Source organism: Balaenoptera acutorostrata, chromosome 9 (assembly GCF_949987535.1).
Source record: "Balaenoptera acutorostrata chromosome 9, mBalAcu1.1, whole genome shotgun sequence".
Classification (NCBI taxonomy): domain Eukaryota; kingdom Metazoa; phylum Chordata; class Mammalia; order Artiodactyla; family Balaenopteridae; genus Balaenoptera; species Balaenoptera acutorostrata.
The window spans coordinates 21,385,976-21,458,064 of NC_080072.1; the positions used below are offsets into that span (position 1 = coordinate 21,385,976).

The window sequence follows — 72,089 nt, forward strand, 5'->3', positions numbered from 1 at the left end:
TCTAAGTGCCTGTTTGTTTTTTTTTTCCTGTGGGCATTTTATTTTATTTAAATTTCTTATTATGCTTTAATAATTTAAAAGTTGATTATACTACACATACCCTGTGATTTTCTTCAGCTTTATTGAAACATAATTGACAAATAAATTTGTAAGATAAAGTATACAATGTGATGAGTTGACGTACGTGTACAGTGTGAAAAGATTCTTCCCATTGAGTTAATTAACACGTTCATCACCTCACAACTTTCAATTATGCAGTACAGTGTTATCAACTATAGTCAACATGTTATACACTAGATCCTCACACCTTATTCATCTTATAACTGAAAGTTTGTATCTTTTTATCAGTCTCTCTATTTTCCCCACCTTCAGCCTCTGACAATCACTTTTCTACTCTTCATTTCTATGAGTTTGAGTTATTAATATTGTTTTTAGATACCACGTATAAGTGATACCATGCACGATTTGTCTTTGTCTGGCTTACTTCACTTAGCATAATGCTCTCAGGTTTCATCCATGTTGTCACAAATGACAGGCTTTCTTTTTTTAAGGCTGAATAATATCCCTTTGTATATGTACATACCACAACTTCTTTATCCATTCAGCTATTGATGGACACTTAGGTGTTTCCATTACCTTGGCTAATGTAAACAATGCTGTAATGAATATGGGAGTACAGATATCTCTTTGAGATAATGGTTTTGTTTCCTTTGGAAGCTCAGAAGTGGGATTGCTGGATCATACGGTAGTTCTATTTTTAATATCTTGATGAAACTCCATACTGTTTTCCACTGTGGGTGTACCAGTTTACAATCCCACTAACATTGTACAAGGGTTCCCTTTTCTCCACATCCTTGCCAGTATTTTTTAATCTCTTGCCTTTTCTCTTTTTTTAACATCTTTATTGGACTATAATTGCTTCACAATGGTGTGTTAGTTTCACCTTTATAGCAAAATGAATCAGTTATACATATACATATATCCCCATATCTCCTCTCTCTTGCGTTTCCCTACCACCCTCCCTATCCCACCTCTCTAGGTGGTCACAAAGCACCGAGCTGATCTCCCTGTGCTATGCGGTTGCTTCCCACTAGCTATCTATTTTATATTTGGTAGTATATATAAGTCCATGCCACTCTCTCACTTAGTCCCAGCTTACCGTTCCCCCTCCCCGTGTCCTCAAGTCCATTCTCTACACCTGCATCTTTATTCCTGTCCTGCCCCTTCAGAACCACTTTATTTTATTTTTTTAGATTCCATATATATGTGTTAGCATATGGTATTTCTTTTTATCTTTCTGACTTACTTCACTCCTTATGATAGACTCTAGGTCCATCCACCTCACTACAAATAACTCAATTTCATTCATTTTTATGGCTGAGTAATATTCCATTGTATATATGTGCCACATCTTCTTTATCCATTCATCTGTCTATGGATACTTAGGTTGCTTCCATGTCCTGGCTATTGTAAATAGAGGTGCAATGAACATTGTGGTACATGACTCTTTTTGAATCATGGTTTTCTCAGGGTATATGCCCAGTAGTGGGATTGCTGGGTCGTATGGTAGTTCTAGTTTTAGTTTTTTAAGGAACCTCCATAATGTTCTCCATAATGGTTGTATCAATTTACATTCCCACCAACAGTGCAAGAGGGTTTCCTTTTCTCCACACCCTCTCCAGCATTTATTGTTTGTAGATTTTTTGATGATGGCCATTCTGACTGGTGTGAGGTGATACGTCGTAGTTTTGATTTGCATTTCTCTAATAATTAGTGATGTTGAGCATCCTTTCATGTGTTTGTTGGCAATCTGTGTATCTTTTTGTGTGTGTGTGTGTGTGTATCTTCTTTAGAGAAAAATCTATTTAGGTCTTTTGCTCATTTTTGGATTGGGTTGTTTGTTTTTTTTGATATTGAGCTGCATGAGCTGCTTGTAAATTTTAGAGATTAATCCTTTGTCAGTTGCTTCATTTGCAAAAATTTTCTACCATTCTGATGGTTGTATTTTCGTCTTGTTTATGGTTTCCTTTACTGTGCAAAAGATTTTAAGTTTCATTAGGTCCCATTTGTTTATTTTTGTTTTTATTTCTATTTCTCTAGGAGGTGGGTCAAAAAGAATCTTGCTGTGATTTATGTCATAGAGTGTTCTGCCGATGTTTTCCTCTAAGAGTTTGATAGTGTCTGGCCTTACATTTAGGTCTTTAATCCAGTGTGAGTTTATTTTTGTGTATGGTGTTAGGGAGTGTTCTCATTTCATTCTTTTACATGTAGTTGTCCAGATTTCCCAGCACCACTTATTGAAGAGGCTGTCTTTTCTCCATTGTATATTCTTGCCTCCTTTATCAAAAATAAGGTGACCCTATGTGCATGGGTTTATCTCTGGGCTTTCTATCCTCTTCCATTGATCTATATGTCTGTTTTTGTGCCAACACCATATTGTCTTGATTACTGTAGCTTTGTAGTATAGTCTGAAGTCCAGGAGCCTGATACCTCCCATTCAATTTTTCTTAAGATTGCTTTGGCTATTTGGGGTCTTTTTTCTTTCCATACAAGTTGTGAAATTTTTTGTTCTAGTTCTGTGAAAAATGCCACTGGTAGTTTGATAGGGATTGCATTGAATCTGTAGATTGCTTTGGATATTATAGTCACTTTCACAATGTTGATTCTTCCAATCCAAGAACATGGTATATCTCTCCATCTGTTTGTATCATCTTTAATTTCTTTCATCAGTATCTTATAGTTTTCTGCATACAGGTCTTCTGTCTCCTTAGGTAGGTTTATTCCTAGGTACTTTATACTTTTTGTTGCAATGGTAAATGAGAGTGTTTCCTTAATTTCTCTTTCAGATTTTCATCATTAGTGCATAGGAATACAAGATATTTCTGTTCATTAATTTTGTATCCTGCTACTTTACCAAATTCATTGATTAGCTCTAGTAGTTTTCTTGTATCATCTTTAGGATTCTCTATGTATAGTATCATGTCATCTGCAAAGAGTGACAGCTTTACTTCTTCTTTTCTGATTTGGATTCCTTTTATTTCTTTTTCATCTCTGATTGTTGTGGCTGCAACTTCCAAAACTATGTTGAATAATAGTGGTGAGAGTGGACATCCTTGTCTCGTTCCTGATCTTAGAGGAAATGCTTTCAGTTTTTCACCATTGAGAACGATGTTGGCTGTGGGTTTGTCATATATGGCCTTTATTATGTTGAGGTAGGTTCCCTCTATACCCACTTTCTGGAGAGTTTTTATCATAAATGGGTGTTGAATTTTGTCAAAAGCTTTTTCTGCATCTATTGAGATGATCATATGGTTTTTATCCTTCAATTTGTTAATATGGTGTATCACATTGATTGATTTGTGTATATTGAAGAATCCTTGCATTCCTGGGGTAAACCCCACTTTATCATGGTATATGTTCTTTTTAATGTGCTGTTGTATTCTGTTTTCTAGTATTTGGTTGAGGATTTTTGCATCTATGTTCATCAGCGATATGGCCTGCAATTTTCTTTTTGTGACATCTTTGTCTGGTTTTGGTATCAGGGTGATGGTGGCCTCATAGAATGAGTTTGGGACTGTTCCTCCCTCTGCTATATTTTGGAAGAGTTTGAGAAGGATAGGTGTTAGCTCTTCTCTAAATGTTTGATAGAATTCACCTATGAGGCCATCTGGTCCTGGGCTTTTGTTTCTTCGAAGATTTTTAATCATAGTCTCAATTTCAGTGCTTGTTTTTGGTCTCTTTATATTTTCTATTTTTTCCTGGTTCAGTCTCAGAATGTTGTGCTCTTCTAAGAATTTGTCCATTTCTTCCAGGTTGTCCATTTTATTGGCGTATAGCTGCTTGTAGTAATCTCTCATGATCCTTTGTATTTCTGCAGTATCAATTGTTACTTCTTCTTTTTCATTTCTAATTCTATTGATTTGAGTCTTTTCCCTTTTTTTCCTGATGAGTCTGGCTAATGGTTTATCAATTTTGTTCATCTTCTCAAAGAACCAGCTTTTAGTTTTATTGATCTTTGCTATTGTTTCTTCATTTCTTTTTCATTTATTTCTGCTCTGATCTTTATGATTTCTTTCCTTCTGATAACTTTGGGGATTTTTGTTCTTTCTGTAATTGCTTTAGGTGTAAGTTTACGTTGTTTATTTGAGATGTTTCTTGTTTCTTGAGGTAGGATTGTATTGCTATAAACTTCCCTCTTAGAACTGCTTTTGCTGCATCCCATAGGTTTTGGGTCGTCATGTTTTCATTGTCATTTGTTTCTATGTATTTTTTGATTTCCTCTTTGATTGCTTCAGTGATCTCTTGGTTATTAAGCAGTGTATTGTTTCGCCTCCATGTGTTTGTATTTTTTACATTTTTTTTCCTGTAATTGATATCTAGTCTCATAGTGTTGTGGTTGGAAAAGATACTTGATACGATTTCAATTTTCTTAAATTTTCCAAGGCTTGATTTGTGACCCAAGATATGATCTATCCTGGAGAATGTTCCATGAGCACTTGAGAAGAAAGTGTATTCTGTTGTTTTTGGATGGAATGTCTTATAAATATCAATTAAGTCCATCTTGTTTAATTCTTTTCCACAGATGCAGGGTACATCAAGTTGATTGTGGAGCTTTAATCCACTGCTCCTTATGCTGCTGGGAGAGATTTGTTTCTCTTCTTTGTTCGCACAGCTCCTGGGGTTCAGGTTTGGATTTGGCCCTGCCTCTGCAGGTAGGTCGCCTGAGGGCATCTGTTCTTCGCTGAGACAGGACGGGGTTAAAGTAGCAGCTGATTAGGGGGCTCTGGCTCACTCAGGCCAGGGGGAGGGAGGGTACGGAATGCGGGGTGAGCCTGCAGAGGCAGTGACCGGTGTGACGTTGCAACAGCCTGAAGAGTGCCGTGTGTTCTCCCAGGAAGTTGTCCCTGGATCACAGGACCCTGGCAGTGGCAGGCTGCACAGGCTCTAGGGAGGGGAGGTGTGGATAGTGACCTGTGCTTGCACACAGGCTTCTTGGTGGCTGTAGCAGCCTTAGCATTTCATGCCCGTCTCTGGTGTCTGTTCTGATAGCCATGGCTCACACCCGTCTCTGGAACTCGTTTAGGTGGTTCTCTGAATCCCCTCTCCTTGTGCACCCCGAAACAATGGTCTCTTGCCTCTTAGGCAGTTCCATCCTGTTTCCCAGACTCCCTCCTGGCTAGCTGTGGTGCACAAGCCCCCTTCAGGCTGTGTTCACGCAGCCAACCCCAGTCCTCTCCCTGGGATCCGACCTCTGAAGCAGGAACCTCAGCTTCCAGCCCCCACCCACCCCAGTGGGTGAGCAGACAAGCCTCTCAGGCTGGTGAGGGCTGGTCGGCACTGATCCTCTGTGCGGGTAGCTCTCTGCTTTGCCCTCTGCACTCCTGTTGCTGCGCTCTCCTCCATGGCTCTGAAGCTAACCTCCCCCCAGCCACCTGCAGTCTCCGCCAGTGAAGTGCCTTCCTAGTGTGTGGAAACTTTTCCTCCTTCACAGCTCCCTCCCAGAGGTGCAGGTCCCATCCCTATTCTTTTGTCTCTGTTTTTTCTTTTTTGTTTTTCCCTGCTCAGGTATGTGGGGAGTTTCTTGCCTTTTGGGAAGTCTGAGGTCTTCTGCCCGTGTTCAGTAGGTGTTCTGTAGGAGTTGTTCCACATGTAGATGTATTTCTGATGTATTTGTGGGGAGGAAGGTGATCTCCACATCTTACTCCTCCGCCATCTTGAAGGTCTCTCTAAGTGCCTGTTATTATAAACTTCCTCCAGTAAGAAAAATAATATATTTACTATGTCCAGGCCTACCTCAAGGTCATGTTCTTATTCATGTGAGATAATGTAGCTAGCATGCCTCCACATTCTTCTTCACTTATTTTAAACACAAGAATATTTTAGTTTAGTGTCTTTCTTCTGTTTGTCATCCATCCACCCATCCATCCACCCATCCATCCATCCATCCATCTCCATTCATCTTTTACTTCACCCATCCATTCAGCAAATTGTTATTGAGCATCTTCTCTGTGCTAGTAGTACTCTGTTTAATGTTTAGGAAGGAGATACTATTTCAGTGTTGTGCGTGTGTGTGTGTGTGTGTGTGTGTGTGTGTCTGTGTGTTTATCTGATGGACCAGTTCTTCTAAAATCTGAATTCCCTTGAATATGTTTTCCAAGGACAATTACTTTCTCTTCTGAGTTCTTTTGTTTCAGATTCTTTCTTTTACACCTGGAACATTATTACAAACGTACATTCTACTGTATGATCTATTCACTCATTTATTCTTTAAAGAGTTATTCATCATGCTCCTATCATCTGTTGATGTTCATCAGATGCCTGGTTACAGAAGAAAGCAAAACAAAGAAAAGACCTTACCTTTATGAAACTCATATTTAATGTAGAAAAGACAGAAAATAAACCAGTAAGGACATGTTTGCTGTGTCAGGTGGGACTATGGAGACAATTAAGGCCAGTTAAAGAAAATGTGATTACAGGACATGTGACTAGTGTAAATTACATGATCAGAAAAGATTTCTCTAAAGGGTAGCATTTAAAATGGTACCAGAAAGAAGTGAGCCATACAAATACCAGGCAAATGTCTTTAAAGCAGATGAAGAGCGAGTGCAAAGGTCCTGAGGCAGGAGCTTGCTTGGCATATTCAGGAATATGACCATGTTGGCTGGAACAAGGAGCAGGGAGATAACATGGTAGATAATGGGACCAGAAAAAAGGTGGGGATACTGAGAGTGCAAGTCTAATCCTTTTAGAGCATTATAAGCCATTTTAAGAACTTTGATTTTCAATCTAAATGAGTTGAGAAGATGGTAGAATGATTTAAGAAAGTGAGTGACTTGATCAGACTTACTTTTTAAAAACATCATTCTGATGGTTGTATTGAGAATAAACTGTGTAGAAAAGAAGACAGTTAAATAAGAGATGAGGGCTGCTTGGGCCAGGGTAATTGTAGTGGATAGAGAGAAATACAGAGAAAGTGAAACAAATTTCCTGTGGGCATGGGATGCAATATGTGTGATACAGAGGAGTCAGTAGTAAATGCAGGTTTGGACTGAGTACCTGGAAGGATGCAGTTGCCATTTACTAGAATGAGAAAGAGGAAGTTCTAATGAGGAAAATTGTAAGCAACATCTTTATTATATGCCAACACTTTTTATACATTACCCCCTTTAGTCCTTACATAAAAATTTATAATTCAGTTATTATCATCTACCTTTTATAACAGAGGAAACCAAGAATAAGTGAGGTTAATGATCTAAATTTACACAATTAAGATAGCAAATGAGAATTTCAATTCATGCCTGTTTCATTACCATGCCATTTTTGTGTGTATTATATCTTTCTCCCCCTCTTCTTGGTATTCTGTAAATGTTTACCTGACTTTTTGATCCAACATTACAATAAGACTCTACACCATAAATATATATACTGGGCTTCTTCGTCATTTTGGGGAGTGCTGTGTTCAAAAGAGGTACACAATGAAAGAGTTTTAAATAGTGTACCATGCTTGACAAAGAAAAATAAACCCTATCATACTGCTGCAAGCAAGGTGACCAGTGTTGTTGATGTGGCAGGATGTGATATTTAACTGTGTGAGTTTATCATCTAGAACAGTTTTGACAATGACTAATGTAATGTTCAACTTCTAAAAATAGGAACTTAAAGACACACACACACAAACCCAATTACAATCACTGAACATTAATGCTAGCAAAGAACACAGAAATAACCATGTTATAAAAGAAATGACAAAATAGAGCCCAGAATAATTAAATTATTTTTCAGTATCAGAAAACTGAGAATTTGGCTTCAGAGTTTCTTCACTTCTTTACAAAGGGACATTTTACTTGTGTTGCTCTGTATCCCTAAGTATTTCATACAGTCAGTAAAAGTGGGGCAAAAATTTGGCAGCATACATAGCCCATAATTAACACTGACTAATATCAGAAAAAAAATATGGTGGATTAAATGTTTCAGAAATTTTTCTGCAAGGTTTGCATTTCCTAGGATTAGAAGTTTGGAAGATTTGCTGCAAGGTTTGTCTAAACAAATCATATTTTTATTTGAATAGACCTGCTTTGCTTAGGGAGTTGGTTGCTTATAAGTTATCAAGTGCTGTTCCATAAAGGTCTTAGGAATGTGTAGTCTGTAAGAATCTTTCAACTGGTAATAAACTGTTTCTGATTCTGTGTCATTTGGAAGCTTTAAAACTCTTTCAGTCCACTACAGCCCTATTAGACAATAACTAGTTCAGTAAATGAAGTAATACTGCTAGATCTGGAAAAACAATCCAAAAGAAAGACTCAAAAAAGAGCTAAGAAGTTCTTAATCTCTACCCCACACATTGCTGTATCTCATTGTACGTGTTTACAGACATAAAATATATGCACAAACTTTCAAAGTCAATATCATATTTCTTTTTGGCACAAAAGAAAGATAATATATTTAATAGTTGAGATTAGCCACTACTAGAATTCTATACACAACCCTCCTCATTTACTAGAGCATTTTAAAGGCAATTGTATCTAGAAGTGTGCGTGTGTGTGTGTGTGTGGGTGTGTGTGTGTGTTTTGAGTAAGAGTCAAGGTTAAGTGGTAAAGAATTGCTTATTAAGAAAAGCTATTTCATGTGACATTAATAAGTTTAAAACTGGAACTTTCTTTAAAATAATGGAAATTTCAGATTGTTTTATCACTTTTTTGGCAAGAATTCAAATCTAGAATGGAGGAGGAGGATTGTCTGAGAATTTAGTAATGTAAGGTCCTTGGAAAACACATTAGGTAAATTAACAAAGGAACTGTAGACTTAAAATAATGATTCTTATGTGTCTAGACTCAAATTGTCTAGAATAGGTGCTTGAATATATTCGAACCTCTCTGTTTTATTTTATTTTGTCCTTACCTTTTTCAAGGCACCATCTTTAGGTTCTGAATGCCTTGATTATCACAAGCTCTATGGCAAAATTTTACCCTTAAAATAGAAGTCATATAAATAAAGTCAGGTTTAATTAACAAATGTAAATCTTTTCTGCAGAGCAAATAAGTCATTCATTGTAAATTATTCACAAAGGGCATTTAGAAAGTCATGAAAATTAATATTATGTTTATATTTGTGTTTGTGTGTGTATAAATCTTTATTTCTTTAACTGACTAAAGCTCTGAAGGTTAAAATACTGTCAGTGTTTTTTTTTTTTTTATTTGTAAGAAAATTTATTAGGAATACTAGAATACATAGAGCACAAACACTGCTGATTTTATTCTAGCAGCATTTAGCGTATTGGAGCCAGACTGCCTGAGTTTGAATGTTGACACCAACACTTGCTAGCTGAGAAATTTTCGTATTCATAAATTGCTTCATCTTCCCAAAATGTTAAATGAAGTCGAGAACAATACTATGTCATTAGGTGGTTGTCATAATTTAGATAATTAATGCATGTAAACCTCTTAGAACATATATCTATAGTTTAATACATGTGCAAATGTAAATCATTGACATTATTTTATTTTTATTGGTATTTGGCATTATTTTCTCAAACTTTGCTGAAACATATCTGATTTGACCCTACTAGATTCTCTTATGTTAGATTGTAACTCTTCTATTTAGTATCTACAATATTTTATGTATTTATAAAATACATACTTATTGGGCAAATTTTGGAAATAAATTTATCAATAAGCAAGAGAAATGCACAGTCTCAGTCTCATCAATCAAAAACCATCACTATTTGAATTTGGTGACTTTGTGAGGTTTTTTTCAGTCATGTCTTTCATGAATGTTTTACATATTTTAAGTCATTATATACACAAACTTTTCTATTATAACTATCCACTTAGTATTTTTTAAAAAAGCATTTTGGTGTATCATCATATTAAAAAAAACAGTTTAATGAGTGCATAATAGTCCATCTGGTAAATAAAGCATAACTTGATTAATCAGATTCCTACTGTTGGTCATTTAGTCTGTTTCCAATTTTATCATTATAAGTCACCTATGTTATGAATTTGTTAAATTTAACATGTGTTAAGTAGAGCCCTGGGGTGTAGGATGTTAAACCCTGGTTCAACAAAAGACCAAAGACCACGAGAAAAAATGAAATAGAAAGATGTATTACTCATTGGTCCTGGAAGAAGTACTAGGCATGCTTTGAGGGGCAACACAGGGGGTCAAGGCATGGTATAGGCAGAGAGACAGATAGGACCTGGGGCACATGTCTTTATTAGGGTTTATGGGTGGAGTGCTTTGGGTTCTTGAGCTAAGGCCTGATTGGGCTTAATATCATAACTTGATCAGTCTGGTTCCCAAGGCCATGATAGGTGGAAAATGTAGTTACTTTTCAAACTCCCTAATTTTTTAAATAAAAATGTTACCAATCAACCTGAATTTGAATTTATTTAGTTACTACTATGCTTAATAACCATGTATATTTCCTCTTGCTTCTATTAAATTTTTAATAACAGCATTATTGAAATACAATCCTCAAATAATAAATTTCCACTATATAATTCCAGAAAATTTTCATAGCCACAAAAAGAAGAAACATGATACTCCCTAGCAGTCAGTCCCCATTCCCCCTTTCACTCAGCCTCTGGTAACCTCTCATCTGCTTTCTATCTCTGTGTATTATTTCTCTATTCTGGACATTTGATACAAACGGGATAATAAGATATATGGCCTTTTGCATCTGGCTTCTTTCACTTAACATAGTATTTCAAGTTCATCTATGTTATACCAAGCATCAGTATTCCAATCATGATTATGATAAATCAATTTTTTAAAAAAAATCAGGCAACTGTGATGTAACACTAAGTTTTCTAGCATTTTCCTTAGAAAACTTGTTCTATTAGGATATTAATTGGTGAAAAGGGATTGGAGTAAAATATGTTAGGAAATCCCTTGGTTAAACAAAGTTAAGTTTTTCACTGCGGAAATTCTCTGAAACTTAATAATACTCATGTGTTGTGTACGTCTCCAAGAGGACGAGGCTATCTGCATCATTTCTTAAATATATTTGATTACAGAACTCTTTTTTGAGGGGGTGGAATATCCAGAAGTACCAATGACCTACAAACATACTTTTGAATAGAATGGAATAGTGAAAAGGACATTGTCTTTGGTAAGACAATCTTTGAATCATTGCCAATTCCTCAGTGTATTAGTTAAGAAACTTTGGGCAAGTTGCTAAAACTTTGAGACAGTCTTTCATCATCTGAAAAACAAATAATAAATCCTATTTAATAAAAATAAAATACAGAATATATTTGATAATTATGTTAGGTCATATAGCATAATGACTGTTCTAGATTTTAAATTCAATCTATTTTGTGAAATCTCAACTTAGTGATATAACAAAAATAACACATTATTTTGATCCAAAGAATAATTAGATAAATTCAGAAAAGTTATAGAAATTTAATTAATATTTAGTCTTGAATTTGCTAAGAATTCATCATTTTAGAAAGTATGTGTCCATCTATCCAGAGGTAGATTTCCGCAACGTCAAACAACTGTAACACAGACACAAATGTGGGTATAAAAAAAAGAATGAAATAATGCCATTTGCAGCAACATGGATGGACCTAGAGATGATCATACTAAGTGAAGTTAGTCAGACAAATAGCTTATGATATCACTTATATGTGGAATCTAAAAGATGATACAAATGAACTTATTTACAAAACAGACTCACAGACTTACTTAGAGAACAAATTTATGGTTACCAAAGGGGAAAGGCGGCAGGGGAGAGATAGATTAAGAGGTTTGGATTAACATATACACACTACTATATATAAAATAGATAATCAACAAGGACATACTGTATAGCACAGGGAACTCTACTCAATACTCTTAAAATAATCTATATAGGAAAAGATTCTGAAAAAGAGTAGATATATTTATATGTATAACTAAATCACTTTGCTGTACACCTGAAACTAACACAACATTGTAAATGAACTATACCCCAATATAAAATAAAAATTTAAAAAAGTAACTCTTAAAAATAATAATAATATGTCAGGTACAATGACTGCATATTCTGTTCCAATGACAGGGCTGTATCTAGAAACAGTGATTGGAAGTGGGTTAAAAGCATTTCCTATACATGTAATCAGCATTGCGCGTAACAAATGTTGTCATTGATCCTTTGCTTTCTGAGTCAGAATTTTATGTACATTAAGTTTTTAATTTATCCTTTTTTAAAATTGTTCAGAGAACACTTAAGATGAGATCTAACTTTTTAACAAATGTGTAAGTGTAAAATACAGTATGGTTAACTATAAGCACAGTGTTGAATAGCAGGTCTCTAGAGCAGAGTCAACTTACATAACTGAAACGTTGTACCTGTTTTACAGCAACTTCCCATCTCCCCCTCCCCAGCCTCTGGCAAGCACCACTCTACTATATTCTTCTATGAGTTTGACTATTTTAGATAACTCATGTAAGTGGAATCATGCAATATTTGCGCTTCTATGACTGGCTTATTTCACTTAGCATAGTGTCTCAAGGTTCATCCATGCTGTCGCATACGGCAGAATTCACCCTTTTTTTAGTTAAATAACATTCCATTTTATGTACATGATACATTTTCTTTATCCAGTCACCTATCAGTGGATATTTATGTTGTTTTCATATCTTGCTATTGTGAATAATGCTGCAATGAACCTGAGTCCAAATATCTCTTCCAGATTTTCATTTAAGTTCTTTTGGATAAGTACCCCAATGTGGGAATACTACAACACACTGTAGTTCTAGTTTTAATTTTTTGAGGAACTTTCATACTATTTATCATTCTTAATTAAATAGTTCCACTCCATTTTATAGATGGTACTGCTGATAAGAGATTGGAAGAACTTGGATGTTTATTGGTGATATTCATGTTAAAGTGATAAAATATGGAGATATTGGAGAAAATGACAAAAGTACTATCTGCATTGTGGAACAAGTAATCATATATACTTCAGCAATTATCAGAAGAAATGTCTTTCACTGTATTGTTAAATAAAGTCAGGGATTACTATTATAGTATGGAATAATATCCAACTGAAATTATTCATGCTTAGGCCATAGGTGGTAAAAATTGGAAAAATGAACTTATATTAGTAGAAAAATAAAAGTGCTGTACTTCTTAAATTCATGATACAAAATAAACTCAAACTCACCTAAGGACTAAAAAGATGAAGATATTTACTAAGAGATATGTTTTTAACAAGCGAGTAAAAATATGTCACTTGGCAACTAATACATGATTAGTGTTCAGCATACAACATTCTAGGCACTTCCATCTAAGTATGCATAAATGTAAGAGCCAGATGGATTGTGCTAATGTCAGGATTGCAAAACATTATCTCAAGCAGACACACTCTAAAACAACTAGATTAATCATTAATAGCTTTGGTGTTCATCAAAATATCCTTAATCTTTATAAATTAAGTTGTATTAATGCACATGAAATATGGATTTACAAAGAAAAAAATCTTTGTAATTATTGCCTTTATTGCTGTTCTCTGTATCTAGGAGTCATTTTAAAGGGAGGAATGTAACACTTGCCAGGTCCTTAAAACAAGCACACTTCAAATCAGAATATACTTGTTGTTTATTTTAATTCCTGACACTTTTCTCTGTGGCACAACTTACCTCTAAAAGAGTATGCCTTTGGCATCTTTGCCTCACAAAGCCCAAAATTCATCTTTATTCCAAGTGACAATATTTTGTTTTGCAGATGAGGCAAATCCCATAATATTCAGTGACAGCAAGGCATACCACCTTGCTTCTAGATCTTCTAATTCCAGTTTTTCCTATTTTTACAGAATGCATTTTAGTTTTTTTAATTGAACCACGTGCACAAAGTTCACAATTTTAAGCCCATAGATTTATGAATTATCACTGACTGAAATACACTCATGTAAATACTACCAAAGGTGAGAAATAAACCAACGCTCAAGAAGATAGACAAGCCTCCTCCTAAGCGTATGTCTCTTTTCCGCCCCAAAGAAAACACTCTCCTGATTCCTAACACAATATTTGTTTTACTTATCACTGAACTTTATTAAGTGAAATTATAATGTACATATTGTTTAAAGTCTGCACATCTTACTCATTATTGTCATCATAGTTTAGTATTACATTGTATGACTATAACATGATGAAACTTGCTATGACCATTCTCGTACATGTCTGTTGGTCACAGGTGCACCATTTCTACAAAGTATATACCTAAGTATGTCAAATTTAGTAGATAATGCTAAGAGTTTTTCCCAGTAGTGAATAAGAATTCCTGTTGCTCCACATATTCACCGCTACATATTTTTAGTCTTTTGAACTTTAATGATTCTGATCATCATGTAATGGTATGTCATTATGGTTTTAATTTTCATTTACTTGACAACTAATAAAATAGAGGAAGTTTTCACATCACATTTATTTTATAACTCGGTATCCTTGTTACATATTCATATATATGCAGTATCCTTATTTATACATAAAATATTACATATATAAACATCTATATCTATATAGGTTTATCAGGAAAAAAGCAAAAACAACAAAAAAACACCAAACCAAGTTGACACTTTAATATTTCCCATTGAAGACTTTATTTATGGAATGGAATACAGATAAAAAAAGCTATTTTGAAAACATATCTATATCTACAGATAGAAGTAGGGAAATAAAATATTTTAATCAGTGAATAATTTCCAAGGATTTTTTAAAAATTGAATGTAACCCCCTCATCTACAAGCACTCTGGAAAGTGGTCAGTGACCTCAGGCTATGAAGATGAGCCATTCCAGGTAGCACTGATGCAGTAGATCTTCAATCTGGTTAGCTCCATCAATGACCCAGAACATCCACTGATGCTAGAAGAACAGAAATTTGTACAGCAACTCCAGGTTCAGGTGAGTAACCCTGAGGGCACGGTGGCTGTGGCCTTCACACCCATTGTTCTGCACTGCAGCATAGACACCCTTATTGGCCAGTCCACCAAAGTCAAGCTTCAGCCATCCATTCCTCAGCATTTCAGGATGGACGGGCACAGTACACCAGAGCATGCAACGAACAAGCCCCTTGGGGATAAGGAGCAGCTAGCAGCTGCCCTGGAGAACCCACCAGCTGGGGACTGTGGCCTGTAGGACCTCTCCTGAGCCTGGCTTTTAACCCCCAGCTCCCCATGGCTCATGGCCTTGTTTTCTTGAATCACTGACAATGAGAAACTAATATTTTGTATTTTGTAATAAACCCTTAATTTATATTTTAAAAAATTTGAGGGCTTCCCTGGTGGCGCAGTGGTTAAGAATCTGCTTCCACTGCAGGGGACACGGGTTTGAGCCCTGGTCCAGGAAGATCCCACATGCCGCGGAGCAACTAAGCCCGTGTGCCACAACTACTGAGCCTGTGCTCTAGAGCTCATGAGCCACAACTACTGAGGCTGCGTGCCTAGAGCCCATGCTCTGCATGCAACAAGAGAAGCCACTGCAATGAGAAGCCCGCGCACCACAACGAAGAGTAGCCGCCGCTCGCCGCAACTAGAGAAAGCCTGTGTGCAGCCACGAAGACTGATGCAGCCAAAAATAAATAAATAAAATAAATTAAAAAAAAAAATTGAAGTTTCATGACAAGACTTCTTTTAGGTTATTGTCCCTAATGTTACTGCTATGCAAGAGTTCTCTTTTATTCCGGATACAAACTCATTACACAGTTATTTATGGAAAATGGTTAGTCTTTTAAATAAATTATTCTAGGTCAATTAGATATCCATATGGAAAAAATAAAATTTGACTCATAAATCATGATATACACAAATAACAAAGTCAGAAATATTGAAAATCAAAATGTAAATAAGTGTGGAAAATAAAACAACATGCTTTTTAAAAATAATCATAGTATAAATACCCTGGGTTTGCAAAAGTGTAAGATGTATTAAACAGAGCATTAACAAATTTAAAATTTGGACATTAAAAGTATAAATTTCTGTTAATTAAAATTCACAAAGACACTCATATTTTCTTGCTCTGACAAAAACAAGTACATCCTGGTAGAAATGAGTATAACCAATGCCCAGATCTTGGTTTCTAATATCATTCTTCAATAAAAGGAAACATAGTTCTTTGGAGAAATAGCTAATTCTAGGTCTGGGATAGGGAACATACAAGATAAGCCTGGGGCATCTTTTAGTGTCAGAAAATAAGAAGGCACACAGACAAACAGACAAAGACACACAACCAAGGGACTATGTCAAAAGGGCACAGGAGCAAATTGAAAGATTTCTTAGTGACCAAAGCTGTAACAATGTAAGCAACAAAATAACTAATGCATTGGATGGTCACCCAAAGTTTAAAATTAATATCCGTGAGTCCATGGATATTACATAAATAAATGATAAAATACATAAATAACTAAAGGGGGGTATCTAAGTTTATTCAGGCTGCTATAAAAAAATACCATAAACTGGGTGCCTTATAAGTAACAAACATTTATTCTTATAGTTCTGGAGGCTGGGAAGTCCAGGATGATGAGGCCAGCAGATTCAGTGTTTGGTTAGGACTTCCTGGTTTACAGACAGCTATCTTTTCACTGTGTCCTCACATGGCAGAAGGGGCTAGGGAGCTCTGGGGCCTCTATCATAAGACACTAATCCCATTCATGAGAGCTCCACTCGACCTAAGAACTTCCTAAAGGTACCGCCTTCTATTACCACCACATTGAGCATTAAGATTTCAACATGAATTTTGAGCAGACACAATCATTCATATTATAGCATGGTGGCAGACAAGACAGATTTGTCGAGAAGAATTCCAAAACATTTATATAGAAAATCTGCTCCCAAGGATTTTGAGCACAATTCCCTGCTCTTTGAATGTGTGCTGCTCATAGTGACTTTCTTCCAAAGAGTACAGTATGGAAAGACAGGAAAAAGAATGATTCTACAATGGAGAAACACTCCCTCAGCCAGATGATAAGGGACAACATCAACAGAATAAATCATGTTGATAGTATATACTCTTGATATAATGCAATAAAAATGGGACTTTACATCTATAGTCTTCCTCCAAAGAATACATAACCCCAGACACAAGCAAAACATCAGAGAAATCTCAATTGAGGGACATGCTACAAAATACTGACCGGTACTCCTTAAAACTGACAAAGTCATCAAAAGCAAGGTCTAAGAAACATCATGGTCAAGAGAAGCCTAAGCAAACATGACAGCTAAATGCACCATGGTATCCTGGATGAGATCCTGGAACAGGAAAAGGACATTAGGTAAAAACTAAGGAAATATGAATAAAGTATCGAGTTTGATTAATGATACTATATCAACATCAGTTCATTAGTTGTGACAAATGCACCATACTAATGTAAGATACTAGCAATAAGGAAAACAACGTGTGGGGTGTATAGAAATTCTCTTTCCAACTTTTCTATATTTCTAAAACTATTCTAAAATAAAAAGCTTATTACAAATATTCCAAGAAAGTAAAAAGCCCAGTCATTGAATATAAGGATATCTTAAAATACACATAAACAATAAAGGCCTTGTATTCAGAATATATTGGATAATGTAAATAATTTTTTAAAGTATGCTTTTTGATGTATAAAGTTTAAGATAAAGTTTAGATTTATTTTAGGATACATTTTTAGGATACAGTTTGATTAGTTTTGACCAAGGTATGTAATAATTTAACAAATACCACAAAAAAGATCAGAAATATTTTAATCACTCTCATGTCCCTTGTAAACAATTCCATTTGCCAACCCAATTATTCCATTGATTTTCTTTGTTGTTTTTTTCTGTTTTATCTTTCATTAGTATCTACCCTTATCTTTATTATTTTCTTCCTCTGCTTACTTTGAATTTAATTTACTCACCTTTTCTAGTTTCCTAAGGTAGAAGCTTATATAATTAATTTTAATTCTTTTTTTCTTTTTTAATATAAATGCTACTACAAATTTCCCTGTAAGGCATGCTTTAGCTGAATACCACAGATTTTCTAGGGTGTGTTTTCATTTTCATGTAGTTCAAACTATTTTCTAATTTTCTTTGTGATTTTTCCTCCAAAATACGTCTTATTTTAAAAGATGGTGTTTAATTTTAAAATGTATTTCAGTTTTGTCAGTCATCTTTCTGCTATTGATTTAGACTTTGATTTATTGTGGTCAGAGAATATAATTTAATGGTTTTAATTCTTTTAAATGTATTAAGACTTACTTTTATGGCCTAGGATATGATTTATTTTAGTGAATATTCCATGTGCATTAGAGGAAAGTATACATCCTCTGATGGGCAGCTACAGTGTTCTAAAAACATTAATTATGTCAAGTTGCTTGCTGGTGTGTTCAAGTGTATTATGTGCTTATTGATTTTTAATCTACTTGTTCTTTCAATTACTGAGAGAGGAGTGATGAGATTCTGTACTATAATTGTGGATTTTTCTATTTGTCCTTTCAAATGATATCAGTTTTTGTGTATATTTTGATATTTTCATATATTTTGAAGCACTGTTTCTAGGGTTATACTCATTTAGGATTGCTATATTCTCTTGATGAATTGGCCTGTGTATTAACATGAAGGAATCCTCTTTTTCCCTAGTAACATTCATCATTCTAAAGTCTAACTTACTAGCATAGTTCCTCAAGATTTCTTTTGATTAGTGTTTTTATTGCATATTTTTTATTATTTATATTTAATGTGTTTTATCTTTGTGCTGAGTCAGTTTTTTGTGGACAGCATAAAAAGTGATGAGTTGTTAATATAAAAGACATGACTCCTAATTAAAATCCAGAAAGTTCAGATATATGAAGAATGGAATGAAATCTATTTAAAATAATGCCATTGTGGATGAAAAACTAATTGTTTCTTCTATTTCCTTCCAGCTTTATGAATATCTGCCCCGAAATTTGTTCTTCCCCTAGGCTTCTCAAACTCCTAAAGCACTTGGCCTTTTATTCTGTTCCTCAAACAAGAATCCTAGGAATCATCTTTGAATCTTCCCGCTCCTCCCTCACCTTCTTCTTCCCAGGCAGTGGATATCTTCTCAAACTGCATGGGTTCTCTCTTTTTTTTTTTTTGAATATGAATTTATGCATTTATTTATTTATTTTATTACAAAAAAAATTTTTTTAACATCTTTATAGGAGTGTAATTGCTTTACAATGGTGTGTTAGTTTCTGCTTTAAAACAAAGTGAATCAGCTATACATATACATATACCCCATATCTCCTCCCTCTTGCATTTCCGTCCCACCCTCCCTATCCCACCCCTCCAGATGGATACAAAGCACCAAGCTGATCTCCCTGTGCTATGCGGCTGCTTCCCACTAGCAACCTATTTTACATTTGGTAGTGTATAAATGTCCATCCCACTCTCTCATTTTGTTCCAGCTTACCCTTCCCCCTTCCCATGTCCTCAAGTCCATTCCCTACGTCTGTGTCTTTATTCCTCTCCTGTCCCTAGGTTCTTCAGAACCAATTTTTTTTTTTAATTCCATGTATATGTGTTAGCGTACAGTATTTGTTTTTCTCTTTTACACTTACTTCACTCTGTACAACAGTCTCTATGTCCATCCACCTCACTATAAATAACTCAATTTTGTTTCTTTTTATGGCTCAGTAATATTCCGTTGTATATATGTGCCACATCTTCTTTATCCATTCATCTGTCGATGGACACTTAGGTTGCTTCCATGTCCTGGCTATTGTAAATAGAGCTGCAATAAACATTGTGGTACATGACTCTTTTTGAATTATGGTTTTCTAAGGGTATATGCCCAGTAGTGGGATTGCTGGGTCATATGGTAATTCTATTTTTAGTTTTTTAAGGAACCTCCATACTGTTCTTCATAGTGGCTGTATCAATTTACATTCCCACCAACAGTGCAAGAGGGTTTCCTTTTCTCCACACCCTCTCCAACATTTATTGTTTGTAGATTTTTTGATGATGGCCATTCTGACTGGTGTGAGGTGATACCTCACTGTAGTTTTGATATGCATTTCTCTAATGATTAGTGATTTTGAGCATCCTTTCATGTGTTTGTTGGCCATCTGTATATCTTCTTTGGAGAAATGTCTATTTAGGTCTTCTGCCCATTTTTGGATTGGGTTGTTTGGCTTTTTTGATATTGAGCTGCATGAGCTGCTTGTAAACTTTGGAGATTAATCCTTTGTCACTTGCTTTGTTTGCAAATATTTTCTCCCATTCTGAGGGTTGTATTTTTGTCTTGTTTATGGTTTCCTTTGCTGTGCAAAAGCTTTTAAGTTTCATTAAGTCCCATTTGTTTATTTTTGTTTTTATTTCCATTTCTCTAGGAGGTGGGTCAAAAAGGATCTTGCTGTGTTTTATGTCATAGAGTGTTCTGCCTATGTTTTCCTCTAAGAGTTTGATAATGTCTGGCCTTACATTTAGGTCTGTAATCCATTTGGAGTTTATTTCTGTGTAGGGTGTTAGGGAGTGTTCTAATTTCATTCTTTTACATGTAGCTGTCCAGTTTTCCCAGCACCACTTATTGAAGAGGCTGTCTTTTCTCCATTGTATATCCTTGCCTCCACTGTCATACATTAGTTGACCATAGGTGCGTGGGTTTATCTCTGGGCATTCTAGCCTGTTCTACTGATCTATATTTCTGTTTTTGTGCCAGTACCATACTGTCTTGATTACTGTAGCTTTGTAGTATAGTCTGAAGTCAGGGAGCCTGATTCCTCCAGTTCCATTTTTCATTCTCAAGATTGCTTTGGCTATTCGGGGTCTTTTATTTTTCCACACAAATTGTGAAATTTTTTGTTCTAGTTCTGTGAAAAATGTCATTGGTAGTTTGATAGGGCTTGCATTGAATCTGTAGATTGCTTTGGGTAGTAGAGTCACTTTCACAATGTTGATTCTTCCAATCCAAGAACATGGTATATCTCTCCATCTGTCTGTATCATCTTTAATTTCTTTCATCAGTGTCTTATAGTTTTCTGCATACAGGTATTTTGTCTCCTTAGGCAGGTTTATTCCTAGGTATTTTATTCATTTTGTTGCAATAGTAAATGGGAGTGTTTCCTTAATTTCTCTTTCAGATTTTTCATCATTAGTGTATAGGAATGCAAGAGATTTCTGTGCATTAATTTTGTATCCTGCTACTTTACCAAATTCATTGATTAGCTCTAGTAGTTTTCTGGTAGCATCTTTAGGATTCTCTATATATAGTATCATGTCATCTGCAAACAGTCACAGTTTTACCTATTCTTTTCCAACTTAGATTCCTTTTATTTCTTTTTCTTCTCGGATTGCTGTGGCTAAAACTTCCAAAACTATGTTGAACAATATTGGTGAGAGTGGGCAACCTTGTCTTGTTCCTGATCTTAGTGGAAATGGTTTCAGGTTTTCAACATTGAGAAGGCTGATGGCTGTATGTTTGTCAATTATGGCCTTTATTATGTTGAGGTAAGTTCCCTCTAAATGGGTGTTGAATTTTGTCAAAAGCTTTTTCTGCATCTATTGAGATGATCATATGATTTTTCTCCTTCAATTTGTTAATATGGCTTATCACATTGATTGATTTGCATATATTGAAGAATCCTTGCATTCAAGTGGGATAAACCCCACTTGATGATAGTGTATGATCCTGTAATGTGCTGTTGGATTCTGTTTGCTAGTATTTTGTTGAGGATTTTTGCATCTATGTTCATCAGAGATATTGCCCTGTAGTTTTCTTTTTTTGTGATGTCTTTGTTTGGTTTTGGTATCAGGGTGATGGTGGTCTCATAGAATGAGTTTGGGAGTGTTCCTCCCTCTGCTATATTTTGGAAGAGTTTGAGAAGGATAGGTGTTAGCTCTTCTCTAAATGTTTGATAGAATTCGCCTGTGAATCCGTCTGGTCCTGGGCTTTTGTTTGTTGGAAGATTTCTAATTACAGTTTCAATCTGAGTGCTTGTGATTGGTCTGTATATATTTTCTATTTCTTCCTGGTTCAGTCTCAGAAGGTTGTGCTTTTCTAAGAATTAGTCCATTTCTTCCAGATTGTCCAATTTATTGGCATATAGTTACTTGTAATAATCTCTCATGATCCTTTGTATTTCTGCAGTGTCAATTGTTACTTCTTTTTCATTTCTAATTCTGTTGAGTCTTCTCCCTTTTTTCTTGATGAGTCTGGCTAATGGTTTATCAATTTTGTTTATCTTCTCAAAGAAGCAGCTTTTAGTTTTATTGATCTTTGCTATTGTTTTCTTTGTTTCTATTCCATTTATTTCTGATCTGATCTTTATGATTTCTTTCCTTCTGCTAACTTTGCGGTGTTTTTGTTCTTCTTTCTCTAATACTGCATGGGTTCTTATTTCAATGTTTAAATATCTAGAATTTGACCATAATTCAGCATAGCCATTTGTATTTCAAACTATCATTATCTGTTTTCTAAATCATGATAATATCCTTCTAATTGGTCTTGACACTTTCACTTCTATTTCAGGGCAGATGGAAGTTTATCTAATAATGGGGAATGGATTTGGAGAGGCAGTGGAAGGTAAGTAAAACATTCGTTGTTACATCCCTAATTAATATTTAATATATTGGGGTTTTTTCAACCCTCAAAGGAAAAGAGATGTAGAATGTATTTTTTGTTGTTGTTGACATACAATATTATGTTAGTTTCAGGTGTACTACATAGTGGTTTCACATTTACATACATTATGAAATGATCACCACAATAAATTTAGTAACCCTCTGCCCCGTACCAAGTTATGATAATGTTATTGACCATATTTCTTATGTTGTGTATTATATTCCTATGTCTTACTTATTTTATAATTGAAGGTTTGTACCTCTTAATCCCCTTCACCTATTTGCCCCCTCACCACCTTCCCCTCTGGCAACCACTCATTTGTTCTCTGTATCTATGAGTCTGTTTTTGATTTGTTTTGTTTTTTATATTCCACATATAAGTGAAGTCATATGGTGTTTGTCTTTATCTGTCTGACTTACTTCACTCAGCATAATACCCTCTAGATACATTCACATTGTCACAAAAGACAAGATTTTATTTTATTTTTTTATGGATGTGTATATATACCACATCTTCTTTATTTGTTCATCTATTGATAGACACTGAGGTTTATTCTATATCTTGACTATTGTAAATAATGCTGCAGTGAACGTTGGGTTACATATATCTTTTCAAATCACTGTGTTGTTTTCTTTGGGTAAATATCCAAAGTGGAATTGTTGGACCACATAGAAGTTCTCTTTTTAATTTTCTGAGGAAACTTCATACTGTTTTCCATAGTGGATGCAACAATTTACCATCCTACCAACGGTGCATGAGGGTTCCCTTTTATCCACATCCTCACCAACACTTTATATTTGTTGTCTTTTTGATAATAGCCATTCTGACAGGTGTGAGATGGCTTTGATTTGCATTTCCCTGATTATTAGTGACTTTGAGCATCTTTTCATGTGTGTGAGATGCAGAATATTGTGTGAAATCAACCTTTGGCTTGAGTCAGAAGTAAGAGGGAACCTTCATAAGATACTAGGTTCTATACTGGATTTGTTAACATAAACTGTTTTTGTTTTTTTTTTTTTAACCCATAGTTTAGTATATTACTAGCTGTGCAACTTAAACTTCATTTGTCTTATCTCTTTGATTATTACACAGTTCTAGAGAAAAGAATTGTTGGTTTTATTTTTATATCAGGTACCTAAGGTTTGGAGGGGTTAAACAAATAAGTGATTAGAGTTACAATCAGAACTATATTTAAAAAATATGTATGATTTCCATTACACCATCTTGCCTTGCTAGTGGCAGGATATCTTTGCAATAACTCAGGTTTGAAATAATGAGGAGGCTAATTGCTGGCTATGGGAATGGGAACTTTCTGTAATTAGCAGATCAAGTTGAAGGGAGAATCTATAGAACTTGATGAAAGTATACAACAGATAATGAATTTAGAGAAGGCAAGACTAATGGTGGAGTTTGAGGGCTGACCCTGGGAGACTTGTACCTAGTTTATTGTAGAGGCACCTGGGATTATACATCATTATTCCAGGTTACTTTAGTTACATTATTGATTTGAGGAGTCTGTGAAATTTCTCTCCTAGTTATGATTCAACTGCTGCTGATTCAATGTTTAAAAATACCTACTGCACTCCCTAATCCAATGAAAGATGAGAACTACATTGATATATTTGCCAGATTTTTGTTGTTGTTACTTCTGTTGTTATTTTCATTTTTCTTCACAAACTCCAGCTGCCCCTCGGTCCCTCTATTTCTACTGCATTCACCATATACTGTTCAGCATGAAGCTTACAGAAGCACAATCATGCAACTCTGCAGGTGCAAATTTGACACATTCGGCACCTGCAGATATTTGGAAAATTCACCAAGAGGCCTCTTCAGCCGTTAGGGGATGGGAAAAAAAATAAGTAGTGGACAACATAAACCCTTAATATTGTTATTCTTATTATTTTTTCAAAACCAAATGCCTTCCAGTATGTCTCCTAGAGGACCAAATCAAAGCCAAGTTTGAATTAAAAATAAAATAATAACTCGTTTTGGGTTCTCCAAATACATTAAAGCACTAGAAATTCTCTTAGCTGCCTGCAAAAGAAAACCATTCTTCTTAATGGTCATATAATTAAAATTGGAAAAATACATTTTTACAGAGCTCTTTGTAAGTAAAAATTACCTGTGGGGAAACAATATGAGGTATTTTCATCAGAAATGTTTTTTCCCTCAAATAAAGTTCATTCTCTCTTTCAATGCCTTCATCAACCAGCATCAATAAGCATTTGTCCCAACCACATATTAAAAGATGAGAACCCTCTAAGCAGTTAAAAAGTAAAACTTTAAATTTCTCATCCCTTTTAATTTTAATTAACTACAGATCATTTTAGTGTGTGTATTCATCCTTTCATACATAGTGATGTGGCTGACCTTTAAAAGTGTATGGAAATTAAGAAATGCAAAGCTCCAACTCCTTCAGCAATCAAGAAACTTGATTCATTTATTCATTTATTTTGTTTCTAGTGTCCACATATACGAATCAAAAAAGTGGAGAGAACACTAGGCATTTTGATTGATCTGACATTCCAGGAAATACTTTGGAATTGGCACTTGGCCCCCTATGGCTGAACTAAAATTATGTTAAGAGAATAACGAAAATCTATCAAGATTGCCTTATTATAATTTGAGTAACCTTTATAATAATAAAAAATATAGATCATTGTGTATCACCGTTTCTTCATATTGATAAGATTTGCAATAACCAGCCACAAAAACATAATTTGAGAACCTCTTGGAATTTATCGCATTGGACATGGTGTATTAAAGGAAAAGGGTGCTTCCTTTATTGGAAACACCATGGACCAGGTACTTTTGCTTATATTATTTTATTAAATCCTACACTGGTGTCCAGAAGGTAAAATCATTAACTGCATTTTCTATAACAGAGACTCATTATACCATGTACTTAGTACATATTATATATTCTAAGTGACTTACATATATTATTTATTTATAGTATGCTTAATTATCATAGGAGGAAGATACCATTATAATCGCCATTTTATAAATGAGGACACCCAGGCACAGAGGAGTTATGCAAATTACCCAAAGGCACACATCTAGTAAATGGTAGAGATGGAATTTGAAACCAGAGAATCTTGATCAGCATTCCCATATTTAGTCACAAAGTGATAACTCTTAGGTCACTCCTGCATTAGTCAATCAAAGTTGCCAAAAATGCAATAGAGGGATTTTTAAAAAGCCAAGATAATATCACCTAGTGGTTCTATTCAAATGTATACTAGGGAACCACAGTATTGTTAACACAGAACTGTAGGGGGCTGTAGCATTGTCTAATCCTGGTAGAGCTGTGACACCAAAATACTTCAGGATAATTTCCCTACTTCTTAATGTAATCTAAATCTAGCATGTAATCAAGATGCAATACAAAAAAAAAAAAAAAAAAACCTATGGGGGGTGGAGATAATGGTGGACTCCAGGAGGGCTCAAACCACGGAGTACTTCCCAGAACTTCTGCTGTCAGTGTCCTTGTCCCTGCGGTGATCACGGCACAGCCACTCCCCCGCTTCTGCAGGAGACCTACAACATTAGCAAGGCTGGAAACAGGAGAGTTACCATTTGTGTTGAATGGAAATTGTCCCCATCCAAGAGGTGCAGTTGTGCAGAAGACAGCAGAGGGCAGCACGAGGTCATATATGTCTATTGTCTTCTAGTACCAGTCTTCTCAGGCAAGTTCTGAATGGGTAACAGGCCTCCCGAGACACAAGATCATAATATGAACATCCCCAAATGAAAAGATGGGTTCAGGAAACTTGCACAAGCCTCTCAGATAGCCTCATCCACCAGAGGGCAGACAGCAAAAGCAAGAAGAACTACAATCCGGCAGCCTGTGGAACAAAAACCACATTCACAGAAAGATAGACAGGAGGAAAAGGGAGAGGGCTATGTACCAGATGAAGAAACAAGCTAAAACCCCAGAAAAACAACTCAATGAAGTGGAGATAGGCAACCTTCCAGAAAAAGAATTCAGAAAAATGATAGTGAAGATGATCCAGGACTTTGGAAAAAGAATGGAGGCAAAGATCGAGAAGATGCAAGAAATGTTTAACAAAGACCTAGAAGAATTAAAGAACAAACAAACAGAGATGAACAATACAATAACTGAAATGAAAAATACAGTAGAAGGAATCAATAGCAGAATAGCTGAGGCAGAAGAACGGATAAGTGACCTGGAAGACAGAATGGTGGAATTCACTCCTGTGGAACAGAATAAAGAAAAAAAGAATGAAAATAAATGAAGACAGCTTAAGAGACCTCTGGGACAACATTAAACACAACAACATTCACATTATAAGGGTCCCAGAAGGAGATGAGAGAGAGAAAGGACCTGAGGAAATATTTGAAGAGATTATAGTCGAAAACTTCCCTAACATGGGAAAGGAAATAGCCACCCAAGTTCAGGAAGTGCAGAGAGTCCCATATAGGATAAACCCAAGGAGAAACATGCTGAGACACATAGTAATCAAACTGGCAAAACTTAAAGACAAAGAAAAATTATTGAAAGCAGCAAGGGAAAAACAACAAATTACATAAAGGGGAACTCCCATAAGATTAACAGCTGATTTCTCAGCAGAAACTCTACAAGTCAGAAGGGACTGACATGACATATTTAAAGTGATGAAAGGGAAGAACCTACAACCAAGATTACTCTACCAGGCAAGGATCTCATTCAGATTTGATTGGGAAATCAAAAGTTTTAAAGACAAGCAAAAGCTAAGAGAATTCAGCACCACCAAACCAGCTCTACAACAAATGCTAAAGGAACTTCTCTAAGTGGGAAACACAACAGAAGAAAAGGACATACAAAAAAAAACCCCAAAACAATTAAGAAAATGGTCATAGGAACACACATATAGATAATTACCTTAAACGTGAATGGACTAAATGTTCCAACCAAAAGACACAGGCTCGCTGAATGGATACAAAAACAAGACCCAAATATATGCTGTCTACAAGAGACCCACTTCAGACCTAGGGACACATACAGACTGAAAGTGAGGGGATGGAAAAAGATATTCCATGCAAATGGAAATCAAAAGAAAGCTGGAGTAGCAGTACTCATTTCAGATAAAATAGACTTTAAAATAAAGAATGTTACAAGAGACAAGGAAGGACACTACATAATGATCAAGAGATCAATCCAAGAAGAAGATATAACAATTATAAATATATATGCACCCAGCATAGGACCACCTCAATATATAAGACAACTGCTAACAGCTCTAAAAGAGGAAATCGTCAGTTACACAATAATAGTGGGGGACTTAAACACCTCACTTACACCAAAGACGGATCATCCAAACAGACAATTAATAAGGACACACAAGCTTTAAATGACACAATAGACCAGATAGATTTAATTGATATTTATAGGACATTCCATCCAAAAACAGCAGATTACACTTTCTTCTCAAGTGTGCATGGAACATTCTCCAGGATAGATCACATCTTGGGTCACAAATCAAGCCTCAGTAAATTTAAGAAAATTGAAATCATATCAAGCATCTTTTCTGACCACAACACTATGAGATTAGACATCAATTACAGGGAAAAAAACGTAAAAAACACAAAAACATGGAGGCTAAACAATATGTTACTAAATAACCAAGAGATCACTGAAGCAATCAAAGAGGAAATCAAAAAATACCTAGAGACAAATGACAGTGAAAACACGATGATCCAAAACCTATGGGATGCAGCAAAAGCAGTTCTAAGAGGGAAGTTTATAACTATACAAGCCTAACTCAAGAAACAAGAAAAATCTCAAATAAACAATCTAATGTTACACCTAAAGGAACTAGAGAAAGAAGAACAAACAAAACCCAAAGTTAGCAGAAGGAAAGAAATCATAAAGATCAGAGCAGAAATAAATGAAATAGAAACAAAGAAAACAATAGCAAAGATCAATAAAACTAAAAGCTGGTTCTTTGAGAAGATAAACAAAATTGATAAACCTTTAGCCAGACTCATCAAGAAAAAGAGGGAGAGGACTCAAATCGATAAAATCAGAAATGAAAAAGGAGAAGTTACAACAGACACTGCAGAAATACACAGCATCCTGAGACACTACTACAAGCAACTCTATGCCAATAAAATGGACAACCTGGAAAAAATGGACAAATTCTTAGAAAGGTATAACCTTCCAAGACAGAACCAGGAAGAAATAGAAAATATGAACAGACCAATCACAAGTAATGAAATTGAAACTGTGATTAAAAATCTTCCAACAGAAAAAAGTCCAGGACCAAATGGCTTCACAGGTGAATTCACTCCCTAACACCATACAGAAAAATAAACTCAAAATGGATTAGAGACCTAAATGTAAGACTGGACACTATAAAACTCTTAGGGGAAAACATAGGAAGAACACTCTTTGACATAAATCACAGCAAGCTCTTTTTTGATCCACCTCCTAGAGTAATGGAAATAAAAACAAAAATAAACAAATAGGACCTAATGAAACTTAAAAGCCTTTGCACAGCAAAGGAAACTACAAACAAGATGAAAATACAACCCTCAGAATGGGAGAAAATATTTGCAAACGAATCAGCGGACAAAGGATTAATCTCCAAAATATATAAACAGCTCATGCAGCTCAATATTAAAAAAACAAACGACCCAATCCAAAAATGGGCAGAAGACCTACATAGACATTTCTCCAAAGAAGACATACAGATGGCCAAGAAGCACATGAAAAGCTGCTCAACATCACTAATTATTAGAGAAATGCAAATCAAAACTTCAATGAGGTACCATTGAAGCTGTCCTTCACACCAGTCAGAATGGGCATCATCAGAAAATCTACAAACAACAAGTGCTAGAGAGGGTGTGGAGAAAAGGGAACCCTTTTGCACTGTTGGTGGGAATGTAAATTGATACAGCCACTATGGCGAACAGTATGGAGATTCCTTAAAAAACTAAAAATAGAATTACCATATGACCCAGCAATCCCACTTCTGGGTATATACCCAGAGAAAACCATAATTAAAAAAGACACATGCACCCCAATGTTCATTGCAGCAGTATTTACAATAGCCAGGACATGGAAGCAATCTCAATGCCCATCGACAGATGAATGGATAAAGAAGATGTGTTACATATATACAATGGAATATTACTCAGCCATAAAAAGGAATGAAATTGCGTCATTTGTAGAGACATGGATGGATCTAGAGACTGTCATACAGAGTGAAGTAAGTCAGAAAGAGAAAAACAAATATCGTATATTAATGCATATATGTGGAACCTAGAAAAATGGTACAGATGAACCGGTTTGCAGGGCAGAAGTTGAGACACAGATGTAGAGAACAAACGTATGGACACCAAGGGGGGAACGTGGCTGGGGGTGGTGGTGGTGGTGTGATTAATTGGGAAATTGGGATTGACATATATACACTCATATGTATAAAATGGATAACTAATGAGAACCTGCTGTATAAAAAAATAAATTAAATAAAATTAAAAAATTAAAGGGCTTCCCTGGTGGCACAGTGGTTGAGAATCTGCATGCCAATGCAGGGGACACGGGTTCGAGCCCTAGTCTGGGAAGAGCCCACATGCCTCGGAGCGACTAGGCCCGTGAGCCACAGTTGCTGAGCCTGCGCGTCTGGAGCCTGTGCTCCGCAACAAGAGAGGCTGCGATAGTGAGAGGCCCGCGCACTGTGATGAAGAGTGGCCCCCACTTGCCGCAACTAGAGAAAGCCCTCGCACAGAAACGAAGACCCAACACAGCCATAAATAAATTAAAAAAAACCAAAAAAAACCCCAAAAAAAAAACCCAAGGGGGTATTCTCTGGCAGTCCAGTGGTTAGGACTCCATGCTTTCATTGTCTAGGGCACAGGTTCAGTCTCGGGTCTGGGAACTAAGATCCCGCCAGAGGTGTGTCACAGCCAAAAAAATAAAAATATAAAAATAAAAATTGGGACTTCCTTGGTGGCACAGTGGTTAAGAATCAGCCTTCCAATGCAGGTGACACGGGCTTCAGTGCTGGTCCAGTAAGATCCTACGTGCCATGGAGCAACTAAGCCCGTGCGCCACAACTACTGAGCCTGCACTCTAGAGCCTGAGAGCCACAACTACTGAAGCCCATGCGCCTAGAGCCTGTGCTCCGCAACAAGAGAAGCCACTGCAATGAGAAGCCCGCACACCGCAACTAGAGAAAGCCCATGCACAGCAATGAAGACCCAACACAGCCAAAAATAAATAAATAAATTTATTTTAAAAAAAAATGAATAAAAAATAAAAATCAAAGGAGAAAAAGAATGCTTTAAATAAGTTTGGAAGCAACTAAGGAAGAAAAAAAAAAAACCTATCAGAAAGGGCCCAAATTGAGAATTTAAGTATAAGATCCTTTAGTGAGTATCAAGGAGAGCAAGTCTTTAAGAGCAAAATATTTGTAAAAATATTCGCACGTGTCTTCATTTCTTTTTTTTTTTTTAATAAACTCTAGGGACAGTTTAGATCAGGAGTAGAGGGATTCAAACAAAAAAATGAAGTAATGCAGTAGTTTGTGAAAGATGAATTTGTCTCGCTCTATTTCTAATGAGGTCAGAGTCTTACCTTAAGACCTACCTTACCTAAAGTAAGTCTTTGAATTCGACTTACTTTATTTTGTTTTTAAATAGCAAAAATAAAAAAGATGTTTAACATCATTAGTCATTAGGAAAATGCAAATTAATATCACAATAAAATACCACTTTACCTCCATGGCTAATATTGAAAAGACTATCCATATCATGAATTGTCAAGGGTGTGGAAAAATTGGAACTATTATATACTGCAGGTGGGGATTTCAAATTATATCACCACTTTGGAAAACAGTTTGGCAGTTTCGTAAAAAGTTAAAACATACAAAGGCCATACCGCTGGGTGTTTCATGACAAATTTGCCCCAATGGTATTCAATCTTATAAATCTGACAGTTGACATGTTATTACTTTTGTATTACTCTTGTGAAACTCCTGAAGCCACCATTTGCTTTAGAAATTAAACATCCCTATTTTTTTCTTAAGACTTGGGCATCCATTTCTTAAACATCTTAGTCTTTTCTGCCTGTAAAAAAAATAATTATTCTTCAAAAGCCAATTTGAATATTCTTTCTCTGTGAAGCCTTCCCTGATCTATTCTACACGGTATTAGTTTACTCAGACTGTTAAAACAAATGACCACAAACTTGTTGTCTTACAACAACAGAAATTTATTCTCTCACAGTTCTGGAAGCTATACCTCTGAAATCAAGGTGTTGGCAGGGACCTGTCCTTTGTGAAGGTTTTAAAGACTCCTTCTTTGCCTCTTCCAGTTTCTGGTGGTCTCAGGCATCCCTTACCTTGGGGCAGCAGAACTCCAATCTCAACCTCTGTCTTTACATGGCTGTCTTCTCCCTATGTGTGTCTCTTTCTCTATAACCAAATTTTCTTCTTAAAAGAACACCAGTCATACTGAAATTAGAGTCACTTTAACCAGTTTGACTTTATCTTAACTAATTAAATCTGCAAAGATCCTATTTCCAAATAAGGTCACATTCTGAGGATCTGGGTGGACATGAATTTTTAGGAGATGCTATTCAACCCAGTAGAGTCCACCCTATCGCCACCAAAAATTCACATCAACCTACATACAAGATACATTCATTCAATCCCAATATCCCAAAAGTCTTAATCTCTTTGAGCATTAACTCTATACCAAAATCTCACATACATATCAAGTTAAAAATGTTCAAATTTCATCATCTAAGTAATCTAAATTTAAAAAGTTAATAATAATCTAAATCATCCACAGGTGGGATTCTGGGTATGGTCAATCCTGGGGGAAAATTTCTCACTGTCTTTGTACCTGTGAAACTGGAAAAATTACCTGATTCCAAAGTACAAGTTAAAGAACTGGCATGGGATAGACATTTATATTTTGAACTGGAGAACATGAAAAGAATAAAGGAGTTACTGATCCAAAGCATTTTTGGAATCTAGCAAAGTAAATTCCGTTAGGTTTCACAATTGGAGAATAATTCTCTGGTTCGATCTCCCTTTGGATTTACGGAAGGTCTTTTTTTGGGTGCAAGGAGGCCCCAATAGCTCATCCTCTGGGCCTACAGAACGAAGTCCATTATTTGTGCCTGTGGGTCGACCTACCTGGCTTCCGCTTCTTCCCTCAAAGTAATTTTGCTTTTTCTTGAAGGGTAGCTCATGTTTGTACCTGAATAGTTTTTTCAACTTGTTTCCTGCCTATAGAATCCTAGAAGACCAATTGCCTTCCTTCATTTCATGCTGTTTCTATCCCCTTCAGTTCAAGCTGACAGTGTTTCTGTTGATGAAACATTCTCAAAAATCTTGTCAGGTGGTGCACAGGCTTAGTTGCTCCACGGCATGTGGGATCTTCCCGGACCAGGGCTCAAACCCGTGTCCCCTGCATTGGCAGGCGGATTCTTAATCACTGCGCCATCAGGGAAGCCCTGGGCCGTTTTGTTTGAGCGCCTCTCAGAGAATTTCTGGAAAGCGAGGTAACCCTCACATGTTTTCAAGTGGGCATCTAACACCGTCGCCATTATGTAATCATTGCAGGGGTTGGCATATTGTAAATAGTAACGTGTTAAAACTAAACGGGTCACATCATATTTTAAATATAATGCAGGAAGTATTAACACCGCCATGATTTTATACTAGGATGCATTTTAAAATACAAGAACAAGCTCTTCTTTAATAGACAGTTTGCATATTTCCTTTTTCTCTTTGTATTTTCAGTTCCCTCCCCCCATGAATTGATGAGAACGTGAAAAGAAAAAACTTGTCAGTTTTCCATGTATGTTGAAGGAATCCATACCATAAGGAATCCATACCATTATACAAGAAGGTTCTTTAAAGATCGTGCCTGCATAACCCATCTCTATTCCTGACTTCTCATGATCTGGGTGACTATATCCATGTGTCACACACATAATCTCCTCAGCAAAAGTTATTAAGGCACAACCGTGGACACGTTTCCAGAGCATTCTATCTCAATAGGGTGAAAAATTTCCAAATCATCAAGTACTGGTTCATTTTTGCTTAACAGTTCTTTTCTCAATTTATCTTTTTGCTATAAACTAAATTAGCAAACAGGCCACCCATTCCAGAGCTTGGTGGGAATCTCCTTAGCTAAATATCCAAGCTCATAGCTTACAAGTTATACTTTCCACACAATACTAGAACTCGCTTCAGTCAAGTTTTCTGCCACTATGACAAAGATCACTTGCCATCTAATGTCCAGTAATAATTTTCTTCTTTCCTTCTGAGACTTCACTAGAAACATCTTTAATGTTCATATTTCTACCTGTTGATTCTGTGAATGATGATATATGTAATTCTTTAAGACAACAGAAGATTTATCTTACGTACTGTTTATTCTGTACTCTTTCTGATCTCCCACCAGATTTGCCTCTAACATTCATATTTCTATAAACCGCCTCCTCAAGGCAATCTAAGATTTTTTAATCATGCTCCTCAAAATTTTTCCAGCCTTTCTAGCCATTACCCAATTCCTAGCTACTTCCACATTTTTAGGTGTTTGTTAAATAGCTACACAACTTCTGGTACCGAGATCTGTATTCGTTTCTGAGGGTCACTGTAGGAATTACCAAAAATTAGGAGACTTACCACAAGAGAAATTTATTCTCCCATAGTTCTGGAGGCTAGAAGATATAAGCAAGGCCAGGTTTTGTCTGAAAGCTCTAAGGAAGAAACCTTTCTTGCCTCTTCCAGTTTCCAGAGGCCTCAGGCATTCCTTGACTTGGGACAGCATAACTCCAATTTCTACCTCCTTCAAAGGCTATCTTCCCTCTCTGTGTCTCTATATTCAAATTTCCCCCTTCATAATAAGGACATAAGTCACTGGATTTAGAGCCTATCCTAATCCAGTATGACCTCATCTTAACTAATTATATTTGCAGAGACTGTTTCCAAATAAGGTCACATTCTGAGTTTCCAGATGGACATGAGTTGGGGGGCAGGGAAGGGGCACTATGCAACCTAGTACAAACACTAAACAAAATCAGCTCCCCTCATCTGAATGTTCTCATAATACCCTATATCAAATTCTACTATAGAATGAACATATTATACGATAATTGTTTAACTATCTGTCTACTCTATAGAACAATAATGATCATGAACGACAGATTTTATTTTTAATTTCTTACGTCATTATCCCCATTGTCTAGCATAATGACTAAGACATGATCAATAAATGATTATTTAATGACTTACAAATGAATAAGTGCTCGCTCCATATATCCTAGAGCTAAAGTTAAATTGAACAAAATGGTTTACAGTCACTACTAAGATTATATTGAACACATTTTAGTATCAAAGCCCCTGTTAGCTTTTCACATAAATGGTTTAAAAGATTGCCCTAAAAAAGTAAACACTAAAGTTGCATCTAAAGTGAATGACATTACAATAAAAAATAGAGAGGTCTTGTTGTAGTAAAATTGTTTTACCTATGTCAAGTGCTTTTCTGTGGAAACAGATCTCTCCAGCAACACGTTAAAGGACAAACATTTTTTAAAAGAGCAGAGTTGCAGTATTAAAAATTGCTCAAGCTATTTACATTTTTGTAAAATGGATCTCCAATTTTATAAATTACAGACATTTGATTTTTTATTGTCTTTTTCTCTCCATAGTGAACTTTTGCAGGAAAAAATTAACATCATCTAAATCTTGTTCACTCGTGTCCTTGCCCAGTCATTGGCTTGTTCACGTAAAAAAACTAAAACACTAACAAAAGCAAAAAAATCTCAATAAAGAACTTACAGATCGTCTCTTAAACCAATTTATTATTTCAGTGAGAAAGCAGGGTTTAAGGACTAGCAGTTCTTTTACTTAGCAGTTTATAGCATTGATTCTCCTAAGAACTATAAGTTAATAATGTGAGTTTTTAAGGGCTAATGGAAACAGTATACTTATCTGTGATAAATCTATTCAAATCAATGTATCTTACTGAGTAAGAGTGTGGGGTTCTGTCATCAGACTGCATGCATGTTAAGCTTGTATCCCACATTCACTATCTCCGGAATCTTAGAAGATATGTTCTCTAAGACTCAATTTCTTCAACTATAAAATCTGTATAAAAGCAGTACTCGGTTCATTTGGTTGATGGAATGACTCAATGAAATCATCACTTTTCACAGTGCCTGTCACACAGAGGAGCTATTTTTCGGTTCCTTTTGTTTTTATTTCCCTCTTTTCATGACCAAAGAGGCTTACTAAAATATTGCATTTACTTGCAATTAATAAGATTCTTATCAGCTGGTATTATCATACTTGATGGTGGAGTTTAATTGAGGTGGCAAAAGTGGTGATCTCATTCTGACCAAGTGCTGAGATTGGCAGATGCATAAGGCTTTGACAAAGAGAAAATAAGAAACAAAATTGAATGTTACTTAATAAACATATTTTAGTAGACTACATTTTTCTGGTAATAACTTGAAAAGAAACAAAAAAATACATCATTGGTGGAAATATTTGGGGTGGTAAAAACTTTGAATGTTTAATTCCTCAACCTTAGTCATATGTGAGATAGTCTTTCTCTTTTTGTCCCATTCCCCCACTCCTTGTGCAGACAGAAGCATATGCAATGGAGGCAACTTGTTGAGTAATGAAATTCATTACAGTGGAGGGTGTCATCCAATTTGAAAGGATGAGAGTGGAGGAGCTGATAACTGTCTCTCCACTTGTCATAGAGAATGTTACCTTGTTTGACTAGAAAATGTCCACTCCAATGGCTACTTCTCCAGACCACAATTAATGTAGTTATGTACAATAACAAAAACAAAAAAATCACAATTTTGCTTGAATATTAGCATTACATTAATATGAACTTTGTTTATCTGATCCTATGAATTTTTGTTTTAGCTAGTGAACTTACTCAAATCAGGAGTGTTTAGCAGGAGTTTGAACAGATTTTTACAGACATTTCCTCTAACTGGCTCTGTAGAGTATACCAGTTGTGTATATGTATGTACATATGTACAATATGTATGTTTTCCCCTTTGGATATTTGTTTCTATCCTAATTACCAGAAAAGACACAAAAAGAAATTTGAACTAGTTATTCCAGCATCCTATATTTAATTTCAAACTGTCAGAAAATATTTCCATACAACCTCTATTGTAACATAAATAAGAAAGTGATAGCTTTAAAAACATTCTAGTGTTTTCCCATTCTTCAAAAAATAGTTTAGACTAAAAGACTAGTTCTTTCTTAAGACATACCATGAGAGAGCTGAGAGTTACCACTCACGATCTTTAATAAAAATGTGTTTACATTTGCCAAGAAAGGAATTATTACAAGTTAATGTTCCAATACAAGTTTCTAACATGGAATTATATCAACACAATTACTATAAGAGTATCTTCCATATCTTACTTTAAAATTTCGTTGGCTACAAATAGAAGAAAAGCCTATAAGTGGAAAGTTTTCTGTGACATTGAATCAATGCTATTTTGGAAATCCTGTTTGGTTGTTGCTTTTTGTTGTGTTTTGTTTTTCTGGTGAGACAGGACAAGTTTCCTATGTGTTCTGGCAATTAAAATTTCCCTACAAATAAAGCAAGAAGATTTGCTCCAGTGCAACTGGCTGTAGAACTGCATGCTCTTTCAATAGAAGAAAAAAAAAATCCCCTTCCTACTTCACCTCCAGCAGTCCTCTTCACTTGGAAGCAGTGGGGAGTGTTCAGGTATACACAGAGCAGCTGAGTTATATAGCTCTCAAATCCCTTTATTTACCCCCTTTTAAAGATTTTATTTATTTATTTATTTATTTTTGGCTGTGTTGGGTCTTCGTTGCAGTGCGCGGGCTTCATTGTGGTGGCTTCTCTTGTTACGGAGCACAGGCTCTAGGCACGTGGGCTTCAGTAGTTGTGGCACGCGGGCTCAGTAGTTGTGGCTCGTGGGCTCTAGAGCGCAGGCTCAGTAGTTGTGGCGCACGGGCTTATTTGCTCCGCAGCATGTGGGATCTTCCCGGACTAGGGATCGAACCTGTGTCCCCTCTATTGGCAGGCAGATTCTTAACCACTGCGCCACCAGGGAAGTCCCTATTTACTCCTTTGAAAAATGGTTTTCCTCTGGAAAAAGTTCATGAAGACTTATGGGAAGGAAAAGGTAAATTTTATTTAATTTCCCCACAAATCTCACAAATATTCCCTCTAGTTAAGACCACATTTCCAAGAAAATATGGTGGGTTGTATGGTGTTATAGACTACAGAGACAAAACAGGGAATAAAGCCAAAACAATGAAAAAGTTAACTTCACTGAATTAATCAAGAAATTTAATTCAGATTTTGGGGTGGGGTTGTATTATACTTGCTTTTACCAACAGTAGGTTATTATACAACTTTTGAGTCATAGTCTTTTAGTTCTGTCTCCCTACTTTGAAGATCAAAGTGGAAATGCCCTTAAGAATGAGAAAGGGATTTTTTTTTTGCAGTTTAGAAGTATTGGGGTCCAGGGAAGGCCACCCCAAAATGGCATACTTATTATTTTGAATTAAAGTGACTTAAGAAATGGCCAGTACAAGAGGGGCACTCTGACACCCTCTTTTCTGTCTCCCTGAAAACAGGAATAAATCTCCCATGTGAAAGGTGCACTCCCTGCATCTAAAGGTAGAAGGATACCCTTATCACCAAAGATAGGAAGATAGGGAATTTGGGGCTGAGGAGCCTATATAAACAAACCTGGTACTTCTTTAATTTATTTCCTCAAGCCCAAACTCTGTTCAGATTCTTTATTAAGTGGGCACCCAAAACTTAGGTTTCTTTGCCCTATCAGTTGCTAACAAATTTATTGTTTCTTTGTCTAAAAAGTATAAAAGCTGCCTGCTTTGGCACTTCTTAGGTCCCATTTCTACGGGACCTCCATGAACATGAATTGAAATGTATTTCTTTTTCTCCTGTTAATCTGTCTTGTGCCTAATTTTTTATTAGTCCAGCCACAAGAACTAAAGAGAAATTTCCCCCTCCCTGACAGAGTTAACTTTGCATGACTGTTCTAAACTTCTTGGTTTAAGCTGTGAGTGCCGAAAGTTCAAACTTTCTTTGAACAATAGGCTTCAATTTATATATTTTTCTTTTTTAAGACTAAGCCTCTTTATAAAAATTGATATTAAATTAAAGCAGAGTTTCCAAATACTAATAAATATTTTCACTTAGCTATGCTTTTATATGCTCATTTTAAATTGTATTTGGAAAAAACGTTGGGTACTGTTGTCTTTTAATTGACTGGAAAGTTTCAAATTCTCTAGGTTTTAGTTTTTGATGAGCTGTGAAGAAGGCTTTTTAATGAGTTGGTGAGTGACATTGATTACCATTAAATCACATTAAGCAGAGGAAACAATGCTATTAACTTATAGTTTTCTAGATTCCATAATAGCTAATGCATAGGCAGTCTTAAAGATTAGCAATCCCCCAAGACACAGAGCAGCTAATAACTCACTCTGAAGAGTAATAGAAAAATATTCTTGGACATAATTTACTGATATCCTCAAACTTGGTTATAATCTAGACAAATTTTAGACATAATTAAAATGATGGTTTGATAATGATAAAAATGATATCACCTCCTGCTTAATTATCATAGCAAATGTTACCAAACAGAGAACATATTGTAGATTTTCTACATCCCAGGTAGTGCTGGATATGGTTCGTTGTAACTTTTATAGACATTCCCTTTCATTTTATTCCCTCAGCCATCTCTTCTATTTAAGCTAATAGCATTGGTACTTGCTCTCAAAGACAGCATTCTAATGGAACACCCTGTCTTTGATCTCTCCATTTTATCTTGGCTTACATAGTATATTTAGCTTCATAGATTAATCTTCCTAAAGCACAGTTTGGGTAGATTGATTCCTTGCTTGATTATATTTCCCATTGCTTAGTAGAGAGAACTTAATTTTCTTAGTGGAGCATTCAAGAAACTTTACAATCTGATCCCTTTTTATTCCCAAACTTCTACCAGTCCACTTCATATATACTCTAGGTGAACTTCAACCATTCAGTTTCTGATAGGTTTCAGATGAGCTGAGCTTCTCAGCATGCATTAAATATAGTACAATGTATCTTCATCAGTGAGCAGCAAATAATTCAGAGGTATGTGGCCAAATTTTGATCCATTTAAAAAATGTGTTTTGATATAACTAAAAATACTTGCAGTTATGATCTGGCCTCTCAGAGAGACTATTTAGCAGAGGTCATTCAAAGTGGGGTAGAACAGAATGTGATTTGCCATAAGACAGAGGTAAGAAATGTAATGTCAAACCACACCAAAGACAAATACTTGCTCCCTGGGATTAATAATAATTGCTTTGTAAGTATATAAGAAAGCTTGGTCAGGGCAGTCAACAGTTCAACTCAAAAAGCAATACAATATTGAAGGACCACCAATTCAACAATGCAATAACTGTGGATACCTTTATAGACTATTTGGAATGCTGTTACAGTGTATGGTGATTGTGTTCTCTTTATTATTCTCTCATATAACGTTTTTATGAGATTTTTAATCACTTTACGTGTGCTACTAAAAAAATATCTAGTATTCTGAAATGGGTTACAAATGCAAAATATGTGTACCAATGCTTTTAACTAACCCCTTTTTCCTGGAAAGTCTTACCTCTACTCTTCCACCCCCAATCCCCACCTTGACTTCTCATCCTTCAAAGTGTTCTGCCTCAAAATTGCTTTCTTCATTAGCTACTCATCTTCTAAGTTTCTGTAATATTGTGGTGGAACCTCCTTGTGGAGGCACTTCTCTCATTTTTTTCTGCTTCGTTTTATCATCCTCTGTTTTTCTTTCCTTCTTTAATAGTGTTGAAACTTCTTAGGGATATGGTTTTGTCATAATCATACGTACTTCTGAATTTTCAGTATTCTTCATATTTCATGACACCCATTGGGTCTTTGAAAAATATTTGTTGAATAAATGGTTGAATTAAGTATGAATGAGTGGACATCTTTTTTCAAAAAGGAAAATAAATATATAATGTTTATTTTGAAAAGACTAATATTAAATTGTCCTAAGTATAGATATAACCCTAGTTTATTTATCCAATGTCAATTAGATATTTAAATGATTGATTTAATTATTTTACGCCTTCTTTGCCTAATAGGTCATAATGTTAGTTTTACCAGAGATGCGGGCATTCTTTTCAATTTTCTAAATGTGCTATGTTATTTTATCCATACCATATTCATTATAATTGGGAAAGATAGATTTTTTATTTTAAAGCATATTTTTGACATTTTAATTGATGATAAATTTTTGAAAACTCTTTGATACCATCAGTATTTGGTATAGTTATGGATTTCATGTCCCCTCCAATTTTTTAAGTGGGATGTTTTTAATCTCCATTATCAACTTTTTCTCAGATATTTTTGCAGAAATGCTGTGTTAACTTTGATTTCATTTATTCTTTTTTTTTTAATAAATTTATTTATTTTATTTTTGGCTGTGTTGGGTCTTCGTTGTTGTATGCGGGCTTTTCTCTAGTTGTGGCGAGCGGGGGCTACTCTTTGTTGCGGTGCGCAGTCTTCTCATTGTGGTGGCTTCTCTTGTTGTGGAGCACGGGTTCTAGGCTCGAGGGCTTCAGTAGTTGTGGCACGTGGGCTCAGTAGCTGTGGCTCACGGGCTCTAGAGTGCAGGCTCAGTAGTTGTGGCGCACGGGCTTAGTTGCTCCGCGGCACGTGGGATCTTCCCGGACCAGGGCTCGAACCCGTGTCCCCTGCATTGGCAGGCGGATTCTTAACCACTGCGCCACCAGGGAAGCCCTTCATTTATTCTTAATAATAATTCCTTGTTTTCATATCCTAACTATATGCTTTTGAGCATGCTTGCTACTATTTTCCTCTCTCTTTTTTTTTTTTTGTCCTTGAGATTGATGTTTCATCTTAAAGCAGGAATTGTTAAGTAGAAAATTATTCTACTACTTACAGTTATAGCCACTGCATTTATAGGCTATGTACTACCATGAGGACAAATGTCATTCTGAGGGGCAAGAGTCATTACAAACCTGCTCTCAGCAATCCCATATATTGGTACCACTCTTGTCGAATGGATCTGAGGTGGCTTTTCCGTAGATAAAGCAACACTCACGTGATTCTTCGCTTTTCATTTTATCCTCCCCTTCATCATTACAGCACTAACAGCTGTCCACCTACTATTTCTCCATGAAACAGGATCCAACAACCCCACAGGAATCCCATCTGACACAGACAAAATTCCATTCCACCCTTGTTACACAATTAAAGACATCCTAGGCACTCTACTACTAATCCTAGCCTCACTAATACTAGTCCTATTTTCACCCAACTTGCTAGGAGACCCTGACAACTACACCCCAGCAAACCCACTCAACACACCACTGCATATTAAACCAGAGTGATATTTTCTATTCACATATGCAATTCTACGATCAATTCCCAAAAAACTAGGAGGAGTTTTAGTCCTATTACTCTCAATCCTAATTCTAGCATTTATCCCAATACTCCATACATCCAAACAACGAAGTGTAACATTCCGACCCCTTAGCCAATTCTTATTCTGAGTGCTAGTGGCAGGTCTACTAACACTAACATGGATTGGTGGACAACCTGTAGAACACCCCTTCATCATTATTGGACAACTCGCATCTATTTTATACTTTCTTTTAATTCTAGTACTAATACCAGTAAATAGCATCATTGAAAACTATCTCCTGAAAAGAAGAGTCTTTGTAATAATATATCATATTACCCTGGTTTGTAAACTAGAAAAGGAGAACAACACACCTCCCTAAGACTCAAGGAAGAAGCCCCGAGCTTCGCCACCAGCACTCAAACCTGAAATTCTACTTAAACTATTCCCTGAAATTATATTATAAGACATTTACAGAATTGTTAAGTACTATATCAGTATCAAAACAGCCCATTTTATCATAAACTATTATGTACATAGTACATACCTGTATTACCACATTAATAAGTACATACATCTTATACATACATTACATTATATGTATAATCATACATTACATTACTTACCCCATGCTTATAAGCATGTACATCCTATTATTAGTATTACATAGTACATATAGATAATTAATCGTACATAGTACATTAAGTCAAATCAATTCCAGTCAACATGCATTTCCCGTCCATTAGACCACAAGCTTAATCACCAGGCTGCGTGAAACCATCAACCCGCTTGGCAGGTACCCCTCTTCTCGCTCTGGGCCCAAAATCTGTCGGGGTTTCTATTAATGAACTTTAGCAGACATCTGGTTCTTACTTCAGGGCCATCTCACCTAAAATCGCCCGCTCTTTCCCCTTAAATAAGACATCTCGATGAACCAATGGCTAATCAGCCCATGCTCACACATAACTGTGATTTCATGCATTTGGTATTTTTTAATCTTTAGGGGGGATGCTTGGACTCAGCTATGACCTTAAAAGGTCTTAACACAGTCAAGCCAACTTTAGCTGGACTTCAATTGAAAGTTATTTACTAGCATCAATAATTCATGGTGTGTAGTTCAGTCATTGGTTACAGGACATAACAATATTATATGTGTATACATGTACAAGAGACAAAGCATTCCACTCTTCCCCCCGCCCCCATCTAAAGCAAACTCCCATCAAAACAGATTAGCCTCAAAAACACTCCCATCATACCAATAAACTACTTAGATATTCACCACCCATATAGACAGACATCCCCCAGATTCATTAGCCATTTTATCAAAAATTTAATACTAAATCCGACACAAACTGCACAACACAGCCATATAAATACCACCTGTACACAGCAAGTTGATGTAGCTTAAACAACCTCTAAAGCAAGGCACTGAAAATGCCTAGATGGGCTTACTAGCCCCACAAACACACAGGTTTGGTCCCAGCCTTTCTATTAATTTTTAATAGAATTGCACATGCAAGTATCCGCACTCCGGTGAGAATGCCCTCTAAATCACTAAGATTAAAAGGAGCAGGTATCAAGCACACTATGTCAGTAGCTCACAACGCCTTGCTCAACCACACCCCCATGGGAGACAGCAGTGATAAAAATTAAGCCATAAATGAAAGTTCGACTAAGTCATATTAATTAGGGTTGGTAAATTTTGTGCCAGCCACCGCGGTCATACGATTGACCCAAGTTAATAGAAATACGGCGTAAAGCGTGTTAAAGAGTAATACAAAATAAAGTTAAACCGTAATTAAGCTGTAAAAAGCCATAATTAAAGTAAAAATAGACTACGAAAGTGACTTTAGCATATCCTGATTACACGACAGCTAAGGCCAAAACCTGGATTAGATACCCCACTATGTTTAGCCCTAAACCCAAATAATTACAAGAGCTAGATTATTCACCAGAGTACTACTAGCAACAGCTTAAAACTCAAAGGTCTTGGCGGTGCTTCACACCCCTCTAGAGGAGCCTGCTCTATAATCGATGAACCCCGGTAAACCTCAGCAGCCCTGGCTAATCCAGTCTACATACCTTCAGCAAACCTTAAAAAGGAGCAAAAGTAAGCACAACTATAGCATGTAAAAATGTTAGGTCAAGGTGTAACCCATGGGGTGGGAAGAAATGGGCTACATTTTCTACACAAAGAACACTCTCTTATCTGCATGAAAGTTTTTATGAATCCTTAAAAACCAAAGGGGCATTTAGCAGTAAATTAAGAATAGAGTGCTTAATTAAATAAGGCCATGAAGACACACACACCACCTGTCACCCTCCCTCAAGTATTATGACAAAACCACAACTTATTAACAGATGCTAGTCGATTATATGAGAGGAGATAAGTCATAACAAGGTAAGCATACTGGAAGGTGTGCTTGGATAAACCAAAGCATAGCTTAAATAAAGCACCGAGTTTACACCTAGAAGATTTCATAGCCTGTGAATGCCTTGTACTAAATCTAGCCCACAACCCTCCATCATACTAGCACTAACCAATCAAATAAAACATTCACCTAACATCTAAAGTATAGGAGATAGAAATTTAAATACTAATGGAGCCATAGAGAAAGTACCATAAGGGAATGATGAAGGAAGCATTAAAAGCAGCAAAAAGCAAAGCTTACCCCTTGTACCTTTTGCATAATGATTTAACTAGCAAAATTTCTAAAAAGAGAACTTAAGTTAAACTACCTGAAACCAGACGAGCTACTTATGAACAGTTACTAGAAAAAACTCATCTATGTGGCAAAATAGTGAGAAGATATGTAAGTAGAGGTGACAAGCCTAACGAGTCTGGTGATAGCTGGTTGTCCAGGAAAAGAATTTCAGTTCAATGTTAAATAATACTAAGAACCCCTTATAAGTTTTAATGTATGTTTAAACATTAGTCTAAAAAGGTACAGCTTTTAAGAAACAGGTACAACCTTAACTAGAGAGTAAAAACAAACAGCACCATAGTTGGCTTAAAAGCAGCCACCAATTAAGAAAGACTTCAAGCTCGACAATATATCTTAATTTCAATATTAAATAAATCAGCTCCTAGTCTTATTACTGGACCAATCTATAAAATTATAGAAGCAATACTGTTAATATGAGTAACAAGAAGTATTTCTCAAGTATTTCACAAGTTTACATCAGCAACTAATAATATACTGATAATTAGGAGTAAATAAATATAACCCAACACTATTTATTAAACATATTGTTAATCCAACACACGTGTGCACCCAAGGAAAGATTTTAAAAAAGTAAAAGGAACTCGGCAAACACAAACCCCGCCTGTTTACCAAAAACATCACCTCTAGCATCACTAGTATTAGAGGCACCGCCTGCCCAGTGAGAATTGTTAAATGGCCGCGGTATCCTGACCATGCAAAGGTAGCGTAATCATTTGTTCTCTAAAAAAGGACTTGTATGAATGGCCACACGAGAGTTTTACTTCTCTTACTTTTAATCAGTGAAACTGACCTCCCGTGAAGAGGCATGGATGACAAAATAAGATGAGAAGACCCTATGGAGCTTCAATTAATCAATCCAAAAAAACATAGTTAAACCACCAAGGGATAACAAAATTTCACATGGATTGACAATTTTGGTTGGGGTGACCTCGGACCACAAAAAATCTCCGAGTGATTAAAGCTGAGACCCACTAGTCAAAGCATAATATTACTTATTGATCCAAAAAATTGATCAACGGAACAAGTTACCCTAGGGATGACAGTGCAATCCTATTCTAGAGTCCATATTGACAATAGGGTTTACAACCTCAATGTTGGATCAGGACACCCCAATGGTGTAACCACTATTAAAGCTTCGTTTGTTCAACAATTAAAGTCCTACATGATCTGAGTTCAGACCGGAGCAACCCACGTCAGTTTCTATCTATTATGTATTTCTCCCAGTACGAAAGGACAAGAGAAATAAGGCCCACTTTGAACAAGTGCCTTCAAAACAATTAATGATGTAATCTCAATTTCATAAGCAAACACAAAATAACCACGCGAGACCAGGGTTTAGTTAGGGTGGCAGAGACCAGTAATTGCATAAAACTTAAGCCTTTATATTCAGAGGTTCAAATCCTCTCCCTAACAAAATGTTTATAATCAATATCCTAATGCTTGTTATTCCTATTCTTTTAGCCGTAGCATTTTTAACATTTGTAGAGCAAAAACTCTGAAAAGGACCAAATATTGTAGGACCACATGGTCTACTTCAACCCATTGCCAATGAAATCAAACTATTCATTAAAGAACCACTACAACCAGCTACATCCTCCACCTCCATATTTGTTATTGCACCAATCCTAGCTCTGACTCTAGCCCTAACAATATGAATCCCTCTACCCATGCCATATCCGCTCATTAATATACCTAGGAGTATTATTCATACTAGCCATATCAAGTTTAGCCATATACTCTATCTTATGATCCAGATGAGCCTCCAATTCAAAATATGCACTAATTGGAGCCCTACGAACAGTAGCACGATCTCATACGAAGTAACACTAGCAATTATTCTCTTATCTGTGCTCTTAATAAATGGGTCTTTCACCCTATCGACCCTCACCACAACACAAGAACAACTATGGTTGATCTTCCCATCATGGCCACTAGCCAAGATATGCTTTATTTCTACCCTAGCAGAAACTAACCCAGCCCCATTTGACCTGACAGAAGGACAATCCGAACTCTTATCCGTCTTTAATGTAGAATACGTAGCAGGCCCTTTTGGTATATTTTTCCTAGCAGAATATGCTAACATCATTATAATAAATTGTTCACAACAATCCTGTTCCTAGGAGCATTTCACAACCCACAGACACCAGAGCTGTATACAGTCAACTTCACCATCAAAACACTATTATTAACAATATCCTTCCTATGAATTCGAGCATCCTACCCTCGATTCCGGTATGACCAGTTAAAACACCTACTCTGAAAAAATGTCCTGCCTTTAACACTAGCCCTGTGCATATGACACGTATCACTACCCATCAAAATAGCAAGCATCTCCCCACAAACGTAAGAAACATGTCTGATTGAAGAGTTACTTTGATAGAATAAATAATAGAAGTTCAAGCCCTCTTATTTCTGGAATTATAGGAATTGAACCTACCCTTGAGAATTCAAAATTCTCCATGCTACCATATTACACCCCATTCTATAGTAAGGTTGGCTAAATAAGCTATAGGACCCATACCCTGAAAATGCTGGTTTATACCTTTCCTGTACTAATAAACCCCATTATCTCTGTCATTATTTTAACAACTGTCATTTTAGGGACTATGATTGTAATAACCAGCTCCCACTGATTGCTGGCCTGAATTGGATTTGAAATAAATATACTAGCCATTATCCCCATTATAATAAAAAACTTTAACCCATGAGCCATAGAAGCCTCCACTAAGTATTTCTTAACACAAGCCACCGCATCCATATTACTTATAATAGCAGTCATCATTAACTTTCTATATTCCGGCCAATGAACCATTACAAAAGTATTAGCCCTAGACATAAAACTAGGACTATCCCCCTTTCACTTTTGAGTGCCCGAGGTAACACAAGGCATCCCATTAATGGCAGGCCTAATCCTGTTGACATGACAAAAACTCACACCTCTATCAGTCCTTTATCAAATCTCGCCATCAATCAACCTAAGCCTAATACTATCCGTATCCATACTGTCCATCTTAATCTGAGGGTGAGGTGGGTTAAATCAAACCAAACTCCGAAAAATCATGGCTTACTCATCAATCGCCCACATAGGATGAGTAACAGCTGTCTTACTATACAACCCAACTATAACAACCCTAAACCTAGTAATCTACATTATAATAACCCTCACTATATTCATATTATACATTCACAGCTCGGCCACCACTACCACTGTCACTATCACACACGTGAAACAAAATACCTATTATCACAACCCTTACCATAGCCACTCTACTATCAATAGGGGGACTCCCACCGCTATCAAGATTCATGCCTAAATGAATAGTTATTCAAGAAATAACAAAAAACAATAATATTATTCTACCCACACTTATAGCCATCACAGCACTACTTAACCTATACGTCTACATGTGACTCACATACTCCACAGCACTGACCATGTGCCCCTCCACAAACAACATGAAAATAAAATGGCAGTTTGACTCTACAAAACAAATAACCCTCCTACCAACCATGATGGTAATATCCACAATACTCCTGCCCCTCACACCAATACTATCAGTACTGGTATAGGAATTTAGGTTGAACCAGACCAAGAGCCTTTAAAGCCCTAAGCAAGTATAATTTACTTAATTCCTGCCTAATAAGGATTGCAAGACTATATCCTACATCAATTGAATGCAAATCAAACATTTTTACATGTCTTAAAATTGTATAACAGAAGCTTTCTTAAAATATACTCTCAAGGTATGCGTAGGTATGCATAAATTCATCTCAAGATCTGTTACTTAATCTAGAGAGAAAAAAATATTGGTATCAGAAATTTCTACCTAGATGAGACTTAAAAGGTAATATTATAGGATTCCCTGATTTTAGATATTGGAGATGGGGAGTACAGTGAAGTAAAAACATGGTAGTATCTACAGAATCATCACTGGACACATCACACAACCAGTACATAAAAGAAAGAGTGTCTCTCCCTTTCATCACAATGAGAGAAATGCATTCTCTTATGAGAAGAGTGGTAAGATGACTTTAGAGAATGTACTTTTTTACAATTCTACAGAGAGAGTAATACTGTTGTCCTAGCCTCCTCATCTCAAGAGTGCTATTTGTCCTTTGGTAAGGATATGTGAAGGGTGTGTGTGTGTGTGTGTGTGTGTGTGTGTGTGTGTGTGTGTGAATAGAAAAAAGGCCAAACATCTGCTTAACCTAATGCATTCATTCAAGAAATATTTCTTGAGCACATACAATTTGGCAGGCTTTTCCAGATGCAGCAAATATAACTATGAATAAGAAAAAATCTCATTCATAATGAAGCTCAAATTCTTGAAAGGTAGAGGATGCAGGAGCCATACAATGCACAAGTAAACAAATAAACAAATAATATAAAAGAGGATTATGCATAGGAGTGACAGTAATAGGAGGTAAAAGAGAATTGCTTTACTCTGGATTAAGTGGTTGAGAAGGGCTCGCTGAAAAGAGGACATATGAGTTCAACCCTGAATGACAGTAAGAAGATAGACAAGATAGACACATGAAATTCTGATTAAAGGGCACCCCAGGCAGGGGCAAAGGTATGCGTTAAGCATTAAAGTGAGAATGAATTTAATGTGTCCCAGGAATAAAAAGAATTTCAAGAAGTTTTGTGTGGGTGGAACATAATAAGGGCTCTGAGCTTCACTTTGAGTATACATGGAAGTATTTAAGTTATTTTAATAAAGAGTATCTGTGAACTAAATAATGTAAGAAAGTACTGAGGAATAAAAGGGAAACTTTTGGGTACTGAGCAGCATGGAAGGCCTTGAAGAGCTTAAAATAAGGAGTGTCCGTGATCCATCAGATGATAATAATGGCTTACGGTTGACTGTGATGCCTGACACCATTAGGGAATTTTCTTGGTTTGTCTCCAAAATTTAGTCCTTTATGGCCATCTGAAAACTGTTTCCTTTATAAATTCAACCCAAATGTAAGAATATATTCTCACCTTCATCAAACTTGGACCATATCTTTAGACTGAGGTAAATATTCAATGTATATCAAAATAAGGTGAAGAGTAGACCACGGCTGGGCAGCTATCTTGATGCAATGCTTATAAACATATTGAAAATCAGTATTATAAATATTATAAAAGTTATATTAAATATTTATATTTAATAATATATTATTATATTTATTGTTATACATATTATAATAATAAATTATAATCTATAGTATATGTCATAATATATACTATAAAATCAAGAAATTAAGTTAATGCAATACATCATTTCTGCCACTAAGGAATTTGTAAAATAAATCAGGCTACATGACATGCACAAACAAAATGGGAAATAATAGTAAAATAGAAAAAAATACTTGATTTAGAATCTGTAAACAAGTTCTGCTCTGCCTCTTATGGATCTAAGTGATCTGTAAATCATTTATTCTTTCATCTTAGTTTCTTCACATGACAAGTGGAAACAATAATGCAGCCCAAATTCAGTTTTATGTGTTTTAAAATTGTATAACAGAAGCTTTTTAAAAATATACTCTCAAGGTATGCGTAGGTATGCATAAGTTCATCTCAAGATCTGTTACTTAATCTAGAGAGAAAAAAATATTGGTATCAGATATTTCTACCTAGATGAGACTTAGAAGGTAATATTATAGGATTCCCTGATTTTACTATTGGAGATGGGGAGTACAGTGAAGTAAAAACCTGGTCCCCCAAACTGCTCACACTATAGTCAGAGACAAAGCCTAGGTCTTTTATATATTTCAGACAAATCTTTGTATCTTAGGTCTTATGACGTAAAGAAAACTGGAAGATATGTGATGCTACATAAGCAAAGAAAGAGCCTCCTTTTAGTATAATATGAGGTGAAGCTGACGCTGACCAAGTCTCCACAGATGTGCAAGATTCAATGTACAGACCCTGCCTAAATGGATAATCACTAACCAGACAGATAACTGGAACGAATGTAACTATTCGCTTATTTTTATGGTTGTGTTTAATGTTAGATGTTATGAATTTCACGTTTGTAAAATCTTTGTACTCTAACAGCAATAACTCAAGCATTAGTCACAAATTATGCTACAGTAAATACTTCCATTCTGATATGTCCTTGCCTCTAATATGTAAGGGGAAATAAAAACAAAAGGCACAAGCTCTTTCACATTCTGTTTGAGACATGTTGAAATCTTCTGAAACAATGTAGCAAGTACACATTTGGAAAAGATATGTAGAGTTAGATGTAATGAGGAGGAAGCCCCCAAAGCATAACTAACAACCTCTATGATCCCAATCTCAGTAGCTTCAAGAAGCAAAGAAAGCTCATTTTTACTAGCTTCCCTGGAGACAATATCTCCAATCAAAATTGATTATTTTTCCATGCTATATATCATGCAGAATTGTTAACAGAAAATCTACTACTCACTCAATCCCTTGGCCTACTTCTTGGCAACTACATTACACTGCACTTAATTTTCAAGTAAATAACATATTAAAAATTAATCAGAGGAAAGAGTAATTTAGAATGTAGAAGTGAAATAAACGTAAAATGGTACAACCTAAATTACAAGAAATTCTGCCCCGGTATAGGTTTAAATTTTAGGCCCTAGAGGGAGAGAAGAATTAAGAAAGTCCCCCTTCAGGCATTTAACAGTTCAACACAATGGCTCTCCAGTTCAAATTCTAGGGCTCAGGGCAAGATTTCCTTAGTGGACTCCACAGAATCCTTTCTAATAGCTCTGCTCCTGACGTTTGTAGGACAACATGGAACTAGTGTGTGTACATATACATATAAATATCTACATATATTTACATATATTTATATAAAATATACATAAAATGTTCAAAAATATTCTAATAAAATGTTCTTCTCTCTTAATGTAATCTTATCTCAATAATCTTAAAATATTTTAAAAACACATCTTAAAAATAACTGGAAAGGCCAAGATTAGAATTCTCAAAGTCTTCTGTAGGTAGCACAAGGACAGCTAATTTAGCCCCTGACTCAACTGCCCCCTTCTCTTTCTATTCATGAACTGTACTCAATACTGCAAGGGGATTCAGGTACATGTATGGATTCCACAGCCCACTCATCCAAGCTCACATACTCCACAAATACCTAACTGCTCCTTGGCCATTTCCTATGCTTAGAGATGTGCTTGACAGCCTACTTTCTCAGAAGAGGCTCTGGGGAAGCGAGCTAAGTATTCTTCATGCTGGGAATTCTGGGTGTCCTCTAAAAGTCTAGAAGCAGAAGTCATGTGACAAGATGGTCATGGTTCTTTGACCCCATGGGCAATTTATCCCATGGGGCAGCTATGGTCATAGGAAATCCAGGAAGGAATCCTCTATACAGGGCTCAGAAAGAGACTTTCCTTGCCTCTGGCACTGTTCTCTGACTACCAGTATTTCCCAGGAGGGATTATGAGCCACCTCTATGGCACGGAACCATGTAGGAGGCAGTGTGACTTCCCCTCATGCTCTCTACCACCACTGCTTCCCAGAGGGCTGGTCTATGATAGGGCCTGGTTACATACGAAATGGTTTGACAGCTTCATCAAGGAAGCTCTATCACAAATATATCTATAGTTATCATATTTATTGACATTTCTCCATGATCCTGTTTTAAAATGCATATTCCTTGAGGGTGATTACATATAATCATGCTATTTTTTCCTATCATTGAGTTTATCAACCTATATTTTCCCATTTTCATCTCTGTGTTCCCAAGGCACTTCATGATTTCTTCATGGGAAATAGTATGTAGCATTCGAAGGAGCACTAAAATTTAGAGTTCAACAAACCTACTTTCAAATGTTGGCAAAGCTATTTCCAAAACTTCATACCCTAGGTGAAAATTAAATAACTTCTTTAAGCCTCAGTTTCCTCATCTGTAAAATAGCATATTAACTACCAATCACATGGGCTTATTGTGTGAATTTAAAGAGATAATCCTTTAAATGTCCATGTACAGGCGTGGCACAAAAAAACTGCTTGGTAAGTTGCTGTTCTCATGCATATTTTGGATATTTCATTTAGTACAATTTCTATATCACAAGAATCTAAGCTTTTTAAGGTCAAAAGATGCCTTTTAATCTTCTCTGTATGTTCAGTACCTGACACAGTATCTAAAATATAATAGATAATTAAGTTAAAACCGGAGAATAGGCAGCATAAGAGCACAGGATAAACGAGTCCTCTCCTACCTGTTTTTCCGAAGCTTGGCATTATTTCTAGTCTCTTTCATAATTGCTTCTCTACCTGGCTTAACCTACAGGTAAAGAGGATCTGGCATGCATTCATTAGCCAGATTATTTACCTTCAGTCAGTTAATTCAATGAAGCCAAATTTACTGGTTGCCTATTCTGTGCCAGGCTCTGGGAAAATAATGATAAATACGACATTCGTGCTCATAGTCTAGTAGGAAAGAGAAACATTAAAAAAAGAATTAAAGTTCAATGGGACAATTATTCCTTAAGACCTATGCCTCTTTTCCAACTTACCTAGATTTACCATTCCCATTTCATATCCTCTGTTCATGCATAATCAATGTTTTTGTTGACTAGTCTCCATTTCATTCATTTGTGGCCAGGTATATTCTATCCACCAACTCTCAGAGCCAATATGCTTGTTTGTGGTATTTGTTAAATATCAAAACATATTTTTAGAACCATTATCTCATTTTAATAACCCCCAAATGTGATAAAGTCAGTGTCACTATATTCTTATGTGAAAGATGATGAAACTGGAGACTTGAAGGGTTCCTATGAACTGCTCAGTCACATAACTAGTAAGATGCAGAATTTGTTCTCAAGCTTATATCTTTGTGAACAGAAGATTTCCTAGATTATTATAATTTTTATGAAGTCTGATAACATTGGTTGGTTGTGGTTCTGTATTTTTATTTTTCATATTTACTACAGACTCTAACAGTGGGACTTTGAAGAGGTCCAAAACAAATGGCCCACTTTCTTGCACAAGTTCTGAATAAACTGAAAACTAACACTGATATATAAGAATGTAATGTTTCGTCTAAAGCCAACTAGACTTATTAATACAGACGCAAGTAATAATGAGGCAACCATTTATTCACTCCTGAAGGGCTTTCCCAAGGAGTAACTTTCTAATAAAACTCACAGCTTGGAGGAAGAGAACAGATCTTGATTCCTAGAGGCAGGCCTGTTTTCTAAAAGGAAGGATAAAAAAGAGGCATGGGCTGCTATGCATAGTTTCTCCTTCCAAACCCAATAATCAGCTAAGCTACTCATCTTCTCAGATGTAATGATTAGGAAATTGGTTAAAAAAAGGGCATTTGACAAAATCTAAAACCCTTTTATAAACAAAACAAAACAAAACAAAAGCAACAACAACGAAATAAGCACGCATCAAGTTATGAAATTACAGGACCAACATCATATTTAACGGTTGAAGACTGAATGCTTTTCCCCCATATTTGTCTTGTGAGTCAAATTCCTCAATTCTTCTGCTTTGCACTATGACTAGATTGTGAGGGGGTATTTTCCATCCCATGCCACAGAGTGTTTCTATTACTTCTTGCTATGCAGTTCTTTAGTCCTAAGAAACCTACATCTTAAGGGTGATTTTTCCATCCAAGCTAACTTAAATCAAGAGCTATCTTAAAATCAGGTTGTGAGGCTGCCTCTTCAACCTGAATGCAAAATTTATCTCTAGAAAGTTTCCACTATGATCCTAAATAAAGAATTAAGTTTGGATCAGCTGAGGTATTGCTACTTACCTTGAATAGTCATAAAATTCAAACCTAAAACTTTGCTAAAACTCGGTGTGTTCTATAGACTGAGCACATGAGACTCAGCTGCCTTGCATGTTAACCGTGGAAAGAACTGCTTTAGTATTTATTGTTTCCAAGTCCTGTTTCTGCAAAGATAACTTCCATGGTGGTCAACTACATTAAAAACAACAGCAAAAAGTATGCCTTTTCTCTAAACTGTAGTGTACAGTTAGGCTAGCCTTTACTTTTGCTCAGCCCCACCTTCGAAGAGTGCCTCTGCCCTTGATTTTGCTGAGGTCCATGTGCCTTTGCTAAGGTCCTGCAGATTTACTAAGACCTGTGAAACATTTGTTTAAGACTTAGGGCTGACTTTGCCTCCTTCTTAGATGCCCTATGAAGATCAGAAGTAGGAAACACATTGTTTGGAAGATTGGAAGATGTGTCTAGCTTAGTCAAAGATTGAAATTTGTATACAGTTTGTCTTCCTTGGACATCAGTAGCTGGCATTACCAAGCCACAATCACCTTGACATCTTCTTTAGGGGTTTACTGCAACATTCAAATAATATGATTGGTATTAACAGCAACAGGTATCTTCTACTAACTGAATTGGAAGTAATACCGCATGTTCAATATATTAGATTGCAGATGGTGCCCAGATTGCAGGAAGAGGGCAGTGTGCCACATGCAATATGTCAGAATAACAACTACCTAAGGGGACTGATTTTTTAAAAATTAGCATGTTTCAAGTGTTTCATGTATGCCTCTCATGATTTTTCTGAGGAATGTGATCCATGGTTTATATTTGCTCCCTCGTAGCAGCTAAGTCAATCCAGAGGCCTTAATATTGTGTAATAAGTATCTACTCATTTATTGAAAACCAAGAATTCTTCAGCAGCTACAAACTCTTTTAGTTAGATTTAAGGCCCCACATTCCTTAGAATGATAGGAAACATACACACTAAGATTCTTAACGTGTACAATCACTTCAGCCTGGAAATACTGGCAAAAATTTAGATGCTGTTTTAGTTTCCTAGGGCTGCCATAACAAAGTACCACAAACTGAGTGGCTTAAAACAACAGAGATTTACTCTCTCAAAATTCTGGAGGCAAGAAGTTCAGTTTCAAGGTCTTGGCAGGACCCTCCTCCTTTTGAAGCTTCTACAGGCAGATCCCTCCTTGCCTCTTCCATTTTCTGGAGCCCCGAGCATTCCTTGGTCTGTGGCAGCATAACTTCCATGCCTGCCCCCATCTCCACATAAGCATCTTCCCTCTATGTCTCTGTGTCTTCACATGGCACTCACCTCTGTCTCTGTTTTCTTTTCTTATAAGAATACCAGTCATTTTGGATTAGGGTCCATCCTAGTGGAGTATAACTTTATCTTAATTACATCAGCAAAACCTCCATTTCCAAATAAGGTCACAATCATAGGTACTGGGACTTAGGACTTCAATATATATTTTGTGGGGATATAATTCACCTCACATCAGACATTTCCTTTATATGTTAAATTCCCAAGTGAGATACTTTCAAATTCTTGAATCCATGATGTTCAGGAAGTCAAGCACTTGATCAATTGCATGCTACTTTTTCTGACCATAGGCTTAAGCACAGAGTCAGAGTTCACATTTTTTTCAAGGGAACAAGACTAAAACTCTTTCCTTGCTTTAGTAAAAAAAGATAGATATTCTTATTTCAATGTTTATAAACTGAGGAATTAATACTGTTTATGGAGGTAACAATCAAAGATAGAAGCAAATGAGCAATAACCCTCCACTGCAATGAAAACCAGAGCGAGTGCCACTGCTTTTGCATACTCAAAACTTACTGATTCAAAAGAATACTGCATTAGAGGAGATTTAATGGGCCATGAGAACATAAAAGTAATGTATTGTTTTATAATCCATTTGAGCATTCTTAGAAGAAAAGCTCTTCATGCTTGGTGAGTAGTTTATGTGTCTTAGAGGCCCCTATAAATGTTTGTGTTGATTTCTGTACTTTTTGGAAGCAGCTGCTTTCATTAGGAAAAAAGTCTGGTTTTGGGGTAACAGATACGATGACATAAAATCAGTTTTTCTTCCCACTTTAAAATGTACTTTTACACATTGCAGCCAAAATAATTTTTTAAAGAAATATTATCATATAAAAAATCCTGCAATGCTGGGTGTATTTTTTCATTCAATAAATATTTATAGACTGCCTAAATGTGCCTAACTTTTGTTAAAAGTTAAATGTGGCAATATATTTAAACATGCTGCAGTTAAAATGAATATTTAACTATACCTTGAAAATCTTACTTCAAATGGAGTGTTCCTATAGGGAAGCTGAGGTTTGGAACAACAGAGACCAGAATATGAGTCCATGCTCTGCCACTTGCTGGTTTTCTGAAATTACTTTAACTATTTTAAATCTCAATTTGGTTAATTAAAAAGTGAAAATAATAGCTTCTTCTCTAGCTGACAATGTTACCTTTAAGTAACATTCACATGTAAAAGAACTTATCAAAAAACCTGGTATGTTTAATATTTATTAACTATTAATTGCTATTGCTAATTACTATTATTAACAATTTTTAAAAACTAATGTTCAAAAAGTCACAGAAGGTTAAACCTGAGATAACAGATTATCTATCTATCCACATAACTAGTTTATACACATATATATAATTAGTTTATCTGTATCTATATCTAGATGTAATGACTTTCCTAGATCTGTCATAACAATTACTACAACCTTGAAAGGCTTAAAACAACAGAAAAGGTATTTTCCCAATTCTGGAGGCTAAAAGTCTAAAATCAAGGTGTCAGCAGGGCCATTTTTCCTCTAAAAGATCCAGGAAAAAATTCTTCCTTGCCTTTTCTAACTTTTGGTGGTTGCTGGCAATCTTTGGCTTGCAAATGCATCACTCCAAACATTCTCTTCACATGCCTTTCTCCCCTGAGAGTCTGTGTTTCTGTGTTCAAATTTCCTATTATAAAAACATCAGTTACATCAGATTTTGACCCTACCCTAATCCAGTATAATCTCATTTTATCTTATCTAATTACATCTGCAAAATTTTATTTCCAGATGAGGTCGCACTCACAGGGTCTGTGTGGACATCTAAATACAAGGTCACATCAGCAATGGATATGTTTTTCTGTAGGTCAGGGTAAAGGAGGAGACTGTAGATGCAAATTGGGAGTCATCAACATAAAGATAATCTTTAAAGACAATAAGCAGACTGGATCAGATTGTCTAGGCAGGAAGTGATACATAGAAGAAGTGTTCTGAAGAATGAGCTCTCTGGCCCTCCAGCAATTTGATATTTGAACCAAGAAAGTAGGCTGAGAAAGACAAGCCAGAGAGGTAGGAAGAGAACCCAGAATTCAAGGGAAGAGAGAATATCACATGCGAAAATGATCAGCTCTCTCCATTGCTGATGAGAAGTTTAGAAAAATGAAGACAAAACGTACCTTGGATTTACTAACGTGGAGATTACCAATAACTCTTACAAAAGCTCTTTTAGTAGAATGTTGCAGATAAGAATTGGATCATAGTGGATTCAAGATCGACCTGGAGGTGTGAAAGTGGACTTTCAAACTCAAAGTCTTATACTGTAGACAAGGAAAGCGTTATGCAGTAGTAACTGGAAGGTGATGTGAGGTTAAATAAGGGGTTTGTTTCATTTTCTTAATTTGTTTTTATTTTTACAATACAGAGATTAATGCTTTGATGATAGAGGCGATCCAGTAGAAAGGGAAAAATAAGTTAATATAAGAGAAAAAGAGATTCAACTATTTCAGAAATAAAGCCCTGGAGGGAAGGGCTCCTCCCTTTTTAAATGGAGGGAAGAAGAGGAACAGCAGTATCCACAGAAGCAGGAGGTGTGGCACGGGGCACAGGCTAGATGCAGGGAGGTTAGACGGTCCTGGCAGCATGTGGAATAGCTCTTCTAGTTGCTCATATTTTCTTTCAAGAATCAAGGTCAACAACCAAGAATAAAGAAGACAGGAATGGGAGTATCTTTGGAATTTTGAGGAGTAAACACAAGGTGTGAACTGATCACCTCTGGAGTGTGGGAGAATGAATTAACTAAGGAAACGAAGATTGTCAGAAGTCACTGAGGGGAAACTTGAAATTCAAGAAAACAAATTTAAAGCATGATGGGTTAGGGTTAGGGTTAGGGTTATGTTGCATGTGTGTAGCAGCAATGACTCAGATTTAAAAGATAGTTGAAACTTTGTGAGGTTGAGTGTAATTGAGGGAGAAAGTTGTAAGTGAACTATAATTGTATGCAAAAAAGAGGTGAGACCATGAGGCTGCGAATGAACAGGAAAAGATTATAGAATTGTCTCTAAATTTTATCAAGTAGGGTGGTTACAAAGAATTTTTAGTAATACCTAGAGCGAAAGAGCAGGAAATTAGAAATTAGTGGTCAGAGAGTGAGGTACTTAAAATCCTGCTTATGGAGGAGGTGCAATCTGCTATTATTAAGATCTACAATATGAACATAGCTGTCAGTGGCTAAGGTGGCATGAAGGACAACATCATTAGAAATGAGGCATTTAATGAACACAAAAGAGTCTTCTTTATGAATATGGGTTTCATGTTCAGTTCTGCCCGTGACTAGACATGGAGTTGTGGATAGGGTACTTAATCTCTCTAATCTTCAGATTTATCATTTATAAAATGAAGATAATGATGATAATTTCCTAAGAGTTATTTTGAGAGTTAAATAATAATGACCATGGTGTGATAACTGAAATTTATCAAGCACTTACTTTGTGGCAAGCTATTTACGTGTAATGAATTAATTTAGTGAAATTCCATATCACTAAAGCTGGTGATATTTTCCCATCATATATACATATTTATATACTTGCAAAATATTACTATATTAATAAACTTAACCAAAGATTTAAAAAACTTGTTAAACCTACTAGGTGGCTAGGAAACCCCTTCTTCCCCCCCCTTCTTTCCCATTGATCAAGCCCTCCCAATTCTGCTGCTGTGTGAATCCCCATGCCTACAAATTGCTGGTTTGTTTCCTCTGTGGGAGTAGCTAAAAATGCAGAATATTCTTTCATTCAGAATTCCTTTTTCTGAATACTCATTGCAGTTTCCTCATGACCATGGAAAGACCTACTAGAGTAGGTATTCTCCCAAGATTGTTGGGCCACTCAGCATTCCCTGGATGCAAATCCACCTACATAATTTGTGGGGCCTGGTGCAAAATAAAGATGTTCAAAATGCAAAACAACAACAACAACAGAAAACCAACCAACCAAACAAACAAAAATCCCAAAAGCAAAAACAAAAAACCTTCTGTTAAAGGTACAAAAATATAAAGATTTTTCCTTTCTTTGTGACCTCTCTCTAACTGCCATGGAATTTTCTATTTTTCATTTAATGTCGTTGTAAGTAAAGAAAAAAATTAAATTTTAAATTATTAACATGAATTTTACTGTTTATCTTTACACTGTGTAAGGTCAGTTTTAAGTGCAAATATAAGAGAATTTAACTCATATGCGGAATCACCAATATTACAATTTGTACATAGTAGTTCCAACAAACACACATATTTTGTTCTTACCAGAACCATGAAAACACTGCATAGAAGTAACTAGAATGTTTTTATTTCATGTCTTAATACACACACATTCCATCAACACACTCTACCTTTGCCCTACTGATGAGTAAGGAAGGACTTAAAGGAAAAGGAACTTTCAGTTGTGCTATCTTTCCCTTTCTTTGATCATCATTCTCAGTGTACATGATTGGCTAACACAGAAAAGTAACAAAAAATAAGAAAGACTAAGGCAAGTTTCCTTTGTTGCTTGTGTTTCTCAGTGCTCCATTGCCTTCTTACTGCATTTGAAGAAAGTTCTGTTTATAACAGAAAACACAGCCTCTTGGGGCTATTAGCTTACTCACTGAGTGATACAAACACATCTTGTACTCATTTTGAGCCTTGATGGGCCCCTACACATTGTGAGCCCACCAGATTTCTCTGCTCCTGGGGCACTGCGAATGCTCTCCGTGAAGACGGTGGCAGGAATGGTAGCAGGCATGCATTGGACAGATCTCTTCTGCTCACTTGCATGCTCGATTGCCCCATCTGACTTTACTCATGATAGAGACACCAGAGTCTTAAACCAAGTGTGGGGCTCTTCTGAATGCAGGGTCTTATGAGACTGCATAAGACACGTGCCCATGAAGCTGGCCCTGCATGAATGCCTTCCATGCTATTAAAACGCATGCCATACATTAAAAAATGATAGGAGTTTATGTGGTGAGATGTGTTTTGAATAGGAGAGAAATGTCTATTTCTTTACATTTTTTTCTATTCTTATTCCTCTTGTCTTTCTACATACGCTACATGAGGCACTTCTTCTCATCTAATTTCTTACTTAACTTAGCAAAAAGTGAGTTCAATGAATCTTAAAATTGAACCCTTACCTTAGGAATGTTCACTGTGGGCTGGACACTGGTATGGTCCACAAATCCTTGCATTTGACACATCCTCCATCTGCACAACTTCCCTGAGACACACCCTTATTCCTCATCCATGCTCCTCTGAGTGTGAGGTCTGAAACTCCAACGCAGGAGTGTAGTGGTTAAAATCATGGCCTCTGAGGCCAAATTCCTGGGTTAAAATCTCAGCACTGACACTTAGTAACAGTGTGTTCTTACATAAGCTACTTCATTTCTTTTTGCCCTAATTTCCTCATATATAAGATGATGCTATCTTTGGTACCTAATCCATGAGAGTGTGAAGGATTAAATGACATAGTACAGTACAAGCAAAGAGCATAGAACGTGCCAAATACTGGTCAGTGTTCAATCAATATTTTCCTAACGGGTTGGTAGTGATCTCTCTCCTTAATGTCATCTTTAAATTATTTGTGGGTTTTACTTTATGTATCTTACTATTCTATTTCCCAGCACTGCTACAGTAACTTTTCTACTGTATTTAATTATCCTTTACATTATCAATGGTATTTAGAGATGGAGAATGGATAAAATTAATGGCCGACCTCATCATCTTGAAAACAGGAAACTACTTCCTACTATGTAGTTTATAAAGAACAACCCATTTCTGAAACAAGTATTATTTATCACCAATATGCCAAAGGGGAAACTGAGGCCTAGATATATAATTTACCTAAGACCAGACAACCAGGAAATGGTGAAATTCAAAAGTACATCTTTCCTAACTCTAAAACTGACATATTTTATACTCTTCTGCCTCATCCGGTAGGATAAAGTTTGTTAGGAAAATAATCATAATCATAAAATCAAAAACAGTAACTCCTCTGCATTTAATTCAAGATCGTTTTTGGAGAAACATAAGTATTCAAATACAAAAGGACTTAAAGGCATTTACTTGACATTTCAAAATGGATAAGATCAGCAAATGTATTGACCATAGACTGAAAAATTACAAAAGTGATTAAGATTTCTCAGTCACATAATAAATTCAGAAGGAAGATGAGCAGCAAATTAACAAAGAATATGCTGCAGTTGTTCAACACTCAGGTTCAGTAGACAGAGGCCTGACACTTATTAAATGTAAGTTTGATGAGCAAGTTCCTTAATCTCTCAAAGCCTCAATTTTGTCATCTATAATATGGGGAGAATAATGGTAAAATGTTTAAAATATTTAGAACAATCCTTGCCAATTTTTAAAAATATTTAAAATAATCCTAGTTCAATAATTAAGTGCTATTAATAATATTTTATCTCCTTTCCTCAAAAAGGCTCCGTTGACTTAGTTTGTCTGCAATTTACAAGGACATTAAAATAGCCACTAAAATTCATAACTCTCTTGAGGTCACAAGCTGGGGAATATAAGGACAACAATCTAAATGACAATATTCCTTTTCATCATTGTCACTGTATTACCAGAAAAGAAAATTAAGTAAATGAAACAGATTGGGATTCTTAAATAACCTTTCCACATATGTAACTGCAGTAGGCAGAATAATGACTCCCCCGCAAAGATGTCCACCTCCCTATCCCCGGAATCTGTGACTATATTATCTGACAAAGGGACTTTGCATATGTGGTTAAATTAAGGATCTTGAGATGGGCAGATTAGCCTCCATCATCCAGGTGGGCATAATGTAATCACAGGGGTCCTAATAAGGGAAAGAGAGAGGCAGGGGAGTCAGAATAAGAGAAGGAAATATGGTAACAGAAGGAGGGTCAGAGAGAGATTTGAAGATGTGAAGGTGCTACACTGTTGGCTTTGAAGATTAAGAAGGGGACCCAGGAGCCAAGGAATATGGGCGGCCTCTAGAACCTGCAAAAAGGCAGGGGAATGGACACTCCTCTAGAGCCTATGGAAGGAACACAGCCTGCAACACCTTGATTTTTAGCCTTGTGAAACCCAATTCATACTACTGACCTCCATGACTATAAGATAATACATTTGCATTGTTTTAAGCCACTAAATTTGTATTAATTTGTTACAACAACAATAGGAAACCCAACATATTAACTATAAGATAATAGATTTGGTTTCTAAAGATATCATCAAATATTCTTCCTCTAAAGGAGGATTTACTGTAATGCTGAAAACGATTCTATTGACACATCATGTGAATAGAGGTACTTTCTTAAACTTTTAATTCTAGTTAATTGTTCTTTACATTTTTCTAGTGAAATTGTCTGCAAATTAAGAGGTGGAAGATTCTCTGAAGTAAAGGACATTGTACTTTCGGCTAAAATTATGAATTTCATGGTGTGGAGGGTGAAAAACAGTTCTAAGATGTTTTAATATTGTATGCCAATTTTCTAGTTATAATTTAGTCATAAAGACTTTTTTCCGTGTTCAATTATATTTTATCTTTTAAGGTAATATATACAGCATTCATAAAACTATTGCACTGCGAATGCAATTAAATTTGTTTTTTAAATTGTAAAATATCCATTTAAATCATTTTCTTTTCTTGACAAGCACCTGTTCAAGGAAACAGCAGCTCTGAACTAAAATAAAACGTGGAAAAAAGACATATCCATTTGTGTGTGAAATTCTAAGTTTCTTATTTTAGTTTTTTTAATAGTGATATTATGTCTTTTTCCTTTTTTCTTATATCAAAAACCAAGCTTCTAAACTAGCATTTCATCTCCTTGAAGATATAATTAAATGACATTTAACAAAACACTTTTATTCTGCTGGATTCTCACTTTTAAGAATAAAGTAGGAATTTACTGTACTATCAATCTGTGGAACATGCCAAAAATAAAACTGGCCCATAATAAGTTCATCTGATATTTTAGAAAACAAACTCTATGTCTATTAATGGATTCAAAGTACACTTAACTTCTATAAAATTTTGCTCAAATGAAGGATCTTTATGGTATTTCTATAAACCATTCTTAGATATAAGGATAATACTAGTTAGATGGTCTCTATTGATGAACATAACAGTTTCACCAACAAATAAAATGAATCTCAACATCATCAGGATTTGCTGAATAGCGAAAACCTGGATTTGAGGTGAAGAGAGTTGCTTTATGTTCATAATACCATAATCTGACTAATCAATACTCATTAATTAGTTAAAGTAGAAGAAAAAGAGAGAAACTTTGAAGATGGAGAATGACAGTAGTTAAATTCAGTATAAAATACCCAAGAGAACCCGGTTGAATCACTTTTACCTTGAAAAGTTTATATCTAGATGTCCAAGAAAATAACTTTTATATTCTAAGAGTATTTTTCTAAGTAATTTCTTTGTTTATAATGAGTTATTTTCTTGACAAATCTTTATTTTTTTTCATCTTTAATGAGACATTATACAAGTAACTTTTGTATAGGATACATTTCACTTTCTTTAACATAGCCTTTAGCATGAAAAAGCTGATGAAGATCAAAAGATCCCATTTGTTTTACTTAGCATTAGTCTTCATTTGATTTTGAACCACACATGATGAATATAAATAAGTTAAAGAGGAATTTTTTAGTGATACTTTTTAAGAGGATAAATCTTCAGAAATTAAATGATGGAGATACTAGAAACCATACGATTAAACAATTTTAAAACAAGAATAAGAGTCTAAAAAGATAAATGATGGGGAAAAATGTTCTGCAAATTGGTTCTATCAAAAATGAAAAAAGGATACAAGTCCATTTATTTAGAAATTCTTGGAACTGCATCATTATTGGAGTCAAAACATAATACATGCCTCAATTTCCTTTAGCTTACTTAGTAAAAGTCAACATACAGATAAGTGTAAAATCTGAGACAGTACAATTATAATATGTTGTTATTTAGAAAGAAATAAAGATAATTTAATATTCAAGTCATATTGTTTTTAATCACACAAATTTCTATAATTTATTAGCCAGATTCTCTACTGGAAAAAATCAATTATTACATTTATTACAAGCAGTTTAATAAAAACTTTTAAAAGTAGTAATAGCAAAATTCTTCTTAAATAATTATAGGAAAGTAGATTATACAAGTCTCTGATTTATAATTGTTTGATTATTTATAAGTATTTCAAACAGAAGTAAAGCTTTCAAATAGTATTATCAAGTTTACCGTGATAGTATTTTTATGTTTTAATTTTTTAGTTAACTCATTAATTACCTCATTTCACCTATAATAATATTATAAACATATAATATTAAAACAATATGTACTGGTATCAATTATTGCCAGAAACTATATCTATAGTTGTACATGTATTTTCTAAGATAAAAATAGCGATGACTTCTTTACTAATGTTATTTTAATTAGAGATCATCAAAAGTTTGATAAAGTAATATGTTTATAAAGTTTGTCAAGTAATATGTTTATCTGAAGTTTCAGTATTTTTCCTATGTATTATTCACAGAACATGTGTTAACTGTATCATATGAATTATGATGATAGTATAAAATCTTTTTTACTGCTTTCCTTACTAGATATTGGGGATCATATGGTCAGGGACTATGTCTTTCTTTTTTTAATACCCAAAGTGCCAGCATCAGTGCATGACACATAACACATGCTCAATATAAACATGTTTTTCAAAAATAAATGAATGAATCTTTAAATGGGTGTATTTATATTAACTAATGATTGATTGCATGAATGGGCTTGAATAAATAGTTTTATACTGAGATTACCACCATTAAGTATATCTTTGCCTGTTTTCTCATTTTAAAATCCTTGAACTACTGTAATTCTCTTAACATCTTTTAGCCAATATAAAGAGAAAGATAAAAAAAAATTAAGCAAAGATAAAGGATCTACCCACAAAGAAATTTTACTCTCTTTGACATGGACAGCAATAAGATCACACGTATAAATAGCATGTTAATAATAAGATCAATAAGTCAAAAGGAATTAGAGAAAATGAAGCTAGATTAGGAGGCAGGTTAGAAAAATATTTAAGAAGAATGGAGCATAGACAAAAATTTCAAGAACTGAAATTATTGGATATATTAGAAGAGGGGAGGACATTTCAGATTTGAAAACAGCTCATGAAACAGCAAAATGGAACAGAAGAGACAAATTTGAGAAATCATCTAGAAGACGATTTGATGAGATTGCTGATGAGTAGCAAGTTAAAGAGAAAAAAATGGGAAGGCATTTGAGTTGAGAGATTATGATTTGGAAGAAAGAAAAGAGTATAGTATAGCAATTAGCAGAAATGGGAAAACAGAGAATGATTTTAAGAGAGGAAACAATTAGACATATTTCATTGTGCAAGAAATAGATTCTTGACAATAGACCAAACACAATTAGAAATCATTGACTTGATCGGACTCAGAAATTTAAGTGTGGTAGCCATTCTTCAGGGATGATGATTGAAGCAAGAGAAGGCTAATTTTCATAAGAGAAAGAAGAGTAAATTACTATGGCCTGGGTCTCAGACATTTCCCATTCTAGTAGAGGGAAAAAAATGAAGACAAAGAAAAAGTCCACGAATTATTATTAGGCAGAAGGGAAGAAAGACAAATAGCAACTGTTAGGCTGCTAACTGACTGTTAGGCTGCACCAGGATGAAGGAGAAAGTATGAGAAAAAAAAAGAGTTACAGTTAAAACAATAAAATGTTACATTTAGCTCAGGCTCTATCAACCAAATCCAAATATGCACTGATCCCAATCCTCTCTCTGAAATTAATGTTGCTACTCAATGTATTGATTTTGTTTTGAAATGGTCACCAGTGTTTCTCTTGTGTGCAATTTTTCCTCTTGCACACTTGCTTATTACCTTGTGCTCTGAACCCAATTCATTGACTTCTGAGAGCAAATGCTGATGCTGTCCTATCTCTCAGGCAATAGTGGAGTTGGTTCTACCATCAATTCCCATCTTCCTTATATAATATTCTTTGCCACTTTTCCGTATGAGTTAGCTAAAATCATCATGCTGAATTGGAGGATCAGTCTCACCTGTATCTGTATTCTACTCTACAACTTGGTCTCTGAATAGTGTTGTTTTGCACTCCAAGATTTTTCTTTTTTCTTTTGCCTTTTAATTAATTAATTCAGTAATCTTGTATGGAGACAATGCAGCTCTTTAACTTGGTTCTTAATTTATCGCATTTGTTTCTAGGAATTCATCTTTCATATGCCTGTGGAGTAAGTAACCATATGAACAGAATCTAGTATGTTTAATTCAGAATTACTTCTATATCTGGGCCTCAGCTTTGTCTTGTCTTGCCCTGTGATTTCTTTCCTGGCCTTGGAACTACAAGAGTTACTTCTTGGGCTTCCCTGGTGGCGCAGTGGTTGAGAATCTGCCTGCCAATGCAAGGGACACGGGTTCGAGCCCTGGTCTGGGAATATCCCACATGCCGCGGAGCAGCTGGGCCCGTGAGCCACAACTACTGAGCCTGCGCGTCTGGAGCCTGTGCTCCACAACAAGAGAGGCCGCGATAGTGAGAGGCCCGCGCACCGCGATGAAGAGTGGCCCCCGCTTGCCGCAACTAGAGAAAGCCCTCGCACAGAAACGAAGACCCAACACAGCCAAAAATAAAATAATTAATTAATTAATTAATTAATTAATTAATTTAAAAAAAAAGAGTTACTTCTTCTCCAGTTATTTCATGCATTAACCGGTACTCATTATCCTTCCGATAGGACAAAGAAGGATGTTGTCTATGGGTTTTCAGGGAAGACTTTTATGACACTCTTACCAGAAAAATTAATTTGATGGATGGAGAAGCTAGATGTGAGGAGTAAGCGTAAAAAGATACGGAAATAGAGCTGGTAATGTAGATTGTTGGAATGATAAACTGAAAGGAGAGGGCCTTAAACAAAGTCCAGTTGCTGTTGTTTAGTTCAGATGCTTGTAGTTGCAACTTAAAAAAAAAATCATAACTATTCTGGCATAAAAAATAAGAGAATATTATGATCATACAGGGTTATTTCATGTATCCAAAAGGGAGGAATAAAGATAGGTCATAGGAAAGTCCTAATACTATGGAAAAGCAAGTCATCTAAATATTTTCTCAAATTCTCTTACCTTCTCCCTGTCTATTGAAAAATTTTAAAGTAAAATAAGAATTAGTTTCTTATGATAAAAATGCTCACATTTAACGTGAATTTATTATGAGTCAGGTGGTTTTCTGAGAACCATCATGACTGAACTCTTAATTCCCAGAAAAAATCTATTTGGTAGCATTGTTAACATCAACAAAGAAGATGAGAAACTGAGATGCCAGAAGCCTGAGGAATGTGTCCAAGTGCCCCAGCTAGGAAGTCATAAAATTGTAGAGACGATACCAAGCAGTAAGATTTCAGTGTCCATGTCGTAAACTCTGTTTTAAAAATTGAGAGGGAGAGCTTTAAGAACATTTTAAAAAAGGAAATATCGTATGAAGGTCGTTATCTTTAGGAGCCTGGGATTTATCATGTACATTGAACTTAGACTGAATAAATCTGCAGATCCTATTAGAAGTAAAAGCAGATAATCTTTGATAGAATCATAGAAATAAAAGTAAGGGTCAATAAGGGAACATTAGAACATTTATTCATTCATTCAACACGTTTCTTTTTTAATATCCATTATAGATGAAATCTTCTCCTTGACACTGGAAATAGAGCAGTAAACAGAATAGGAAAGCTTTCTGCACTCATAGTGTTGATACGTAGATGGAGAAGTCAAATACGAACAAATGCAAAATTAATAAAAGCACTAATTATGGAAAATGGTAAGTGCTGAAACAACAATTCAACAGTGTGTTACAGTGTTGATAACTGTAAGAGAAGCAATGCTTTAGATAAATAATGACGGAAGACAGAACTTGGGTTCAAACTGCAAAATTTGGAATACAGATTTGGGAAGAAAGAACAGAGGTGACAAAGGAGCACTTGGGGAGGGGGTCCTAATACAAGACAGATGGAGAGAGGCTCATTTGATTCTCTCTACACAATGAGGTTCAGAGCTTGAGTGTGTAGTTCCAGCCCTTCTGTGCAGGGTGAGTCTCCTGCCCTCCTTCCTCCATCCTGCAGTCAAAGGTACTAGCCAGGGCCTGTATTTTCCTCACCTCACATTCCTTTTCTCTCTCTTCACATTCTATCAGCCCAGTCCTCATTCTACTGAGTCACCGAGTATATGAAGCGGGGTTAGTGACTTTGGGGGCCTCCTCAGTAACCCGCACACCTCATGCACCACCTCATTTCACCTCATGAAAGGGAGGTAGCTTGACTCTACCTCCCTTTCAGGAAAATTTGTGCTAGAGTGCTGATAGAACGAATTAAGTATTTACTATAAGCAACACAATACGTTTTTTTACCCTGAAAATGATCTGACCTTGGGATCATCCAGGGCACAACTACTTTGAATATGGTAGGAAACTGGGTCATTAGTTGAGAATCTGGTGACTGATAAAAATAAAAATATAAGCAATGCTCAAATAGATATATTGGTAACTGACCCAGGTTATATCCAAAAATCAATAAAAGGATTGTCTAACAGAGATGAGGGTCAATCAAAAGCAAAGTTGATTTGTTGATTATTAATGGTTAGGGTTAACGACATCTAACTTTTAAGCCTCAAAAGATGAAAGTCACATGTGAACACCAGTGAAATAAAAACTGCAATGTGATTGTAGATAAAAATAATGAATGAATTAAACACAATAGAGTAAAAATCCAATAATATCAAGAGGAAGTGAATAACACTGTGGACATGCAAGGTTTTGGTGGAAAGAAAGAAGGAAACAATCGTCTTTAGTAGTACTTTTTGGAGATATCCTTCTTAGAGAGCTATTATATATTATAATGAGTTTGAGGATTTAGACTTTTGAAAGCACTAAAACATTTTTTATAATCATCAATAGAAATAACTAGAAATGTTAGATAACTTCTGTTCAAAGTTTGGAGAACTTCAAGGGCTCAATTCACCGTGGGATATTACTCATCTCAGATGACAGTAAACAGCATTTCATTCTAGCGTGGGATTATGCTACGATCAACACTGAAATTAATCAAACTTCTTTGATTAATCAGAGTTATATATTATCATCCTGATTGCAATCATCTATCAAAGAATCATCTTCCATAGTAATTTGTATAAAATATAATCAGTGCCAATGAACCAAAAGCTGGAGGTCTGTGCACCTAAAAAAGAGCTAGTTGATAATTTCCTGTTACCCTCACCTCCCCACAGCACCCCGTAAGAAAAAGAACACCAGTGGAATAGACAGGAATAACCTAGTTCAGGATTTCTAATTGTGCTTCACCCCACAATGAAACCCATATAAACACTTTATCATATAAAATAGATGGTAATTGCACTGAACAACATATGCTTATTCAATTCATCATCTGATGATACTGTCACTTTAAACTGCTAAATTTGCAAGAACAAAGCTGTTTTTTTCTTAATTTTTGAGTGGCTCTAATTTTATACTCTTCACATCTCATAGGTTGAACAAAATAAATGATCTTATGTATTTGAAATGACTGAAATTAAGAGGTCCCTTTCGGCCTAAAGATTTCATTAAAGCACAGTCCAAGACAGCTAAAAGTTTCCTGACCTGGATCACATAGGGCCTGTTTGTCTAAGGATATCATATAGCTTCATGTTGCTTAATCCATACCTCACCTATTCACCTGAGTTAAATTAGTTCTTCCAAGAATTCATTTCATTTTAATGAAAGCAATATGATGCAGTGGAAAGTATTCTTGGCCAGCTGGAGAAAACTCAAATCAAGCTCAAGCCCTGCCATCAACTAGTTCCATGACCTTTTTCAAATAATGTTATCCCTTTGTTCCTTAGCTTAGTTATAGACAAAATGAAATGCTGAACTCCATAATCCCTAAAGAACCTTTTAGCACACAATGTGAAAATGAGAAATAATGATTCGTCATAATATCAAATTGTTTTAAAAAAATCAAATATGTGAATTTCATTAAGATCCTTCCACCCCTACCTCATAATTAACATTTTGGTTTGTTTCTTTCAAGACTGGCAATCTAGCATGGGCTGTCATCTTCCCCCATCGAATGCATCCCTGCGGAAATTAGAGAAGTGAAACACAATTATGGATCCTTAAGGTCCACAATTATGGACCTAAGAGATTGAACAAATTGAAATCCATCTTGAACTTGATGTGTGTCTTGGGTTCATGGGGACAGGTGGGTGGTGCCTGCTACTTGGAACAGATGAAAGATGAAGGGAAAACAGATGAATTGAAAGAAAATTATTATATTCTGTTCTCTTGCCTCTCACTTCTGCTACTTTGAGACAATCACTGCATGCTTCTTCATCAGGGAAATCACCAGCAACAGCCCAGTTGCTTTCCTGGCAAGGGCAGAATGTTGTCAGGGCAACATAAAAGGCTTGCTGGAGAAAGAAATGAAGACTGCTGTGGGCTGACTGATCTCCCCAACACAGACAACTCCCCCAACACAGACAACTCTCTACTCTCTCACTGTCCAAGACTTTGGGATTGATAGTTTAACCTGGGGAGATTGCCTCCTCCAAATGGTGCTTCTTATGAGCATGTGTGTGTGTGTGTGTGTGCACACGCGCACGCGTGTGTGTCTGTGGGTAGGGTAAGACATGCAGAAAGATTTACTGGTTTTGCTTTTTTTCCCCTCTCTACATAGAATAAAAGCTGTATCTTAAACTCAATTACATGCTTTATAAAACCCATAAAGATTAATATACTTTCTTTATGGTATACTGACATATGCAGACATAAAAGCTAAAGCTACTGTTAAGATACGTTCATTCATTTATTTTATGTTTATTAAGTATCTGATATAGGCCAGTAACTAAGTTAGATATATGCAATCTAAAAGAAAATACAGAGTTTTCAACTTACAAAAATTCACAGATGTCAGGCAGTATGATTGCAACACAATGTGTTCTGCTATAGTGGAGATAAACAAAATTATGATGGAGTCCATAAAAGAGAGCAATTAACTCTGTGTAAGGAAGTCAGGAAAGATTCACTGAAAAGAGGACACGTTTGAAAGCTTGATGTGGGGGAAAATATTTCAGGCAAAGAGAGCAATATTATCAAGGTCATGAGAACAGAAAAAAAAAAAAGTTATACATGGCTCCTAAGGTACTGACACCAATCTACCTATGGCCAATGCATGAGAGCAGCAGGAGACAACTATGTGGAAATGAGGTGGCAGAGGTATCAGAAAATATGTAGGATAGGGTTTAAAAGCCCTCAGATGCAATACTGATGAGTGTGACCTGGATCTTATAAAAAGATGTG

The 72,089-nt window shown here is 35.8% G+C and overlaps 1 pseudogene; it reads left to right on the plus strand.

Moving 5' to 3' along the window:
• The first annotated feature begins 14,848 nt into the window (after nucleotides 1-14,848).
• On the plus strand, nucleotides 14,849-42,342 carry LOC130708872 (cytochrome b-like; annotated as a pseudogene).
• The last annotated feature ends 29,747 nt before the right edge of the window (nucleotides 42,343-72,089 follow it).